Source organism: Eulemur rufifrons, chromosome 6 (genome assembly GCF_041146395.1).
Source record: "Eulemur rufifrons isolate Redbay chromosome 6, OSU_ERuf_1, whole genome shotgun sequence".
NCBI lineage: Eukaryota > Metazoa > Chordata > Mammalia > Primates > Lemuridae > Eulemur > Eulemur rufifrons.
The window spans coordinates 55,790,901-55,862,989 of NC_090988.1; the positions used below are offsets into that span (position 1 = coordinate 55,790,901).

The 72,089-nt window shown below is 38.5% G+C and overlaps 6 protein-coding genes across 6 annotated transcripts; 4 read left to right on the forward strand and 2 right to left on the reverse strand.

Annotated features, from left to right (window-relative positions):
* The first annotated feature begins 2,588 nt into the window (after positions 1-2,588).
* On the forward strand, positions 2,589-3,473 carry LOC138385058 (olfactory receptor 51F1-like). Its single transcript, XM_069470682.1, has one exon. The coding sequence runs from the start codon at positions 2,589-2,591 to the stop codon at positions 3,471-3,473; it is 885 nt and encodes a 294-aa protein (XP_069326783.1).
* A 13,482-nt stretch (positions 3,474-16,955) lies between these two features.
* On the reverse strand, positions 16,956-17,903 carry LOC138384068 (olfactory receptor 52R1-like). The gene has a single exon (XM_069469336.1). It carries the CDS (start codon positions 17,901-17,903, stop codon positions 16,956-16,958), a length of 948 nt encoding a protein of 315 aa, XP_069325437.1.
* A 15,472-nt stretch (positions 17,904-33,375) lies between these two features.
* LOC138384069 (olfactory receptor 51F2) lies at positions 33,376-34,507 on the forward strand. Its single transcript, XM_069469337.1, has one exon. It carries the CDS (start codon positions 33,420-33,422, stop codon positions 34,425-34,427), a length of 1,008 nt encoding a protein of 335 aa, XP_069325438.1. The 5' UTR covers positions 33,376-33,419; the 3' UTR covers positions 34,428-34,507.
* A 9,538-nt stretch (positions 34,508-44,045) lies between these two features.
* LOC138384071 (olfactory receptor 51A7-like) lies at positions 44,046-44,990 on the forward strand. The gene has a single exon (XM_069469338.1). It carries the CDS (start codon positions 44,046-44,048, stop codon positions 44,988-44,990), a length of 945 nt encoding a protein of 314 aa, XP_069325439.1.
* Positions 44,991-51,438: 6,448 nt separating this feature from the next.
* OR51S1 (olfactory receptor family 51 subfamily S member 1) lies at positions 51,439-52,410 on the reverse strand. Its single transcript, XM_069469339.1, has one exon. It carries the CDS (start codon positions 52,408-52,410, stop codon positions 51,439-51,441), a length of 972 nt encoding a protein of 323 aa, XP_069325440.1.
* A 12,071-nt stretch (positions 52,411-64,481) lies between these two features.
* Positions 64,482-65,438, forward strand: LOC138384073 (olfactory receptor 51H1-like). The gene has a single exon (XM_069469340.1). The coding sequence runs from the start codon at positions 64,482-64,484 to the stop codon at positions 65,436-65,438; it is 957 nt and encodes a 318-aa protein (XP_069325441.1).
* The last annotated feature ends 6,651 nt before the right edge of the window (positions 65,439-72,089 follow it).

Genomic DNA, 72,089 nt, shown 5'->3' on the forward strand with positions numbered 1-72,089 from the left:
CATGCGAAGACAGAAGCAGAGATTGGCATTATGCAGTCACAGGCCAAGAAACCCCCAAGCGATCAGAAGCTGGAAGAGGCAAGAAAGAATTCTCCACTAGACCCTTTGGAGAGAGTGTGGCCTTGTTGACAGCTTGATTTCAGACTCTGGCCTCTAGAACTGAGTGAATAAATATAATTTGTTTTAAACCACCAAGTTTGTGGTAATTTTTAAAGGAAGTTCTAGGAAACTAGTACTGGCATGTAGCATAATTTTTTCTTTTATTAATTTATTTTTTTATTTTAATTGACAAATAATTATACATATTTATGGAGTAAAATGTGATATTTCAATGTATGTATCAATAGTATAAAGATCAAATAAGACTATAGCAAATAACAACGTATTGTGTATTCCAAGATAGCTAGAAGAGATTTTGAGTGTGGCCCCATAGCATCAGTTCTGCCAGAGTCACAGTCCCATCCAGATTCAAGAGGAGGTAACATAGATTTCACCTCTTGATGGACAGGTGTCAATGTTGCATTGTAAGAAAAGCATGTGGGCTGATATATATTGGTGTGTCCATCTCTGGAAAATACAATCTTTCAGCCCTCTAGTAAGGTGGCTGACCATCCCAGTTTCCCTAGAACTGTTACTGAAAGACTCACATTTTAAGAAACCCTTTAATTTTGGGAAACAGGGATGGCTGTTCACTGTTCTAGCCATGATTTATGTTGTTGAAAAAAAAAAAAAAGAAGTTCATCCTCTCTTCCAAGTACTCCAAGTCTCTCATCTCATTATGGTATAAGCTTGAAGTTCAAGATCTTGTTCCCAAAATCATATTTACATGAGAATGAAAGTTTATAGGTAAGGTTTCTTAGGCATAGATCACTGATTGCTATTTCTTTTGATCTGTATACCTATTGTCACTGCCTCATTAGCTAAAGGTGACTCAGGAGGTAAATTACCAATATTTTGTTCCATCCTCTAATTTAGTGTGTGTTTCTGATTATCTAATAATTTTTTTCTTTCTGATAATAGGCTTTACCTACATACCTTTTAAAATTCCCAGCTATTATACATGATATCAGCCAGATTCCATTCTTTTATTATCATTTTAATAATTATCGTTATAAATCCCTAATGGCTATGCATAAAACCTGCAGTACACACAACTCCTTTACCAAATATTTTTCCTTCCCAATTCTGGAAGTTGATTGTGGTGTTAAACAAACAGCTTCTTGAGGTGCCAAATAACTGAAGCAAGAGATAACCATAACTAGCACGAGATAGAGTTCTTTGAACTTCACTAAAAATTGCAAGATCACTCCCTGCTCCTTGGGATTTGTTTTCACAATGTCTTAGTATCCTTTACTTTCTAATAGCTCTGTTCAGGAGCATGTCTCTGGTTCAGGGGCTCCATCCCATTGGGGAGGCACAAGGATTTTACCCAGGGAAACCTTGCTCAGATGACAATCCCCCACCTAGTTGGAGAAAAGGACTTTAATTTTTTTTTCTCAAAGTCCTCCCTCTCCTCCAGCCCCCATGGACTTGGGGAAATAAACGAAGCTCTTTGGGATTCAATATAAAGCTCTAGCTGAGGATCACTTGTGTCTCTTCTTCACCCCTGTGTGTGTGTGTGTGTGTGTGTGTGTGTGTGGAGGTGCAGGACCCTAGAACAGGTAAGGGCTGGTGCAGGTCCAGGCTGCTGGGAAGATGAGAGCTGAGACTCAAGAAAGAAGAAAGCAGATGGAGATACTCCCTGCTTTCTGGGTCTGATTCTAGTAGGAGTGACAGTTGTCTGGGCAAATAGGAATAACTGACACTCAGAATTTGGGTTTTTTTGCTTTTTTTTGTTTTGTTTTTGAGACATGGTCTCATTCTGTCACCCAGGCTGGAGTGCAATGGTGGGATCACAGCTCACTGCAGCCTGAAACTCCTGGGCTCAAGCGATTCTCCTGCCTCAGCCTCCCAATTGGCTGGGACTACAGGCGTGTGTCACCATGCTAGGCTAATTTTATTTTATTTTATTGTAGAGACAGGATTTCACTATGTTGCCCAGGTTGGTCTTGACCTCCTGGCCTTAAAGGATCCCCCGTCTTGGCCTCCCAAAGAGCTAGAATTATAGGTGCAAGCCATGCCCAAACCCATCTCAGAATTTAATGCCAATCCTCTTTTGAAAATCTTGGGGACTTTGCCTGGTTCTTGTCTGTGACTCTCATAATTGATGAAAACACAGTGAGCCTTCCATGAGAGTGGGATGGGGTCTTTAGACAGCATGTCACTATCTCAACCCATTTTCCTCCCTCAGTTTATCCATCAATTCAAGGTGGTAAGACCTGCTGATCCTTCTTCACTGAAATTGTTGTGATATAGGATGAGGCAGTTTTGTGAGTGTGAAAAGTGCATTAGAAGCCAAATGACTGAATCAATGAGGACTATTGGATTTTTCTTCCCTTAGGCTGGCTCCACAGATCTGGAGGAGAACATGTTCAGCAGACTCTCAGGCACAGACAGATTTGGAATTTGGTTCTCCTGAGCAGGGTGGGTGCTCAGTGAAGGCGGCTGCTGCCTCAGCAGCTCACCATGCCTCGTCTCAGCAGCTCACCATGCCTCATCTCAGTAACACCACGTCTGAGCTCCCAATCTTCCTCCTCACAGGCTTCCCTGGGCTGGAGGCCTTCCACATCTGGATCTCGATTCCCTTCTTCCTTCTGAGCACAGTCGCTCTCTTAGGGAACAGCATGATCCTGTTAGTGGTGATTCTGGAGCCCAGCCTCCATGAGCCCTTGTACTATTTTCTCTTCATGCTATCTACCACTGACCTGGGGCTGACCCTCTCCACAATGCCTACAACCGTTGGTGTCCTCTGGTTCAATGCCCGCAACATCACCCTAGATGCGTGTATCATCCAGCTCTTTTTCCTCCACAGCTCAGGCTTTATGGAATCCTCAGTACTGATGGCCATGGCTTTTGACCACTTTGTAGCCATCTGCAGACCCCTCAGATATGCCACCATCATGACCGACTCCAGGATGCTAAAGATCGGTGTAGCAATTGTCGTTAGAATGTTGATCAGCCTCTGTCCATCCTTCTTTCTCATTAAGAGGCTGTCATTTTGCAAAATCAATGTCCTTTCCCATTCTTATTGCTTCCACCCTGATGTGCTTAAGGTGGCATGTACTGATTCAAGGATGAACAGTTACGGAGGCTTAGCTGTTCTCATTCTGGTCACAGGAGTTGATACAGCATGTATTGTCCTTTCCTACATCCTAATTATCCGCTCTGTACTAAACATCACCTCCTCAGAGGGACGGAGTAAGGCCTTCAGCACTTGCGGCTCCCACATTGGGGCTGTGTCAGTCTTCTACATTCCCTGGGTTGTGCTTTCAGTTGTCCATAGATTTTTTCCACAAGGCTCCACCCTATGTCCACCCACTATTGTCCAACCTCCATTTCCTTGGCCCCTCTGTGCTGAACCCCATCATATATAATGTGAAGACGAAGCAAATCCGCAGAGTTATCCTCAAGCTCTTCCAAAAAACGTCAAAAAAGATTTGATGGGAGCTGCCCTTCCTGCTGGGATCTACCTGATCCAACTGTACTACCTGATGCTTTTTCTCCAACGCCAACCCATATTTCTTCTCTAACAGCAAAACAATAGCAGTAGTGATGTTCACTGAGTACCCACTATATTCAACTTCTGCTTTTGGCTCCTTTAGGTACCTGTTTTCTTTTATTTAGATTGAACTGCAGTTCTTTGAAATGAGTAAGCATAATTGCAATTTACAAATGAAGAAATTAAGAAACTAGAATATAAAATGACTTGCTTAAGATAAAATATCTGGAGTTTGAATCCAGGTCTAATCACTCAAAATCCCATGTTCTTCCTGATTATCATGCTTCCTCTAAGTGCAGAAGATACAGTTAATGACACTATTTAAGTTACCTGGATGTTCAATTCTGTTCCCCAAATACTTAACAGGCACACAGCACACCAGGAGATTTTTGAAGAGAGGACATTATGACCCTATCCCTCTTCAATCTTCTTTATTCTTTCTTCTTCCTCAGAAAAGTTGTACTAACAGAGCTATCTAATTCTGAGTAGAATAGATTCTAAAGAGACCTTCCACAGGGCTTGAGCTCCCTCTGTGTAGTGGTATTTCTCCGAGCTTTGGAGGAATATCGGGTTCTGTTGCTGGAGTAGTGAGATGCTGTTATATGCACAACTCACAGTTAAGTAAACGAAGTGGTTTGCAAGGGGCAGAGGCTCAGCTGCAGCAGCATTGTTACCAGTATTGGCATTGCTTGTCCAATCGACCTACCTAATTTTTAAATTTATATCCATGTAGATAACTGTACAGAAGAAAGTAGTGTTTGTATATGTGCCCAAATGATCACTAAACCCCTTCTTTCAACATTTGGCAGGGGCAACTACAGAAACAGCAATCACCACACACTTGGAATTGTCTAAAGGAGAACAGAATACATTCACCATCAGATTTAGACAATGGACTGGTTTGGGTTCAAGAATTTCAAATCTTAGGAAGATGAGTGTGGGGCTTAGGAACAGGGTAGGTATTGTCTTAGTATGCTCAGTGTGATTTCATTCAGTGAAATGATTGGACAAAGTGCTTTGTTGACTTTTGCCCACCTAAAATAGACAACGTATTCAATGTTGTCAGCACTTGCTGAATGGATGGATGAAAGGAAGGATAATAGAAGGCGACCACAGGTATGATTCCATAGCTTTTGACTTTGTCTCTTTTGCCCTGGTGTTCCCTCATGCATAAGTTTCCCTCAAGACTGCATGGTAGAGAATAAGGGTCTGGTCCTCTCATTGTGTTTTTTTTTTTTTTTTTTTTTTTTTTTTTTTTTTCCCACTTGTCTATTAGTGGGTTTGTGAAAGTAAAGGGCTGGTTTAGATTTCTATGAAACAGTTACTCATGTCAATCATTTGGGTAAAAAGTCTGGCTGATGAACAGTAGTTTCTAATTTGCACGAGGGAGATGTGGGGATGACAAACATATATAAGTGAAGGTACATATATATATATGGGGTTACATGGCCTTTCTGCAAAGTTCTTAATCAAGGTGGATTTCAGATTTATTTATTTATTCATGTTTCTGGAGATTCTTCCCTCGCCAGAGTTTTATTAGGATGAATTTACAAAAAGGCTCATTCTCTAATTATTTCTATCTTGAAAATGAAATGCTTCTTGGATCTTCATTACTATATTCTTACAATAAAGATCCCCAGAAGATGCTAGTAGCAAATTCCTAACTGTAATCAGATTTCTTGGTCCAGAATAGAGCTACACATGACAGGTTATCAAGGATTTTACCAGTATACAAGTTGATTTTGTAATGAGAAGTAACTTTTCCTGAAGGTAAAGATAACCCTTTGAAAGAAGAATTCACACAGAATATGTTTATTTGGTTCAATAAAATATTTATTGAGTATATATTACGTGATATATAAAGCTTTAGAATTACACTCAATGTAGATAAATATTTAAAAGATTGCATATCTAGAATAACAATAAACTTATCTCATGGAATATGTAAAGACCCTAATTGGATATTTGTATAGATAGATACATAAGTATTGAAAATTAAAATTTACATCTATATTTAATAAGCAATCAATTGTTAAACAGTTTCATTTCAGATATTGAGGAAGAAGATCCCAGACGATTGATGATATTAATGGAGCACAGTGATGGGGTTTCTTTCACTTCACTCTGTGATTTAATTTTTTGACAGTAGATCAGACTTGGAAATGAGCCTCTCAGTCTCTCTTCCTTGTTCCAGAAGAAGGGATGTTATTGGTATTTGGGGTAAGATATAAGTGTCAGTAATTATAGGAGACCAAATGAGGCCATAGTTCTCTTATCTGGAATAAGGGTGGTTTACGAGCAGAGACAAATAGGGAAGGGGCCCAAGTGAGAATGTGGTCAGTCAGTCTGGATGGTTTCTTCTTGCGCTCACTCTCTCTGCTCCCACAACAAATGATCAATACACATGTTTCTTCTTGCCATATACTCCTAAACGATATCCATATATAGTGATTTACTTTTTTAGGTTACAGATGCCAGTTCCGAGGTAGGGAATTGGCAGGCCCTGCTTGATATGGAGTCAAAGGACCCAAACTAAGGTCTCCGATAAAAAAAGGAGGCAATGGGGAAGCCAGCCAAAACCAGCTAGAACCAAGATGGCCACAAAAAACCACCTCGGGTTACCCTCACGGTTCATTTTACCCTGTTATAATGTACTTGTATACTAAAAGAAACTCCCACCAGAGCCATGACAGTTTAAAAATGCTGTGACAACTCCTGGAAGTGACCCTATATGATTTAAAAAGGGTAGGGACCCTCAGTTCTGGGAACTTCCCAACCTTTTCCCAGAAATCTTATGAATAATCCTCTTTCTGCTTAACATAAAATTAAATAGAAGGTATAAAAGAAGACCCCAGAAACTCACAAAGGGCTACTATCTATTGCTCTGAGAGGTAGTGGGCCTTTTTCTATGGGGCAACTTCCCTTTTTTTCTTTGCTTACTTCAATAAACTTGTTTTTGCCTTGCTTTGTCGGCTGGATCTTGAATTCTTTTCTGCACGACGCCAAGAACCCACTTGGCCTTCAGGCTAAACCCCAGTTTTGGGGTCCACTTTCCTGCATCAGTTTTATATTAATACTTCCCTTATGAATACCACACTTATTATGATGATCATAGCTTAATAATTTCTCACATTTAAAGATAAATGTGCTAAGGTCTCTAAACAGTGTATCTCACGACCAGGTCTACAGTCAGAACTTTGTATATAAATTTACCTTATGTTTTCTAATTGTAGTTGATCTACCACCTCCAAAGCACACCATTATGCTGTGTGCATAAACCTTAAACTTTAAAAACTAGTATTGTAACATCTTGCTTGTTTTACCAGTTATTCTCAATCTTTTCATCTCACAATTCAATAATCATTTCTTAAGCATCTACTAGGTGCCAAGCCCTAATAAATCTGAGGGATGTATAAATGCATGAGGCACAATTGGTGCTTCTAGCAGCTTAAAATCAACTTCAGAATACAAAATAAATGTAAATGACTGAAATACACTTAAGTAAGTGTGCTGATAGCTGCAGCTATGTGGTACATTTTAGGTACAAAAGTGAGACTTGTTCCAACTTATACAGCTGTGCTGGTTCTTTGAATTAGCCAATTAGATACCAATAATGCTGCTGATTGACAACTACAGACCCAACCCTTATTCAGGTCCAGGATCAATTATCTTCCTAGTAGAAGACTCTACAACCCATCATTTAAGAGAATTTTACTGACTTAGTTGTGCTTGGACCTTGATCCCTTGCTGGAGTGAAGTCTTGTCCTCATCTCTCTAAACCCAGCTCTGTGTACCCTAGGTCCAGTAAAAAGCCGCTCCCTTATTTCTCTGTACTTTAGATCACTCTCTTGGATCATAAGCTTTTTAATAGTCTCAGAACAAATTGTTCTTACCTTGTTACCTTTACTAGATTTTGCTTTTATTGTTGCAATTTATTTTTGTCTCATTTATCTTGTGAGTTTCTTAAAAGAAGAGTTCTCTATTTCTCTATGAACACAATTTTTAGAAAAGTACAAGACACAAAATTATAATATGCATTTCATAAAAAGTTTCCCCAGGGTTGGGTTCCAGGTATTTGCTGTCTCAGATTCCTGCAGCCCAGTATGTAACACCCTCCCAGAGTCCTTCCTAGCTTAAATTTCTGCCTCTACTTTTTGTTTTCTTGGCAATCACCCTATCCAATTGTTTGGGCTTTCTTTGAGTGTTAGAAAAGCAGAGCATGGTGAATTCTGAAATTTTATAGCCTGAGTTCAAATCCTGGATTCCATGAACTAGCTGTGTGGCCATGGGCAAGTTTATGCCTCAGATTCCTCCTCTGGTTGGTATAAGGAAAATAACAGCAGTGCTACTTTATAGAATTGACAAGAGGGTTAAATAAATTAGTGTACATATTAATTTACTAATAGTGTCTGTACTTAATAAGCGTAATGCAAGTGTTTGGCTATTATTATTACCCCTTACTGTATATATCAGAGCATGTTGTAAATAGCAGTTTGTCCATCGACTTGTTTGCTAGACTATATACTCCCTAAGGGAAGAATTGTGTCTAATTTCCATTGCGTCTCTGGTGCCCAGCTGGCACAAAGTAGGTCTGCAATAGAATTATTATTTTTAAACTATAATTGGATCTTTCTTTATAATAAGATGTTTTTCTCATTCTTTGTCTCTGTGTGCAATATCCATGGAAAAATTGGTCCAACCTATTGTTGGAAATACCCACTGTTACCCCTGGGATTTATTCTCATATATTTTGTATATCTAGACAATTCTTTTTTTTTTTTTTTTTTTTAAAGTGGTCAAGTGATATATTTTATTAATTTAAATTCTGATATGAAATTTAGTGTTAGGCAATCACTTTTGTTTCAGCAGTAAAATAGTTTCACTGGTCACAGTCACCTGCTAGAATTTAGGCAGTAGCTCATTTTATACCCCGAGCAAAGTGAGCCAAGCAATTTATGCTGCCAAATAAGAAATCTATGAATTCAAAAGATTAATGTCAGACCTAGGGCTTTTTCATTTACTTGAATTGCACAAAACTGAAGTTGCATACTCACATTTACTTTTTCTACATAGAGAGTTCAATGGATACTGAAATTAAGTCTCCAGGTGTGGAAGTGAAGCTTTTTTTTTCTCTTAAAATTAAAAGAATTAGTATTGTGCACATAAAAGCAAAGATGATGATAATTCCATTAAAGTTCAGGTCAGAAATCACTTTGAAGTTATGATAAAATTACCTGGATATCAATAACAATTCACCTGAATAAATAAGTATTACTTCAACACTAGTAGAGTTTTTTTTTTTTTTTTTTTTTCCTAGACAATTCTTAAACAAATATGAGGGGAATTTACAAATGGACTTTGGGACATAATTTGCTTTGTTCCATACTTTGGTCTCATTGGTCAGCTTTCTCTCTCCTGCTTAAATTGTATCATTATTAAATTGTGTTGGCTCTAATTTGATCCAAACTATGAAAACTTTGTGATTTATTCTTCCTGAGAGTAAAAGATCTGGGCATTTGGGAGCAGAAGACACTGAGATTGAGAAAAAGGGATGGTGAAAATTACACTTAACAAAACATGACTTCTACTTGGAAAGTGTCCCTGTCTCATTGGACAGAGACAATGTTTAGGTATTCTACTAAGAATGTTAACTTTCTGGTACCTTTTTTTGGTTATTAATATGAGGTCATAAAAGTATTCTTTGGCTTCTTACAGTTGAGAAGTGTCTTCTACCTCTTTTCCACTTATTGAAGTCTAGATAAGTGTTTTTGATTAAACAAGAAGAATAAAATAGAAGAATCATTTGACTGTGAGAAGAGATATATAAGCACATTCATGCGGATAGCTACACTTTTTAAAGTATGTACACATACTAACACATATCCACACCTCATTTCACAAAGACAGGTACAACTTGAAAGAAAATACAGATAATAATGATAATTACGGAATTATTTTCTTGGAAACAATTTTTCTCTTAACGAGGAAGAGGTTTAAGGGGCTCTACTGCACCACCACTCTACTGCCTGCCTCCAGACCCTCACCAACCCGTGGCAACATATTTAGGGAAAGATATTTTTGACAAATACTCTCTCAGTAGGTTTTCTAGAACAAGGGCAAGCAGGTCATTACAATGTCCAGTTTACTAAACTAATCTCAAATGACATTGAAGTGGAAGGGACTGGCTTGAGAGCTGTGCAGATTTTCTCTGTTGTCCTGAGGAAAGAATGAGAGAAGCAGTGACCACTCTCACTGTCTCTGGTCAGAATAAGAGATACACACTCTTCAGAAGAGGGGTCTAGTTATCAGCAGAACTTGGGTCATTAGGAAATCAGATGGGGGTTAAAAGCGAACAAACTGAAAACAATTCTGGTGTGTTAGTTGAACATTAACTTCTCTATCACTACATGGCTTGGAAAGCAGTGATCCTTTAGCTGCCTGAGGTGGGGTCACAGGTCTTTAGATGGACACAGAGGATATAAGAAGGAGAAATCAGAGTTATATGTGTTGTTGTTTATTCATTGTATCGCAATTCACTGGATACTTGCTATGGGCCAGGCAACTTGTAGTTTCTTTAATGTGTTTTACTTCAGTACTCTATAAAATGTTCATGTCATCTGTTGTCATACCTTTGCATCAGTAAAAACAAGAGACTGTAATAAAAGAAGTAGAATGATTGTCTCAGGTGAAACAGCTAACAAATTGCAGAGTTAGATTTAAAATTTTCTAGTAATCTCTTTTCATGGCTGGTGTGTGTAGGACAATATGTACAATAAAATTATTTGCCTTCCTACTTTTACCATGAGTTATCTCATTTAATTTTATGATCACTCTTTAATGTCACTAGAGGCATTGTTATTTCTAGGTATTATAACTCAATTGAAATCACATCTCCCCTGTCATGTCAATGGATAGTACCTCTAGGGACCTTACTGTGAAAATTCAGGCTCTCAGGAGCAAATCTCCTTGTGGAATACAGAAGAAACCAAACCTTTAAATATTTCCATTTTTTCTCATATCCATTAAACTTATGGCTTTTATGAATTGATTCAAAATGACACATTTATAAATAAATAACTTATATAATTTTGCTTGCTTTAATAAATAAAAGAAAAGAGTCAAGATAGTCTTGGGGAAATTTAGAATGCAAAGTTATTCCATCACTTGTCCTAAGACTGGTTCTATGTCTGTTAAATCATGATAAATTAAACATTTTCAAAACAGCATCTGAATGGGGAACCATCACAGTTTTCATCCAGAAAATTCCTGGATCCTTGCTCTTCAAGAGTTTGCATCCTGAGTCTTTATTCACTTAGATAATTTCATGAATTTTTTAGGTGAAATTCAATAACAGATTGAGATGAATTTAGTTATTTCTACCTCTTTGGTCCTTGCCTGACAGAATTGAAGAAAATCAAGTTGGCAGAAGATTTTCCCACAAAATCTCTGTATCATGCTTTCCTGGATATGCTTAGTCCTTACCCACAGATGGTGGTTTTGAACATGGAAGGCACTAGTCAGTAGACACTGAGCAAAGAGGGGAGAATCACTCTGAATATATGGTGGCAAAAGCAATGGGAGAAGAAGGAGTAGAGTGCTGAGGTGGGCAGGGACATGATAACACAAATGTGAGAGGCATATGTGCTAAATACCGTGGACAGGGATTCTCCATGGGGTAGCAACAGCATAGCCTGCAATGTCATGACATTTGTGGTTGTAATGACAAATAAATCAAATCTAACCATAGAGAAGGCCACATGAGACCACAGATTCAGCCTGACCGCTTGTTCACAATAGATCTAGGGGAGAATCTGGCTGAGGCAGAAGACAATGTAGGGAACATGAAGCAAAAAGGCTCACCCATAGCACACGTTGTGTCACCACAGCTCTTCTTTCCTTTACTGCCAATGATTGGAGCAAAATGGCATGGTGGCCACATCTAGTGTCTAGATGGCCATATCTAGTGACCACCTCTGACCAACACAGAAGAACATATGGCAGAATCAAACCTGGCATGGTTGAGGCAGCTATAGAAGTTGATTTTATGGGCTTAGAACCAATAAAATTGATAACATCTTAGGTTAGTTAGAAGCAAGAGCACCTCCTTCCTTGAGCTAGAAGGGCCAGGAAGAAATACATGGGCTCATAGAAGAAGTAGGCAGTGCAGGTCATATCAGAGAAGGGTGATACTTCTTCTCACAGCAGCCAAAACATAGCTGATAAAGAACAGGAAACACATCCAGAACTGGGAATCCTCCCACCCTGGGAAAGCACAAGAAGCAGGTGTATGTTGTGGAGGTGTTCTTCTCCAATGGTACCGCCAGAGGTTAACTCCTGCCCTAACATTTGGGGGAGGAATCTACCCCTAAAGAGACTAATCAAATAACAAAGAAATACTATTTCTGAGAAAGGTGGAAAGTATGAGAGCCAAGTGATTAGAAAATTGTATGAACACAAAACCATTTATCATATATTAATAATCACGAAGTTTTTCTTCTAAATTAAGCCTAAAAAAATTGGGCTATATCCAATGTTACCTAATTATAGTCTTTAGAAATCACAGGCCTAATTTTATAAAATGAAAAATAAGCATTTTAAATGTTAATTCTCCAAATAGAAATGAGACACAGTAAATGCTACATTAGCCCTTGTCCTTTGCTTCCACATAAAAGTCAATTGCATCTAAAGAAGGAAATTACTTTTCATTATGCCTGCGGGCAGGTCTAAACACTCTTCTCTATTATACACATCAAATTAAAATAAATTAGAAAGATCAGGAAGATATTGGGACCGGGAGAGGGAGGGGGAGAGAGAGCAGGAGAGAGCAACAACTAACAGTCAGAACCTTGCCCTTTCTTCTTGTACACTTTTAAATTATTTATAGCACCCAAAAGACTGTTTCCATGATTTTTCCTCCTTGTTCTGGGGCCAGCTATACCTGTCAAGAGTTCGCTGTTTTCCTTTGGAACCCATTATTTTCCTTAAGAGTTCCAACAGGACATGCCCCACTCTGAATTTGCCCAGGGTTGCTTGGTTAAAACACACAGTGGGGGATTTCCGTGCTTTGTAAGCTAAAACCTAAGCTCCTTGGAAAGATAGTCTGGATTTTGCTCTGTAGCATCATTTGCCACAGTAACTACTTGGCTGTTTCTTGTAGATCTCTTATTGTCAGTTGTCTTTGTAAAGGCTGATACCCCTGCTTTGAACTTTCTCATCATTTTTATCCATCTGATGAACTAAAACTACTCAATTTTATCATCATTTCCTTATTGATATCTTTTCTGATACTCAGATAGAATTACCTTTCCTCATTTGTACCCTATTCATAGAGTCACTGTATTATTTGGACCACATGCATTGCATTTCTATTTTTTTTCAAGTCCATCTCTTCTTACTAATTGTAAGGTCTGGGTTCAGTGTTAGACTATGTCTCTTCATGCCCAATACAGGTGCATTCTGAGTGTTTCAGGCCACTTATCAATGAATCCCTGACTTACAGGCTCCCTGCCAACAGGAGAATTTATAAATATACACACTTCCTTATGAACACATGAATACATTCTCTGCTTTGGGAAGTAGGTAGGTCTGATCAGTGATTATGGTTTTATTCTGATAGGTGAGGAAATGGAGGCAAAGTTGCGGGGAAGAGAAGGGTAGAAACTTCTCCAATTACACACTGAGGAAAGTCCTGAGCGGGGACTAGATCCCAGGTCTACTCAGTCTGCAGTGCTCCTGTTCCTCCTGTGCTACTCCTAGGGCAATCTTAGGCCTAATGTCTGGGAACCTTGGGTAAAAGGATGATGCCTTAGGGCCCGTGTGCTCAGTAGCTGCTGCTGGAAGCATCACCATTGCCATTGAGTCCATGAACCAATGCTGCAGTTCAGGCTCACGTGCTCACTTGCTGTGTGAGGTGAGAGCTCCCAGGGAACCTGTACAGTGGCTCACTCACTGTTTAAATCCTATGTGAGACCTCTTTAGAGCACAGTATTCATCATTCACTTATTTGTTCATTTAACAAGTGAATTGTCCTATTTAAGCACTTACCCTCTTCCAGGCTGTCAAGTGTTGGGCATGCAATGATGAGGATGTCTGCTCTCAAAGACAACTTAACAATCAGTTGGGAAATGAGTAAAAAATGGTTGTTCATTGCAGTTACTAAATAAATGAAAGAGCAACTGAATGGCTCCCTCTCCCATGTGAATTTAATAAAACTAGCCTCAAAAAGAAGATTTATTGGTAATTCAAGCCACCATCAAAATATGTCCAGAGTCCAGGTTAGCACATGTCAGACCTCTCTACTCCTTTTCCTGAGCAACATTTACTCTTCCCTCAACAGACCTTCCCTCCTAAAGTCCTGCCCACGTGCTGCAGTGACTGTGCTGTGACTGCTCTGTTTCTAGTGGACAGAGAACTGCTGTCACATGTCTGCTTTAGATCAACCACTGAGCCCTTTCCACTCAGCCAGGAAGACAATTAAAATGGGGAGAGCTGGTGAGAGGTACCTGTCCCTATCTGCTTCCTCTAGACCTCGGTCCTCTTTTCCAACAATTAGGTTTCAGGGTAGCTGGTACATTCAAGAAGCAGAAATTGGCACAAGTAAAATTTACTTTTAATCTCTCCCTGAGGTGCAGTTTTGTACAGCTTTAGGGGTATCTTTAATTTGGATTACAATGTAAATTTCACTTCCAAATTAGGTAAAACACAGCCCTTAATTATAAGTTTCTCTAATACGTCTAACTGATTTCTTAGAAAAAACCAATTCCCACCTGGGAGCTCTGATTTTTGTTGATTTGTTTGCTTATTGTTTTTCTTCTTTCTGCCTCTTTTCTACTTTCTGGCTCAGAAATAAACCCAAAGTTGTTACTTACATTCTTCTGTTTCTGTTTCCTCATCTACGTAACGTAATTGTATGATCACATCTACCTACATATACCGAAATGCTGTGTTGCAAAGACCTACAGGAAATATTAGGGCTGGCAACTGAAGGACTTCTAAAAACTAGAGAATTCGCAATCTTTCCCGTGGTGATCCATACTTAAGATAGACACGCTGAGAACTGGAAACCAAAGACGGAGAGTCCGGCTGCATCTGGCTTGGGGGTGGGTGAGGGAAGGAAACTGCTCTGCACAGTCAGGCACCATGTCCCCCGGGCCTGTCTTTCCTCGGCAGCCCTGGCCTCGGAAGACAGAGCAGGGTTAGCCAGCGACTTCAGGTTGGGAGACTGAGAGTGAGCACTGAAATGGGCCACATCAGGGTGGGGAAACAGGAGCTCACGTGCCTGCAGCCCTCAGCCTCATCATCTTCTAGGAGAGGTCTGGACGACAGGCCTGTGCACACAGCACAGATGCCCATAATACTTAACAAAGGGAATATTGAAAGTATGTATTTCAGTTCCTTACTGGCAAGTCTCTAATCTCCTTTGAATGGACAAATACTGGTTTCTACGTTTGTTGATGTGTGCTCTGTGTTAGGATTTGCTGAGATCTGAGGTAGCCAAACCACCATTGTTCCTTGTGGAGGGGAAAGCACGGGTGCAGACACAGAGCCAGGACATTGGGGCGCAGAGGACGGAGTGTGCATGTTGAGAGCAGAATGGAGCAGGTTCTGTGTGAGCGCAAGGCTGGGTTTTAAGAAGCGCTATGGACTTTTATCTGAATATCCCTGGACCAAGCAGTGCACTGTGTACATACTAATTGATCAAAAAATGCTGTTGATTTGAGTATGTAACTTCAGCATTCTAATAACACTATATTTGGCTCTGTGCAGAATAGACAATACTGAAGAAGGCTTTCCCCTTTGGAAGTACTTTAAAACTAAGCCCTGGGATCACAGCTTGGCTCCAACATTACTTGGAGCCTGACTTAGCAGGGGTTGCCTTTAATGAGATTATGTCTTTCCTCTCTTAGCCACTCGGATCACAGATTTGTGTTACTTGAGGGAAGAGAGGCACTGAGGTGACTCTGCCCATCTACAGTGAAGTTAATCGTCTGTTTTTATTGGTTCAGAATACTTAAGTTTGCTTATGATCATGATAGAGGGATACATCTAAAGTGATTATTTTCTAAACTAAGGCTGGAATTATAAGTATTCAGTATTTCGGTTTTGGGTGGAAACTATGCAAATTAGATGCTCTGCTTGTCAGTTTCTGCTGTTCCCTATTCTATCCCTGTGGCAGAAGGCTGAGTGAAGAGTAATTGTTCTCTATATTTCTTGAATAGAAATTTTAAATGTTATAAATATTTCAATTTTTGTAAAAAGAGGTGAGAGACAATTTACTATTTGTATAACAAATTTATCTTATTTGACAACATCCTTCAAAAAATTAATTTCATGGGGTTAATGAAAGGGGTGCTTAGGACTGAGAGGTGTGGTACTGTATTCAGTTCTGGAGGAATGAGACGAAATGGACCTGAAATGTCCTCTTGTTATGAATATGAGGTGATAGGCATGCTAAATACCCTGATTTGAATTTTATACAGTGCATGCATGTATGTAAACATTGAAACTGTATCCCTTAAATATGTGAAATTTTTGTGTCTATAAAAATATAATAAAATAAAATTAAATTTAAAAATATCCTAATGTGTGAAAAGAAAATTAAAATCCCACAAGCCTCTCTACTCTGAGCAGCTATTATTAATGTTTGTGTAGATTCCTGAATCTTTTTCTATGCATATGTATTTCTTTTAAGAATTGGCATAAAGCCTTGTGGGCAATTGTTTTTCTCTTCTTTTTTTTAAAAAAATATTTTATCATGATCATTTTTCACATCGTTAGATAATTCTTGCAAATACCACAGTTCAATGGCAACTGATATGTAACTGTCCATTGCTTCTTCTGGTTTCCTATAGAACAATATTTGAAAGGTTTTTGGTTTTCTTTTTATAAGGCATGATTTTCTAAAAACTTTTTGGAAAATTCTATTTCTATAAAGAGCCCAGATGGAAAATATACATGTGCTTAACTGATGAAAATTTCTAAATTCCTTTCTAATAAAGAGTACCAACTTATACTTCTACAAATACTGTAAAATAATATTTATACCTTAATCGTCTATAGAATATGATGTTCTTTTAAAATATTTACTGATTTAATAGGTTAAGATATTTTTATTTATTTATTTTCTGATGGTATACATAGGTCAACTAAATTGTTATTATTTGTCACATCTCTCACAGGATTCTTTCTCTGTGTATCCTGAAAATTGTTCCTCTTGCTTATGGAGGGCCGCCATCTCTGGGCCACGTCTTTACACAGGTGGCATTGTGATGACATGTAACGGTTTGTTAAACTCGTTTCATTTGCATCTCCAGATCAGTGGGGCAATAGGAGTGGTGGTGATGCTGTGATCCGTGGCTCAGGGGTCTTTTCCACAACATCCTTGGACAACCCTGTCCCTGATCTGTTTGGTTCTAACTCCGTAGATGATGGGGTTGAGCATGGGAGGCAGCAGGAGATAGAGGTTAGCAAAGGTGATGTGTACCATGCGGGGCACATGGTGGCCAAAACGGTGGGTGAGGAAAGAAAAAAGGGCTGGGATATATAAAGCCAAGATAACACAGATGTGGGAGGCACAGGTGCCAAAAGCCTTGAGGGAGGCTTCACCTGAGGGCAACTGAAGCACAGCTCTCAAAATCATTGCGTACGATATACTGATGATAGTCATATCAAAGGCAGCAACAGAGAAGGCCACAAAGAGCCCATACCCACGATTTACTCTAGTGTCTGCACACACCAACTTCAGCACAGCCATGTGCTCACAGTATGACTGGGGAATGACCTGGCTGTCACAGAAGGGCATCCTGGAGACCATGAAGCAGAAGGGGCTCACCAAGAACAGCCCTCTCATCAGCACGACGGCCCCCAGTTTGACCACTACTGATGGGGTCAGGATGCTGGAGTGTTGGAGTGGGAAGCAGATAGCCACATAGCGGTCCAAGGCCATGACCATGAGAATCCCAGACTCCACTGAAGAAAAGGTATGGATGAAGAACACCTGGATGAGGCAGGCATGATATTCGATCTCATGGGCATGGAACCAGAATATGGCCAACATCTTAGGCTGGGTGGAGGAGGAGAGGACCAGGTCAGTGATGGCCAGCATGGCCAGAAAGAGGTACATGGATTCATGCAAGGTATGGTCAATTCGGATTATATGAAGGAGAGTTATATTCCCAAGTATAGCCACAATATACATGGCACAGAATGGAAAGGCAATCCAAAATTGGGCATTCTCCAGTCCTGGCATTCCAAGCAGGATGAAGGACACAGGATGAGAAGAGATGTTCCGTGAAGGGAACATCATAGGGTAGCTAATATGTTCTCCGTTGGGAAGGTAATCTACTCTCTGCAAGTGACAACAATCAAAGCAAGTGTCATTATTGCTTATAAACTTTTTGTATGGGACAATATGGGCAATTGGGTTTAATGATAAACTGGTATAACTTCAACTGCTTTAATAAATAAAATTTTGCAACATAAAATTATATTACTTTTTATTGTTATTCATATTTTCATCCCTCAAAATGAAGTAGATGATACTAGTGGAAAGTGTAATTATTTTTTAAGAATCAATATTTTTCATGAAATTAGAATCTGCTAAGACGAAAGTATCATGACAAACGATGTTGCAGTGATTCTTGTCCTTTTATTCTATAGAACTAATAGCTGATTTGTTCAAACTTTCCCACAGGTCCTATTTATCCCTCTCTTAAGCCACTTGGGCAACTTCTTAGGGTAGGAAGCTGGTAAGGCTTACAAGCCTATGGCAATTTGTGTATTGATTTTGAGTTAGCATCGTCTCTGGGTCAGTTACTATGAGGGTTTAGTCTGGAAGATAACTGACTGACCAACTGTGCCCTGGCAATTTAATGTATTATCCTTAGTGTAGACTCTTACTAGATTAAGGGTTAGCAAAAAGTCAGAGCATAAAAATGTGAGGAACTGTGGCCATACATTCTCTGTTGCAACTAGTCGATTTAGCCATTGTAGTGTTAAAAGTAGCCATGGGGCATAAATAAAAGTGTCAATGCAGCTGCATTGCAGTAAAACTTTATTTACAAAAATGGGCTGTGAGCAGGATTTAGTCTGTAGCCTATAGTTTGCCAACCCCTGTTCTAGACACTATACCTAGCATCTCTGTGCTTGGTACAGAGAAGGTGTTTAATAAAACATTGCTGAAGAAGGTAACAGATAAATGTCATTAATAAGTGGCAACAGACTCATTAACTGATAAACAATATCCTAAATGTCCTGATTGACTCCTCTTAACCCTACCTTGATACCACGCCCTCCAGTCAGTAATGTCCATTTCTCATGCGAGAGCTTGGCCTGTGGCCAGTCACTATTTAACCTGAATTGTCCTATGCCTAGGTTTGAAAGCCTCAGTTCTCACCTCCTTCATAGCAGAAACAACTGGATAAGAAGAGTAACCTTTCAAATCTCCCTTAACAAATCACCTATGGGAACTAACAAATGTTTCATTCAGCTACTACAAATGGATCCTGAAAAGAGTTTCTTTAAGATCCCAAATAGACCTAGGCTTTTTGTAATTTTCCCTAGATTTATAATGGTATGAGGGAAATGGGATTCATACTTTACGTCATTCTATAAATGAGAAATTTGACCATCCTGCCTAGATAACAGCTATAGTTTGCTCAAAACATGTACTACTACCTTGAGTATGGCCAAAATTAAAAACACACTTTATTGTGGCCCAGGAGCTCCACTTTATCCCCTTCTGCCTGGCCTGGTATCCCCAAACTGTCTTGTATATTCTGTTTGAGACAGGCTCTTCCTCCCTACCTGCCACTTGCCCTTGTATGTCACACTCTACTTTGGGAACACAGTCCCCAGGCTCAGGGGCACCTGGAAAAACATGCTCAGACTGTCATAATTGCTAGACAAGGCACTGGAAGAGGCAAAAGGTATGGTTTCTCAAAGCATATAATTAGCTCTGATTAATTGTGGAAGAGATTGTTGCTTTTTGAGGTGTAGCAGTAAAGTACAACTTTTACAATTTTGTTTCTAAGTCACACAAAATCTCTGCATCTTTATTTTACAATGAGAAAAATAGAGTTCAGAAAAGTTACATGATTTGCCCAAGATCACAAAATAAAGAAGTGTTAGGGTGCACAATTGCACAGCCAGTGCTCTTGGTGGTACACATGTCACCTGTGCTAGATAATGATTGATTGGGACTCTCACCCTGTTTGGGTAAAGCAGAGATTGTTGCCTTATCTTGACAAAGGCAGATATGACAGGTGCTTACATAACTGTATACCGAGTTAGCAGCAGATCTGCACTGGAACCCAGGACCCCTGCCACTTCCCTGGACTGAAGTCTCTAAAGTAGCCTCCAGCTTGGCCTCCTGGCGTCTCTGGGCATGTGCTACCTTTTCAGGGATGTCACCTTTATTGGCTTCTGCCCATGAGCCTTCATGGAGAACTCTCCTGTCCTACATACTCTTTAGGAGCTGGCAACTCTGTCCCCAGCCATGTTGCAGCTTACCCACATTCTACAGCCCTTTCAAAATCTAGTTTCTCTCTTCCCTCCATTCAAACCCCCAACTCCCCAATGTATTTTTCTCCTGTCAGGGCTTCCCTGTTAAGTGATGGCTCTCAGCCTTCCTCATTCCATTCTGGCTTTGATTTTCTGCTCAGATTTTCTTTCTTTGATGGACAGTTGAGAGGCACAAGTCCTGGGACCCAAGACTGACTCAGGAGAAGGGGACCCCTGAAAGATGCCTCATTTCCCTCTCTGCACTTTCCTCTTTTGACCCTTTGAATCTAGAGCCCTCACTGTCGGAAGAACTCTTGCCTTTTTTTCTTCACAGATTTATAAACTTAAAATGGGCAGAGTTAGTGCTACATGTCATGAGACTTGGACAGGGAGTTAGCCAATCCTCAGCCATTTTTGTCCAGTGTGTGATGTTTTCAATATGGGAAGTACAGGTTATCAGGTAGCTGCTAGGATGAGGGAAGGGAGTGTGCATTCTCTAAGAGGTTGGAAAGAGAAGAACCATAAAATTTCTCTTCTTCCCCAATACTTCTTCTTCCCCTACCATGTCATTAAATGTGTTTTCTTCTTTTTTCACAGGCAGAATTCTTATGAACATAGTACATACTAAAACCTAAAATAAAATCATACTCTTTTCAAACACTATACCTAGGGGGATGAAATTTGAACTTAAGATTCAATTATTCTGTTTCCCAAAATAAAATTTAACTGGTGAAACCACAATGTAGATTTTCCTACCACTGAGTGGAGCTCAAAAGTTACGTATAAGAATGGGTTTGAGTCCAGAGATACTACTCACAGGCTCTGTGGGCCTGAGTTCCTCCACCCATTATGTGAAAATAGTTAACTCCCTCAGTGAGTTGTGTTACTCAAGCCAATGGATGGTTGAAGAATAAAAACAACCGAGGCCTTGGGAAGGAAAAGCTTAGGGAAATTCAGACTCTGTTTTCTCCCTTTGGAGGATCTGAAACTAAGCCATAGAGCAATACAACTGGAGCAGGGTGGGTTTCTGAGCCCACCTCCTTCATGGAGTTGGTGTGTGGAGGCAGTCTTCCTACCTTTCTAGGGTCTCCGAGAGGACACAGTGGAAGTGCTGAGTCTTCTCCTCATCTCAGAATGAAGCCCCCTGGTCGTGGGTCCCTGGACCTGAAGCTCCCAGTGGGTCAGGCCATCATGCCCAGTGCACTGCCTGGCCTTCCTGCTTCTCACAGCCTCAGTGAGTCCTACTGCTCTGGGAAGGGACGAGGTGATTGAGGCACAGGGAATCACTCACCCTGTGCTGTTTTCTATCTTTGACTACACAGGGCATGACCATAAGCAGTTCTACAAAGCTCCTGGGATTCAGCCTTTGGCAGAGGCCTCAAATCAGGGCCTATTTAAAGGACCAGACCATGTCTAGCCTTTCCCTTCCCCTAGCATTAGTTGTCTCACTGCCCCTGAGCCCCACTGCCTCCTCATAGGCACACTGGCTTCCTTTGGGACTGGAGACTAAAGCTGGAAGCATTAACCCCTAACTTTCCTTTCTCCCCTGTATACAAATGAGGAGATAGGGCATTTGAATGCTTGTGCAAGAAGGTGTATTGTTGAAATTACATGAGTGTGAGCTCATCCGTTTGCATGTATTTTTCTTAGTCAGAGTATATATATTTATAATTGAAGAGATATTTTGTGCAAAAGGAAGTGTGCTCTTATGTAAGTTAATGTGTGTATCTGAAAGGTATGTGCACCAAGGACTGGATTTGCATGTGAGTTTAAGTAAGTATGTGTAAAAGCATGCATATATGTGAAGGTATGAATAATCAATTGCTTTATGTATGTGTAATTAGTGTGCTACCATCATGCTGTGAGTACACGTTGACTAAAAGCACATGCTTTGTGAAGCTATATGCCTACCTATATACCTGATAGTGTGAGGTTGTAAATCAGAGTGTAAACATAGGAGTGTGCATGTATAACTAGTGTGGGTTCAGTGAGGTTCTTTGATTATCTATTGCTCTAGTATTTAGTGAAGTAGGTATGGTTCCAAGACCCCCAACTTCTGAGTTGGTGATTATTAGAAGAGGCAAAAGAAATTCTAATAGAGATGGTGCCATAGTCATTTATAAACCTTTATGGGGCTGGAAGGCTCTCCTCACTCAACCTGAGCAGTTCAAGCCTACACAGAGCTTTTTCTCGCTTTATTTCTATATAGGACCCTGCTGGTATTGCCTTGTTTATTTTTTGCTCAGCATTCCCTGATATTTTTATTTATCTCATATTTGATGAGATGTCAAAGGAAGATTCGAGAAAAAAATCATTTAAAAACAGAAATAAAGTATTATTTGAGCAGAGTGCAAAGCAATCAAACTTCAGAAGATATATCTCACAAAATACAAAACCCAACATCTATTTAAAGAGAGGAAAATAACACAAAAATTATCAAGGTTATCAGGTTTATGATAATGTGTTGGTAGATTGTGGTCATCATAGTCAAAAAGTTCATGATTTATTTTTAGATATCAGCCTCACAATATCAGAAATACAGTTGTTTCTGTTAGAGAGTCCAGGTTTATAAGAAATATTCAAGGTTTTATTATTTTGAGGATTAGGGTGACATCACACATTATAATTTTGGTTTTATCTCAGGTTGCAAATTATTTTCAGTTTTTATGGTGCTTAGCACAATGAAAGCAGAGCAAAGTTCAGGTGCTTTTGCATTCTTTTTTTTCTACTTTGATTTTAGAGGCACTTTTCTCTCCAAACAGAATGTGCTATCTAGGGTAGGATCTGTAATTCCTCATCTCTGACTTTCCACCGTCCCAAAGGCCACATGGCTCCAAGCAGACATGACCCAGGCTCTTCTGGAAAGCACGTCTCAGGACAATCACACAACTTTGCAAGTTTGTAGGGCATGGCTGGCTGAAAACAGCCTGTAGTAGAAATATCTGAATTTTCCTGGGTGCTCCCAGAGACCCCCTCATCATTTGAATCTTTCCAAAGCTGGTACCTCTGCCAGACTCACCGAGGACTTACGAACCTGGCTTACAGCCCTGTTCTGAAGCCCAGTCTCCATTAGCATGTACAAGGATTTCTGGGTAGTATTGAAAGTCTAATAAATGTTGGTTACAATAAATGTGTAGTCACACCAATCTGTAATTTCAGGATCACAAGGTTGGGGCAAGAACAATGGTTAGAATAGAAGTTTTGATGAAAGAAAAGGTTCGTGGCAATATTGACATGAAAATTGTGAGTCTCTTCACTATATCTTTGTGGAAACCTAGGCAACATCCATAGCCTCATAGTTCTTACATGCTCACGTATGTTGGCCTTCATCTTCACAATCACATATGAGCATGACCTGAACCTTGTCACAGCTCAGAGACACTAGAATACTATCGTTTTAGAGCATCCTGACCTTTAACTACAAAATCCATCTTTCTAGTTCTTGTATTCATCCCATGTCCTTCCACGTCATCAATTCTTTATATATGTGTATAAATGTATGTATAGTATATGATATATAGTATGCAATTTTTTATATGAACATATATAATGTATATATTATATATAAAGGGATAAGTATAATGCACACATACCTATCTATATATCTATATCCATATATATCTTCAACCTTCTTTTAACTCCTTTGCATGAAATATAGTCCTTAAAGTCCATCATTTCAACTATACAAATGTGAATAACCTCAGTAACTATTTGTCCATCACAGCTACCATTTAAAACATCATCTCCTCCTATCCCTGTGCTACCAAGCAACTGCTAGAAACAATAACACAGCTGAGCAGGTCATTATTGTTGCAAGTTCATGGTAAACAACCTTATCTGGGCTTTCAAAATATCCCAAAATACTTTTACATTTCTCTCTCTTTAATGGTGCAGGGGCATGATATTAGAAGCTTATAATAATTATAATAACAATATGCTAACCTTCCTGGCTAAGTATATTGCTCAGACTCTGTCCCTCAAGCTATAACAAAAGAGCTTTTGCTTGGGAAGCAGAATTTCCAGTCCTCATGTTGAAGATTAAAGCTCCTCATTTTTGACCTGTGGAAGGGAAACATGGGATAGCTTTTGCCTGCCTCACTGCTTCTTACTCATCTAAGCTCTCACCAATGTCCTCTCCAACATTGAGGGTGTGTTACCACATTCACATAAGTGAATCAAATCTGGTTAGAGGGGAAATATCTATGTCCATGCTCTGCCTTCCTCTAATTTTAGGAAAACATTTCAGTTGTCAACATTGTAGTGAAGGTTCTAGGCACTGCAAAATATCTACAAAATGTATGTGCCCTGATTGGACAACTGTTATTGTTTGAATTGTGTCCCTACAAAATTCATATGTTGATGCCTTAACTCTCAGTACCTCAGAATGTGACTTTAATTAAAAACAGGGTAATTGCTGCTGTAATTAGTTAAATTAAATGTGATCATACTGGAGTATGATGGGTTCCTAAATGAAAATACCTGGAGTCTTATGTAAAGGGGAAATTTGAATACAAAGATATGCACATAGTGAGAATCTCTGATGCATCTATAAAGCAAGGTTTGCAGAAAACCACCAGAAAGTAGGAGAGACACATGGAGCAGATTATCCCTCACAGCCAACAAAAGGAGTCAATTCTGCAGAGAGCCTTAGCCTAGGCTCCTCTCCTTCAAACAAAAACACAACAAATTTCTGTTGTTTAACCCACTTAGTTTGTGCTATTCTATTATGATAGTCCTAGAAAACTAACACAAAATTAAATGCATTTGTATCTATTATTCTATATCTTCATCTATAAATAATTATACCTCACATGGGCTAGTGGACTTTTTAAAATTTTTTTTAAATTTTTTTATTTCAGAATATTATGGGGGTACAAAAGTTCAGGTTATATATATTGCCCATGCCCCCGCACCCCCCCTCCCCGAGTCAGAGCTTCAAGTGTGTCCATTCCCCAGACAGTGCGCATTGCACACATTAATTTTATTGAAATTCTTTATCTAGACAGGAACCCTATGAAACATATTTTCCAAATGTCTCTTGTATTCTAGGGGTAGCCTTGTATTTATGTAAAGATAGATCAATACATTATTGAAAAAATTAAAAAAATAACCAGAGATAGCTCCAAACATATAAGTAATCAATTCTCAATAGAGGAATCAGTGCAATTCAGTGACAGAAATGTGTTTATAGTACTAGAACAACTGAATATCTACATGAAAAAACAAAATGAATCTCATCCCCTTCTACCTCAAAATAAAAAATCTTTATCTGAGATGTAACATAAACCTAAATTTAAAAGATGAAACTATAAAGCTTATGAAAGAAAGAAAAAGTATAGTAATGTTTTTATGAATTTAGGGAGAGCAGATTTTTTTTTTATACAGGACACAAAACTCATTAGCCATAGCAGAAAAAAAAATCATCAATTGATTTTCATTAAAATATTCAAGAAAATCTACTTCAAAAGCTACCATTACTACAGTGAAAGGCAAGTTACACAAAGAGAAAATATGGAAAATGCATATTTCTGGCAAAGAATGCTCCAGAATCCATTAATAGAAGAACAATCAACTCATGAAAAAATAAGACAATGGTTTCTACAGGCACTTCACAACAGGAGGTAGATGGATGGCAAACGCACATCTGAAAAGAGCTGAACATTATTATTCATTAGGGAAATGAAAGTTTAAACCACAAAGAGGTAATAATTTAAATGCATTAGAACAGCTAAAATTAAATTCTCTGACAACATTAAGTATCGGTAAGAATGAGGAGTAATTGAAGTACTCATAAATTGAATCTTTTGCCAATTTCTAAGAAAATTTACACCTTCTCTTGACCAAGCAATTCCACTTTTTCTCTTTTCATACTCCAAAGACGTGGTCTATATGGCCACCAGCAAAAATGTCTAAGTGTTTATAGCAGCTGTTTTCATGGCATCTAAAATGTGGAAACCATCCAAATATCTGTAAATGATTAAACAAAATTTGCTACATTTATCCAATAGAATGCTACTTATCAAGATGAAAAAAGAATGAACTGAAAAAAGTATATAGAAATAATATTGTGAAATTTCAAAGCACCAACGACAAACAGTAGAGTCTAATACTTTAAAACAGTGGGGGAAAGATGATATACAAAGGAAGACAGATGAGATTCATTTTAGTGTATATATACAGGTCTAGCAGTAAATTGGTGAGAGTTTCAAATAATTTCTACATGTCAGGTTGCGTTCTAAGGGGTGTCATGCCCTACATAATTTTCTCTGAACATTTTTAAGATTTAGTCTAATGTAGTGAGTAAGACTACTAGCTCTGTAGCCAGTAGGGAGAGCTAGTAGTCCTATCTACTACATTAAAGTAAGACTTAAAAATGCTTAGAGAAAATTATTTAAAGTATAATAATTCTGTATATAGTCAATATATCCATGAAGTATAACAGAAAAAAAAGAGATGTTTTAGATAGGCAAAGAGAAAGCAAATTTATCATTTATGTGCATTTCTTTCTGAGAAAAAAAAAAACCTGGAGTATGTGTTACCAGCTGAAATAGGTATATAATAAAGTTCAATAATTGATAACCAAATATGTATTAAAATTACTCAGGGATGCCATGTAAAATAATCCCAGGAATGCAATAGTCCCACATTCTTCAAGAGAAGGAGAACATGTTAGAATCATGCACAAAATATGGCTTCAGAGCAGGAGTGATGTCAGAAATTCTCAATTCAGTCCCCATTCAAGTCCTAATGGATCCAAATTTTCATTTTAACAAGATCCTGAGGATATGTATATGCTCGCTAAATGTTTTAGAGATTTAATTTTCTTTCCAAACAAATAGCCATAATTTGAGATCTTTCTTCTTTTTTGATACAGGGATTTATTGCTATAAACTTCCCTCCCATAACTGTGTTTGCTGTACCCCATAGGCTTTTGGTATGTTGTGTTTCCACTTTCATTTATCTTAAGAAATCTTTTAATTTTTTTTTTTGAGACAGAGTCTTGCTCTGTCTCCTGGGCTAGAGTGCAGTGGCATCATCATAGCTCACTGCAATCTCAAACTCCTGAGCTCAAAGTGATCCTCCCACCTCAGCCTCGTGAGTACTAGGATTATAGGCATGAGCCACCACAGCTGGTTTTCTTTTTTAATTTTTTCGTCAGCCCATTGGTTGTTTAGGAGCATGTTGTTTTATTTCCATAAAGTTTCTGAGGTTTCCCCAGTATTAACTTCTAGTTTTATACCATTGTTTTCAGAAAAGATACTTGATTTTTTTCTTCTTAAATTCCTTAAGTCTTGTTTCTTTTCCTAACATACGATCTATCCTGAAGAATGTTACATATGCAGTCAAGAAGAACGTGTATTCTACAGCTGCTGTGGATGTTCTATAAATGTCAGTTAGACCCATTTGGTCTGGAGTGTAGTTTAAACCCAATGTTTCTTTGTTGGTTTTCTGTACGGATAATCTGTCCATTGCTTAAGGTGGGGTATTGAAGTCCCCTAGCATTACTGTATTGCTATCTCTCCATTTAAGTCATTAGTGAGATAATGAAAAAAGATTTTCTTTATCCTGCAATCAGACAAAATGAAAGATAATTTAAATTCCATAGAAAATAAAAAGTTTTCCTGGAAAATCGATGGTCTAAAATAAACAGAAATTTGATATAATTATAAGCAACTGAATTAGTATTGAATGAAAGAATTATTTTTCTTCTAATGAATGGTGCCTTCTCTTATAGTGATGTGACCTGGGATGATGTGTCGTTCTTTTTCTAATCATGCCATAGATTATGTATGCTGTGTTGAATATTTAGTTATTTAACCATATTTTAATCAAAATTTTGTTGCTTTTAAAGTTTGAAAAATCTAAACATACATATGAAATCACAGCTATAGGACTGTATTTAGAGTTATATATCTCATCTAGGGAATCATTATGCTACAGGAAAGGAGGGAGAAAAGGAGGAGGAAAGTGCAAGGGTATTTATTCCCTGCTCTCTACATAGCAGGAAGTAGAATCTAAAGTTAAGGAAGAAAAAAAGAACATTTATATTCATTTAAAATATTATAAAGATAATAAAGTAATTAAAAGGAAGATGCAAACATATTACTTGGATCTGCTTCAGTCTAGTGTGAGGAGCCTCCTGGGAAACTCTAGTCATCACACCTAGGGTTGAGTCCCCAGGGTATCTTGGCAGCAGGGTTGGGTTTTATGCTGGGATCCTTATAAAGGGCCAGGTCCAAGAGCCATCCACACACACACTGAGCTGGGCAGTGAGTGTAAAGTGCACCTCTTTCTCTGTTGAGAGCCAGGTAAGATGCTAGGTCAGGAAAGAGCAAGCCAAGAAGACAGAGACTGTTGAGGTCTAACCTGGAGGGCAAGAGATAGAGCAGAGAAGGAGGGATGGGGAGTGGAGAGGCAGGTGCTCAGAGGTAAAAGGCTGTAAATAAGAGGCAGAAGGTAGAAATATTGGGAAGATGGGTTCAGAGTAACGGCTCAAACTGAAGGGTGTGGGAATTAGTGAGCTATCAGTAAGACGTTTGCAAACAAAATTTTTTTTCCAGGAGAAAACACCAAAGCCAGTATCTCAAGGAAATGGAGCAGAATTATTGTGATTCTGTATGGCTCTATGTGACATATAGTGTATGTTTTATTGCTGCTTCATTCAGCTTTTAAATTTGACTGATTTCTATACCTTTGTTTGTTAGGAAATAAAGTTTTTCGAGTCTGCCAGTTGGCCTCAATTCACCTTATTACGGGATCCTCATTTTCTGAGTTCCCTTCTTATTATGGGATCCTTATTTCCCGAGTTCACTTCTAGCTCTCTTAATTATAACCATTTATATTTAGAAAGAAGTACTTCAAAAACATTTTGGCATTTTGACCAAAATAGAAACAACTGGAAATAGGAAGATAGAGGATATTTTTAAAGCCCAAGATTTACAGATGAGGGACCGTAGATGAGAGTGTGTTACCAAGGTTCACCTCCCTCAGTGGAGGAGCAAGGACTTCTATCTTCACCTTTATTATTCTGCCTGGCCAGAATGATCGTACTTTCCAATATCTACACTTCCTCCATAACCCAAGCTCCTGGACACAGAAATCTATATTTAGGGTTACTGCTTTCTGTTTCTAACTTACCATTAATGAAACTGCAGAATATCACCCCCCAAAAAATCCAACCCCCCCCTCCCAAAAACCAGACACACAATGTAGTTTAAAGCAGGTTCATTGGCACTATCCCACTATCCCCAGATATTTGGGTTTATTTGATCTGGGCTGAGATCTTGGCTTCATATTTTTTTTAAATTTCAGCATGTTATGGGGATACAGAAGTTTAGGTTACGTATATTGTCCTTGCTCCCCCGCCCCGGAGTCATAGCTTCAAGCGTGTCCATCCCCCAGACGGTGTGCACCACATTTCATCATGTATGTATACACCCATCCCTTCCCCCCAGCCCTGACATCTGCCCAACACCGGATTAATGTCCTTCCTAAATGTGCTCCTAGGTGATGATCAGTGAAACCAATTTGTTGGTGAGTACATGTGGTGCTTATTTTCCCATTCTTGGGATACTTCACTTAGTAGAATGGGCTCCAGCTCCATTCAGGAAAATACAAGAGGTGCTATATCACCATTGTTTCTTATAGCTGAGTAGTACTCTGTGGTATAGATATACCACATTTTATTAATCCACTCAGGTACTGATGGGCATTTGGGTTGTTTCCACATCTTTGCAATTATGAATTGTGCTGCTATAAACATTTGAGTACAGATGCCTTTTTTATAGAATGTCTTTTGTTCTTTTGGGTAGATGCCCAGTAATGGGATTGCTGGATCAAATGGTAGGTCTACTTGTATCTGTTTAAGGTATCTTCCTATTGCTTTCCACAGAGGTTGCACTAGTTTGCAGGCCCACCAGCAGTGTATGAGTGAGTGTTCCTATCTCTTTGCATCCAGGCCAACATTTATTGTTTGGGGACTTTTTGATAAAGGCCATTCTCACTGGAGATAAGTGATATCTCATTGTGGTTTTGATTTGCATTTCCCTGATGATTACAGATTAAAAAACTTCTCAAATGACTCTAATGTGCAGGCATGCTTTACAAGCACTAATCTAGTCCCCCAATTTTATTGAAAAGTTATAAAAAAAAAAAAAGTCCTCAGAGTGGATGTTGTGCATTGAGTTTATAACAAATATGTGTGAAATAGAATAGCCAAGATCAATTTCCAGGTGTTTTGATGGTTGCTTCATTACCAAAATGGCTAGGTTGATGGGTCTGTGGGGGATATTTTCTCACCTTCTGGTAGACGGAGCTTTACACCATCTCTTTACCGATATCTTTCACTTCCTCTACTGTCCCATTCACAATCATAAATCAAGTTGTTCTTATTTCTTCAATTCCTCATCTAGCCTTGTGCCGAGTTTTGCCCTGGGAATTAAGTCTTGTTAATTCTTTTTTTCCAAAATATGTTCAAATCTCTGTTTCCACCTCATTTCCTATACTTTTATTCAGATTGTCACTTTTAACTAGATTTGTAAGTGTTCTTTGGTCTTGGCCTTCTACTGCATGTATGACATGCTGTATCTCTAATTTCATTTACATATATCTTTTGCAATCAGTTGTATTTGAGTTTGAGGAGTGTTCTATATAACTACTTTATTTTAGTGTCTTTAATCCTTAAAAAAGTCAAAATGTATTTTCCTTAATTTATTCTAATATTATTATATGACTCTTTTTTTGTCTTGAAATCTTTACTCTAAATGCAGGAATGTATAAAATAATGATCTTTATGTTTTTAAATATTGTTAGCAAATTGGCCAATCCTTATTTATCACATCATTAGTTCCTTTTTTAAATGATATAAGATACCATTGCCAAATTTGTTATCCTTGTTCATATTTTTAAAGAAATACTATTATTTTCCAGGATATTTATGCCTTAGCAATATTACACTTCATTAATGAGAATAGCTATATGTTACATTTTGATGCAAGGAAGGACAAGTACCCCTTTTGGTTGTTCTCAATATTATACTCAACATATTTTCACATTTGTAGTATGTATTTTAGGATCCTTTTGTCATGATTCATTAAAAATTATGTCATGTTATTTATTATAATGCTTTCATTTATGTGTTAATTAATGGGAGAATTCACATCTGTTCACTATTGAAAATTCTTATCTGCAGGAAAGGAATTAAGGAATAAAGGGGAGGGGAATGGATGAAGGGAGGTTGCTTGGTGGTACAATGTGCCTTCCTCCAGGGACAGATGCACTGAAGGTCCTGACTTCACCACAATGCAGTACGTCAATGTAGCAAAATGGCACTTGTATTCCATGAATACAAATAAAAAACACCAAAGCCTTATTTTTATGAAATTTTCTTAGTGGTTAATTTTGTGAACAGAAAAATCTATTAATTTGGGGTATTTATTTATCTGGTTATTCTGGTAAACTCTATTTTAAGATTTTGCAGTCCATTCTTTGGATTTTTCAGGGAAAAATCAATTAAAACCTTAAGACATTTTTTGTTTCTTTTCGAAAGTGACATGATTTTCTTCTATTTACTTTTTTGTTTGCTAGTACTGTTCCATAAAATGTTGAATGGTGATGTGATAGTAAATGTGGTATCTTGTTATTAATTTTAATGAAAATGCTTTTAATAGGTCACTTGTAAACATATTTGCTCTGAATTTATGGAAGATATTTTTCATTAGGAAACTTTTATTTTTTATTTTCTTCCTAGACATTAAGAATTTTATCATAAATTCTCATTGAATTTTCTGAATATTTTTTCTCATCTCTAGGGAAAATCATGTTTTTTCTCCTTTAATCTATCAGTAGAGTCATACTATTGATATATTTCTTAATTTAATTATTTTTTATTCATAAGACAAGGTCAACAGTGTTAAAATGCAATATTCTTTCAAAGCATGGTAGCATCTGACTTGCTAATGTTATTTATAATGTTTGCATCTGTCTTCATAAGCAATTAGATGAATAGAACTTTCCATCTTTGCATATGCTCTAGAATAGGATCTCTTAGCCTTGTCACTAGAGACATTTTGCGCTGGATAAATCTTTGCCTTGAGGGGCTGTCTTGAGCATTTTAGGATGTTTAGCAGCATCCCTGGCCTCTGCCTATTAGGTGTCAGTAACCCTCCCAGTTGTGGCATCCAAAAATGTATCTACACATTGCCAAATGACCCCTAAGGGGACTCTTCTGGGCTAGATAAATTTGTAAAAGATAGAAAAATTCTAATTTATTTTTTACTTGAAGTTTGACAGAACTCACAGATCAAAACACATGCTCTTATTCACCTAGCTGGTAAAGTTTGTTTTCTGTCATTACCATTTCTTATCTGCTATATTTTATTTCTTTGGCTAGCTTGGTGATTGACGTTTTCCTATAAAATTGTCTATTTTATATATGTCATAAAATATATTGTTGTATTTTTACATACCATTCCATTATATTTGAATTTATATTTCCCCAACCACAGTTTTGTTGTTTTCGTACTTCATGCTTCCTTCCTTTCCTTCTTTTCTTTCCTTCATGTCTTCTTTTCTTTCTTCCTTCCCCCTTCCCTTTCTGTCTTCATCTCTTCCTTCTCCTCCTCCTCCCTCTCTCTGTCTGTCTCTGTGTCTCTCTTTTCTCCAACTTTCTTATATTTGTGGTTTTTATCAACAGTTAGGCAGTGCTTTATAAAGATAACATTAGGTGATTGAGTTAAAATACTATCAACATCCTGGAGTTGATGTATGAATGAAATTATATAATGTATATAAAATATTAGCAACACAGGGAGCTCTCAACAAATAGGATTAATACTTATTTTTCTTAGGATTCTTTTTTAGGCAGCCCTATTATGGCATATATATTAATAGATGTGTGTCTCAGTGATGTTTTGGCATTCTTCTGAATATTTCCCAGGGAAGCCTAACGATGTTCACGTTTCAAATATGACTTAGTTTGTTCAGTGTTTTATTCCAGAATTAATAGTTTATTTTCAACAAGTATTAGAAACCAAATTTATTATGAATTGTTTATGTATTCTACCAGAGACTTTTATTGGCAAGGGTGATGTTTGTTGCTACTAAAGAAAATTGTAAGCATAATGTACTTAAGAAAATTTAATGTGGCATAATTCAAGGAATTAATTCTCTTTTCTCAATAAATGTGAAGCACTGAGAGTCTGAGAGAAAAGTTTGAAGGTCCAGGAAACTCAGAAAATGCTTAATTTTTTAGAGAATTAGAAATATTAATAGTAATTCAGTGAATCTTGGAGTGCCAGAAAGATGTTCTAAGTGATAAGCTATGTATGATGTGTTGTGTTCGATTACTCAAACATCCCTGTCTTCTCAGTCCTTCACTATGTTGGTCCTCAATAATACCAATACTCAGCTTCTGACCTTCTTCCTGACGGGCATTCCAGGCCTGGAAGCAGCCCAGGTCTGGATCTCCATCCCTCTTTGTCTTTTGTATGTCATCGCCTTGTCTGGAAACAGCATGATCCTGTTTGTGGTTCTCCGTGAGCAGAGCCTCCATGAGCCCATGTATTACTTTCTCTCTATGCTTTCAGCCACAGACCTGAGCTTGTCCCTGTGCACGCTTTCTACTACCCTTGGTGTCTTCTGGTTTGAAGCCCGAGAGATCAACTTAAATGCCTGCATTGCCCAGATGTTCTTTCTCCATGGATTTACTTTCATGGAGTCTGGCGTTCTGCTGGCCATGGCCTTTGATCGCTTTGTGGCCATCTGTGACCCACTGAGATACACCACCATCCTCACCAATGCCAGGATTGCCCAGATTGGGGTTAGCATGTTGGTACGGAACGTTGCCGTCATGTTGCCAGTCGTGCTCTTTGTCAGGAGGCTCTCCTTCTGCAGCTCCATGGTCCTTTCACACTCTTACTGCTACCATGTTGATCTCATTCAACTCTCCTGCACAGACAACAGAATCAACAGCATCCTGGGTCTGTTTGCACTCTTCTCCACTACAGGGTTTGACTGCCCTTGCATCTTGCTTTCCTACATCCTGATCATCCGGTCTGTCCTCAGCATTGCTTCCTCAGAAGAGCGACACAAAGCCTTCAACACATGTATATCCCACATCAGTGCTGTTGCCATCTTCTATATCCCTCTCATCAGCTTGTCTCTTGTCCATCGCTATGGCCACTCAGCACCTCCATTTGTCCACACCGTTATGGCCAATGTATTCCTGCTTGTCCCTCCTGTGCTCAACCCTATCATCTATAGTGTAAAGACTAAGCAGATTAGAAAGGCCATTATCAAGGTTATAATTCAGAAAAAGCTTCAAATCTAATCATCAGTTATCTCAGAGTAGACATAAAGCCATTTATGAATAAGCACTTTGCTAGAATGTGGTAATTGTACCCAAAGTGCTTAGACATACCTCCAACAGTTTAAATTATGTAACCTATAGGTTGTATGACATTTGCTTACTCAGTTTGTCAGTAAATTCATATTGGTGTCAACTAAATTATGATTTTGTTTTTAATATAAAGTGAGATAACATATCTAAACAACTATTGATATTTGCAGGCAGTATAAGACCTACATAAAATGTTAATTCAGAGTCAGCATATAATTATAAAAGTTCAGATCTAATATGGGAAACTTTCCTAATAAGCTAGTTGTTATTTTCTGAATTACACATAAAAACATATTAACTAGTTGGGTTTCCTTCTTTAAACTCTTGACTCTCTGCATGCTTCCAAAATAGACATTCTCTTGTGTGAATCCTAAAATGCATATCAATGTAATTAAACCTTGGGTCTTATGTAGATGAAACTATTTTGCCCTTTATTATGTGCAGGGGCTATCCAGTGTAAATGAAAAATACCATATCAAGTGCTCAGCATCAGTTACTGTGGCTGTTAACTAAAGAATAAAAGTTGATAATAACATTGCTAACATTTTAGGAGTGAGGAAAATGCTACTAATTTACTAAGATTAGCTTTGGTAAAAGGGGACCCACACTTTTGGCTCATGTTTATCTCTCCCTCTGCCTTCATGACACCACTTATGGTACCGCTGGACTCACAGTGGTGGAGCAAAGTCCGGCTGATATCCACACGTAGGCACTTTCTACCTGCTTGTTGAGTTCCTCCTATGAAGTGGGTACTGTCCAGTGAATATTAATATGAGACACAAAGATATCCATCCTTTGTGTCCACTTCAATATGCACATCACATATAGACTTCCTCGTCTTCCTTCCTCCAAAGTTGCTAGTTGCACCCCCTGACCAACTATCCAATCCTTTCAGCAAAGACCAATAGTCCATGTATCTCCACATACCTCAGATCGCCTCTCCTCCATACAAAGTTAACAACCAAGGGTACTACTCAAAACAATGCCCAGTAGAAGTATGTTCCTTCCCCACTCTTCTGTATAACCATCCACGTGTAAGGTTGTTGTGCTGGTGTATGTCATTTTTGGTTAGTACCAACTTGTCCAGAAATCCACCCATTAACCAAACCTGAATATTTTCCTCCTTTTCCAGCATCTTATCAGTATCCCTCAATGAGGCCATGGATGTGTTTAATGCAGAGACATCTATGTAACAGAGATAGGTGCCATGCGATTCTGGGCCAACTATTCACATGATTTATTTGTGCTTTTTTGACCTAGCACATCATTCATCCCACCATAATTGTTTAAATGTTTCAGAGCTGGTAACAATAGTAGAATTTTTATAGCTACTAAGTATATTATTCCCAATTATACAGTTAATCTGTATAAAGAATAACCGCAGGTAAAGTTGAAAAATCATTGAGCTGACTATGAGATAAACTTTATCCAGAGTCTGTTAGTCACATTGTCTCAATAGTCTAATACGTTAACAAAAAAAAATCATGATGGTATATTTGGGTGAGTATTATCAGTAAGGTATAGCCTATATCTAACAGTACTCAAAGAGTCTGGGTATCCTTCTTTCTCCAATGAATACTTACATTTGTAAATGGCCATAGGTCAACTTGGGTAAAATCTGGATAATTTTTATTGCATACTGGCAGTGGCACTGCAGGGTACTTCATGGAGGAGAACAAGACTCATGTTCAATTAATGGGCTCTGTATACTTGAAGTGACTTAAATATTATAACAGGCTAAGCGACTACAACTTCCCATGATGTGGTTGATGTCAGGCTGGTGCTCAGCACTTCTCTATTTTAAATGTTTGCTGAGTAACGTCCTAGTTGACTGTCTACTTAACTTGTCTTCAGGAAGTCTATCATCTATTGCATCTATTGCAACAGATCACCGTGGATCCTGTCACTCTGATTCCCATTCTAGCCTTGCTGTCCTTCCTTGCAGTAATCATACCCACCTGACATCTGTTTGTTAATTACTGCCATGTGGTCTCAAAATACCTTCATCCTCATTGTTGATAGAGATCTCAGTTCCATAGAAACACATTTCATTGCTAAGTCCAGCCTATAGAGCACAGCAACTGCTGAACTTTAAAATGTACCAGATTTCCTCTTACACATTCACCCTTTATTACCTTTGTGAAAAAGTGTCCTCTCTTTCCTCACAGAGAAAATAATCTTGTGGTAAATTTTGTGGTCCTATATGTTAAAACCATTCTAACACGTCCACTTCCCTGATAATTCTGCAAGTCTATACTACGCCAACTGTATTTGCTATTTCTACCTAATCTGCTGTAGGTCACCATCATGTCCAGCTTCAAACATCCACGTCAGCAATGCATTTGCACAATTTCCAGGTATCCTTGATATAATATATAACCCCAAATCATGCATGAGTGTCTTCCTGTCAATACATTTTCTTTTGTATGAATTGATATTCATACCGCCACCTACTTCCTCTGCTGCCTGGATCTAACACTTTCAAGATTAACTCCTACTAGTATTCATTTGTCTCCACTTAGTAAAATTAGGTAGGTTCTGAAGTACCTTCAGTAGATAAGCTATTTCCTCCCAGAATGTTAATATTTCGCTTCTCAGGCTTTGTTGAGACCTGATGAGTTATTGTCTTGGGCACAATGAGAAGTGATGGGGAAGTTCTTGTGGAGGGAAGGTATCACTTGTGAGGCAGCCTACTCAGGTGTGGATTGTGTAAGGAATAAATAAATATACTCTGAAAAGTGAGAAGGGAGTTGCTTCTGCTGGCATGGAATATTCAGAGTTTTCCAGATTTGAAGGCTTACTCACTCCAATACCAACATTCCAGGAGTGTGAATCTCACCATTTTTCCATTAGTTTATTTCCATTCTTCTTCAGTGCTCTGACATTGTCATAGATCTGTCACACTGAACATCCAGGCTGCCTTGCAGCTCTGTCGCCCTTTCAGTTAAATTCTCTGCCTGAGTTTTAGAGATACATGATTTAAGGCTGAAGGAGACGAGGGTTTCCTTAAATTTATTTTATAGAAGTCCTTTGATTTTCATAGCATTCTCTGCATTGTCAGCTGGATATCTTAATCTAATCAGTTTTTATTTCAAGGTTTTCAATGCCGATAATAAAATTAGCACATTCCATAATCTTTAGAATTAATGTTTTTAGATAAAAATGGAAGACTGGATTCAAGATCCACAGTTTCCGTATAATCGAACACCTTATCTTCCACCTGAAACTCATGCAGTCAATCACAAGTGAATGTCTTAGTAATTATGAGGTCATTTCAAGGATCATTGTCAGCTCTCTGACTACTGGTAATAGGGTCTTAGCTGTCAACTGACCATGTTACTGATAATGTAAATGAGGGACAAAGACGTCAAAGAGGTCGGAGGATAAGGTGATGCAAACCCCCTATTGAGTTTGATGTTATGTTAGTTAGGGTCCAATCAGAAGACAGAAACCATGCACTTATTTGAACAGAAAAAGTTTAATATAAAGAATTATTAGCAGAGAGCTAAAGCAGTGGGGAAACTGGCTACTCAAAGATAACTATAAAAAATCTAGTAGAAACAGGTATAAGGAGCAACCATTACCAGAAGAGTTGAGATAAAGTGAGGAAGGATGAGCCCTCCTTTCCTTTCTCTTTACATGTGTCACTAATGTGCCTTATTAGTGAGGCCTGCCATAGATCTGCCCACTGATGGCACCAGGGAAGGCCTTCCATAGGAAGGTGCTGAGCCGCAGAACTCTCTAGGAGCCAGGGAAGCTGCTGGCTGCTGGGGACTGCTGTACCTGGGAGCTGGAGAGACTGCTTTCCATAGGTGTATAGTGCAGCTCCATGTGTGGCTTAGGCTGGGGGGCTCCAGGCTGCCTTCCCAGGATGAGGGTTGGGTGGCCACCTTGCTAGAAGTCTGGTCCCATGGGCCCCTGCTGTGCACACACATATGTACAGCTAAGGAGAAGATACAGAAGAAGCTACCTCAGCTGCAGTGCTGGTCCATTCTGCCTGGGGCTCCTGGTTATGCCATTGTGTCCTCGTGGAGAGCTAGAGAACAAGCTCAGGGGCTCAGTGCTGAAGAAAGCTATGCACTGCTGAACTGAGCCCTGGAGAAACCACGCAGGGCTGAGCAATGGAGAGAAAGCATGTTCTGTAGGAGTCTGGCCAGCAAACCACAATGAAATCAAGAAGAGAAAAGCTTTTCTCCTTTCAGTGTTCCTCTACCACCCTCTGCTGACAAGTGTTAACACTGTACCAGCTGGTAAAAGAAATATTTACAGAGCCCAACGCCAGCATCATATTGCCTAATCCTGCAGGACCACCTCTGAACCCTTTATCAAATATGTCTCAGGGTAGTCCACCCCAGAAAATAAAGAAGGAAACAATGCATCCATTGAAACCCATGTTCCATTGGTCAAAGTATACCCAAGGAGTTCTTAATTCCCACATACTTCTGGGTTGTATTAATACATGCATGAGTACCAAGTGAGTACCTGTAGGTATCTATGGCTCAGTGCCAGCCCGGGGGCAAAAAGCAAGAGGTGCATGGTGCAGGCTGAAGGTTTTTGGGTTCTCTCTGTCAGCCAATGGGTAGTTGCTGCAACAATGACTGGAAAATGAAGCTGAAGGATTTGTAATGAAGTACTGGAAGTAGCTAGTTCACGAGGCAAACTCAAACCTTTATGTTTTAGCCTGGAGAGTTTGTATGTTCACAGATGGTGTGGTCTCCTCAGAATGAGGTTTGAGCCATTTCTCCTGCTGTACTAAAAATCCGTCTTTTTTGTAGTTGCTATTGTTAATGTTTTGGGTGCAAGTTCTATTTACCTATTTAATCCCATAGATCAATTATTAATAAAATGATATACTCAGCAAATTTGTTTCTTTTTTTAATCTCAAGTAGAGAAGAGAAATGATCCAGAAAAAGATATTCATGGGCCAAGTCTTTTAGAAAGGGTGAGGATGGCTCCAGGGCAATGAGGAAAGTGCTATGAGCACATAAAGTACACAGAAGTGATCTCAGGAAAGCTGCTGAGAGAAAGTTCCTTTTGCAAGGAATATTTATTGTTGCTAAGTTCATACTCTTTTACATTAAGATGGCAATATTGACAATAAATTTAAAAAAGAGGAATAACGGAAAGAGGAACTGGAGGAGGAGGGGCTGAGGCAGCAATTTGAATTGGAGAAAAAAATAGAAAGAAGATAACATATTTTATTTCATCTGTTACCTAACATTACCTATATTACCTACATTTAGCCCTTCTAAGATCAGAGTTGTCATTGCTTTACTCCCATTGTTTTTCCTCCTGGTAACCTTTTACCCTTTTCTGGACCTGGAGGCCAATGAATTTTTAACTCAAAATGATGCAAATATGTGTCAGGAAATAATAAGAGGATGTAATATAAGACAAACATGAGCCATATAATTCCATTATGAACCTGGGCTGATGCTGGAATAAGTACATTAAGGTTAGAAATTTGTACTACCTTATTAAATACTCTAACTGGGATATACATTTTTTTGAATGTAGAAAATCAAGTTGAATTAAGTCTCCTATTTTGTGTGTAAAAATAGGGATGGGAGGAAGTATTAATAGTTCTTGTTTTCCAAGCCATTCTAAACTGATTAGGCACCCCTCACTATCTGGTAAAACTGCTTTAAGTTTAGGCTCAAGGGTTTCTGGAAATTTATCTCTATATTGCCATTTTTTAATATTGGTTATCATGCTCACTGACTTGCATATACAAGTATAGTACATATATTTGTACTCTAAACTATAAGCTTAATAAAAACAATGTATCTATCTTGGTCATCTGTATTTCTCAACAGCTTGTACACAGAGTGTTGTTTTTACTGGTACTGTCATCTGGTACCCTGCAAGAATTATCTCAGTGTCATGGATTCAGGCCCACCTTGGCCACAAAGGACTTTCATTGCAAAAATTTTTCGTTCACATAGTGATACTAGAAGACCATTCTGAAGGTCCTGCATGCTCTCCTGTCTGTCACCCTCAGCAACCAGTTCTAAGTAACTGCAGTGTCTAACAAACTGGGTTTGAGTCATCCATCTGCCTGGAAGTTTCATCACTGCATCTGCCCACTGAGTCTACTGAAGGCTTGCATTTGGGGGAACCTAAGGCTTTAGAGAACCATGTAATGTTTCACTAGGACTGAGAGCTTCCGAGAGCCAGGAGATTAGGTGTCATGGCCACGACTGTACTTCTACCGCCATAATCTTGCCGTAAAAAGAAGTAAATATCAAGAAATTCTGAACTTAAGTAGGGCTGACAGCTTTATCAAGGCTCCACATATTAGTAAACCTTCAGAAATATCAAGCCAACAAGAACTATGCACTAAAATCAGGCTGCTGGTTCATTGGCTTCTTTTCTCAAATCCTCTGCCTCCCTAACTTGATGATAGGTCCTCACCTTCAGCACATCCTCTCTTGTATTGACCTGAAGTCATCATTGTTGGCTTATGTATGCAGTACACTTTGTTTTGGGTCAAGGATGTTTTGTTGTATCTTATTTTCTGTTCTCTTTGGCTGAAAATCATTTGTCCTGATCAAACATGCCATGAGAATTATACCTTTTATTTATTTCCAGTTTTCACAGTAGTGGGCTGAATAAAAATCGATGTCCTCTTCTAAACTTGAGGACTCATGATACCAGGCATTCCTTTCTGGTTAAGATTAAGTGCCTTAGGGGGCCAATAAATATGAAGGGACAGAATATAAGACAACGAAGAAAGGAAGAGTCTATGATAAATTTTAGAGCTTGTAACCTACCTAAAGCCATTCACTTTAAAAATAAATTTAGACATTGCGATGAACAAACAGAGCACAGCTGCATGCAGGATTATACCTCAGATCTGCCTGGTCTACCTGTGTGGTAGCCTTATGGTGAGGTCTTTAAAGGCATACACTAAATCTCAGGTAGAGCCACAGCTGGACATAGGCTGACTTTACCAATGTCTGAGACTGGCTGTCCCTAAAGCCTGCACCAGATGTGGAAATGGGATTACAAGAATTAAAGGCATGACCATCAATCAGAGCCTCCTGTATGCATTCTCTTAGGAGAGCCTCTTATTAACTGAGATGAAATAAATAGAGTCATTATTCCCAGGGGACTAGGTGTCTGTTAATTCTCAGGAGGACATTCCTATGCTAAAGAAGAAAGAATAAGAGACTATAAAATACAGATGTGGATTCTCAACAGCATGCTAGAACAGAGAAACTGCAGATGCTGTAGAATTTGAAGCCTTTCCATACTCTATCTGGAACAAGGCAGCCAGAAGCCCGGTAGGTGTCATGGAGCTCATATTTAATTTCCCTACTATGATTTTGTCTTTCCCAATGAAAGTACTGCAGTTTATAGAGATCAACTCTATGTCTTTCAGAGAGCTAGAGGTAAAAATTCCTATGGGTTGTCCTACCTAAGGCTCAAACTATATTTTGGTCAGGGTTTATGGCTAAAAAATTTAGGATCCATATGTGGGATGGGGTACTTATTTGTATTTGCATGATGAATACACTTGGAAAAACAAAGTTGTCAACAATAACTCATTTATTCAATCACATGAGGTAGGTTAGGAACTTTTCAAGAAGGTCCTCAGAGTGGAACCTTGGAAATAGTTTATTTTGAGGGGACTCACTGAACAGGGATGTACAATGTATCATTTTTCTCCATTTGTCTGAATCCCACTCCTCTGACAAGGACAGAGTGTACTGGTAGGGCTTTTTGTGGTCTATAGCTCTTAAAAGGAGCATTATCCATGTTGTCAGTGATGCTGGCACCAGGAGCATGAGCAGGATCAAATCCAAATACCAGAGATAAGAGCTTGCATTGGTCACAGATCTGAAGGGAAGACACAGAGAAGCCAAAAGCTCTGGGAAGGGAATCTAAGAACAGGGAGAGAAGTGAAAGAGCTGTGACCATTCTGAGCAAGGCCAGTAGCAACTGCAAGGAGAGGTTGTGATTGCTTTAAGCACATCCAAATGGCGGCTGTGGTGTGTGGTATGTGGCAAGGGAGCATTAACCACATTTGAAAGGCTGAGACAAAACGGACACTCAATTCTGTGAGTAGGAAATATGTTCTCCCCATCAGCCTTATCACTTCTCTGCCCCCTATGACATGTCCATACATACCACTAAAGCTCCTCCATAACTCCTAACTCAGATCAACTTGAGGCAAAAGTCCTTTCAAAATACTGGCAGTAGAAAGAAAATCCAGCTACTGTTTCCCTTCTCCTTCATACCTTTCTGTGTCCACCCATCACCTTCTAATTTCTTCCATCTGGATGCAACCTCCTCTTTACCCCTGCCAAGAAATGCTCAGAGACTTTCCATGAAAGGACAAAGGCTCATGCATAGCCATTTGTTTTCACAGCTTACAATGATCTTCCTGCTGGTGCCCGGTCACTTCAGTAATAACAGCTGGTGTCAGAGTGTCCTCTGCTCCCTGAGGCGCTGCACTCACTCACACTGCCCTGCCTCGGGCTACTGTCCGATCTGATAAGTGGTGTTTGGTACTGGAGATCAGCTGAGGTTTGGGGCCTGTGGTTCTGGGAGTGATGCTCAGTGAGACAGTTGAGATGAGGAGAGAATTAAAATAATATAGAAAGGTACAGAGAGTAGCACCTGTGCTTGCACAATTCTGGTGGGCAAATTTAAATATTTGTGTGTTTGTTTCATGTGTTTTTGTTTTTTGAATGAAAAAATAAAAAATTGCTCTTCAATTTAAAGTTCCTATTGACTCATAGTCCAGTCCCATGATACTCATTTATACAACCATGAATGTGTGCATGTGTGCATGTGTGCGTGTGTGTGTGTGTGTGTACATGCTTGCATGCATAATTTTTAGTTTGGTGTCAACAAACTTTTTCTGTAAATGGCCATGAAAAATATTTTAAAATTTTCATAATTTTCAGGTAGGTACATATCATCTCTATTATGTATGCCTTTTCTTCCTCTCTTTTTTAAATAAAATTCTTCAAAAATATAGTAAGCCCACAGCTTGTACAAAAACAGGCAGTGGGCTGAGTCTGCCTCTGCATTGTAGTCTGCCAACCTCTGTGGTAAATCAATTTTATATTTGCACATACACACGAACGTAAGATTTAAGCCTCCTTTAATTCCTATAACTATAGTGTCTGTGTCTTATGTGAGTACATGACCATTGATCACATTCATGATATTAGACTGTAACATATTCTACTTAGTTTACTTAATGTATAAATCTTAACAGATGGTGATTTCAGAAAAAAGGTCTCAAAATTCCTTGTTTCTTATGAGCTATAAAGTTTGGAACTGTATCAGAAAATAAGGATAAATTTGAAGTATAGCATAAACGTCTTAAATGAATGCTATGAAGAAACTGTTCAAATGTACAACATTTTTTATATAGGAAAAGTTATATTACATTATTTCTTGACACCTAAGATTGAGCTATATTTAATTTAACCAACAACTGAACTTAGTTATGGTCAGTAAATAAAGAGAAGAATTTCTTTCTATTGTTGATGTTTTCTTTGACCCAGAGACAGATAAACAAGAGAGTGATTTATGATGTTTCTTCTCAATGCCTCAGAAGTTGAAGTCTCCACTTTCCTGTTGATTGGGATCCCAGGGCTTGAGCATATGCACATTTGGGTCTCCATCCCCATCTGCCTCATGTACCTCATGGCCATCCTAGGCAACTGCACCATCCTATTTGTCATCAGAACAGAGACTTCCCTGCACGAGCCAATGTATTATTTCCTGTCCATGCTGGCCCTATCTGACCTGGGCCTGTCTTTCTCCTCTCTCCCCACTATGCTGAGAATCTTTTTGTTCAACACCATGGGGATTTCTTCTGATGCATGCATTGCTCAGGAATTCTTCATCCATGGATTCACAGACATGGAGTCTTCCGTCCTCCTAATCATGTCCTTTGATCGCTTTGTAGCCATTCGCAACCCCCTGAGATATAGCTCCATCCTCACCAGCTCCAGAGTTGTGCAAATTGGGCTGGCATTTGCTATTAAAAGCATTCTCCTGGTGCTTCCCCTTCCTTTTACTTTAAAGAGACTCAGGTACTGTAATAAACGCCTACTATCTCATTCCTACTGCCTCCACCAGGATGTCATGAAGCTGGCCTGCTCTGACAATAAGGTTAACTTTTACTATGGTCTGTTTGTTGCACTCTGCATGATGTCAGACAGTGTTTTCATTGCTATTTCCTATGTGTTCATCCTGAAGACTGTGTTGGGTATTGCATCCCATGGGGAGCGGCTCAAAGCTCTCAACACCTGTGTCTCCCATATCTGTGCCGTGCTCATCTTCTACGTGCCCATCATCACCTTGGCTACCATGCATCGCTTTGCTAAGCATAAGTCCCCTTTAGCTATGATTCTGATAGCAGATGCATTCTTGCTGGTACCACCCTTGATGAATCCCATTGTGTATTGTGTAAAAACTCGGCAGATTAGAGTAAAGGTCCTGGAAAAACTGTGCCTGAAGTCTAAATGATGGGACAAAGGTGGAAGTTCCATTTTCCCTACCATAAATTGTCTTAGGAGCAGGACAGTGTTTCATCTAAATAGGAGATGGTTTCATTTACTTCATAGTTCTTAAATTAACATGAATTAATTAGTCAAGAAATTAATTCTATCCCCTTGTGTGCTGAAAAAAAGAACTTTCTCCCCCCAAAATTTATCAGTGAATTTGATGTGATTTGCAAAGGGAGAATAGTGTCCTTGACTAGCCAGGGGTGGTAATAGCAACCAGTAAATACTTGAAAGTTTTTTGACAAAATTGGTGTGGATTTGGCCAGTGTCCAGAAGAGAGTAAGAACCAGGGCAGCAATTGAGGCTCTGCTGTGATAGAGAGAGAATTCCCTGCTACCCTGATTTAGAAGAGTAATAAACACATGGAGGCAGCCATAGGTGCTGGGTTTTAGTTCAATATGGATTTACTGCTTTTCATTTAAAATACATTCTTATATAATCACAAAAGAACAAGAATGTTTCAATATCAAAAAATTTACCAATGCGTTGAAGCAGACAATTACAAATTTATCAGCGGATGCTGAAAATGCATTTCAGTATTAGGAAGCATTCCTAGTATTAGGAAGGCTAGCCTATTAAAAAGTTAATAAGGCTGGGCACGGTGCTCACATCTGTAATCCTAGCATTCTGGGAGGCTAAGGCAGGAGGATCACTTGAGTTCAGAAGTTTGAGGTTGTAGTGAGCTATGATGACACCATTGCACTCAACTCGGGGTGAAAGAGTGAGACTCTGTCTCAAAAAAAAAAAAAAGCAAATAAAATTGACATATGTATACAATGGAATATTACTCAATTATAAGAAATGACAGTGACCTAGCAATTTTTCTGGGTAGAGCTTGGGCCCATTATCCAAAGTGAGGTATCACAAGATCAGAAGAATAGGCTCCACATGTACTTGCCATCAAATTGGCAGTGACTGATCAACACTATGGTGGTCACACAGTAGTAATAGTCTCCAGGGGTTAGGGAGTTGTGGGGGGTAAACTCACAACTAATGGATGCGGTGAGCATTGTAGAGGGGAACGGCATGCCTCTGATCCTCACTTGGGTGAGGCAAAGACACAGAATGTAACCAAAATGTTTGTACTCTCATAATATCCTGAAATTAAAAACAATTGAAATAAAAATTAAATATTTAAACATTATAAAGTTTGTCTAAAGATCTAGCAGCAAATCATCATTTTAATAGCTGAAACCTGCCATTTCTATTAAAATCAGAAATGAGATTTAAATGTTCACTTTCACTATTATCTTTCATAGTTGCTTTGACGATTCTAGTGAATTAAATGAAAGAGAAAATGAAATAATATGTATGACTCCTGGGGAAAAGTTAATAATCATTTATTTTTACTTTTATATGCTGTATGCAAATAAAATCCAAACATTAAAAAAACTAGCTGTAAGGCATTTGATAATTTGGTAACATGTTTTAATGCAAGATAAGACATATTTTATTTATAATAGCAACAAAAACCATCCATCTATAAAATACATAGAAATAAACTTAAACTAAGTAAATACTTTTATTAGAAATACAAAAATACTGTTAATAATTGAAACACCTATCATATATTCTTGGATGCAAAAACTTATTATCATTAATACATATTTTCTTATATTTAACCCATAAATAGAATGTAATTCTTCTTAGAAATTTAAAGCTTTTGTTTGTTTTGTGAGAAAAGGATTACTTTATATCACATATTAAGCAAATCACACTATGAAATTACTATAATAGATCCGTGATATGTCACCATCCATAAAAAGATTTGTAAAGCAAAAGCAAAGTGCATACACATATATGTGTGTGTATGTATATATAACGTATAAGATGCTTTATATAGTATTTTATATCAGTGAGAAAGAATGTATTTAACAGATGATTCTACCATAACTACATATTCTCCTTGATTAATACATATTTATACTTCTGACACAGGAAGACTTAAAAGTAAAAACTATTATAACAATTTTAGAACAAAAGTATAAGAGACTATATGTAGAATATAGGGGTCAAAGATATCTTTTTTAAAGCAACATATGAAATACAAACATTTTTAAGGAAAGTAAAAGTAGATTGCTTATATAAAACTATATGTAAGCATAAAAAGTAAACTATATTTACTTTTGAGTTGGTTGTCAAAAGGTCAAAGACAAATACTAGATTGGGAAAGACATAAAATTAAGACCTTTGCAAATTTACATTTAAAACAAAACTGTTATAGACATTGGCGTAGGCAAAGAATATATAAAGAAAACCCCCAAAGCAATCACAGCAACAACAAAAATAAATAAATGGTACTTGATAAAATTAAAAAGCTTCTGCACAGCCAAGGAAACTATCACAAGAGCAAACAGACAACCTACAGAATGAGAGAAAATATTTGCATGCTACACATCCAATAAAGGGCTGCTAACTAGAATCTATTTAGAATGCAGGAGAATAAGCAAGAAAAAATCAAACAACTCCATTAAAAAGTGGGCAAAGGACATGACCAGAAACTTTTCAAAAGAAGACAGACTAGTGGTCAACAAACATATGAAAAAATGCTCAACATCTCTAATCGTCAGGGAAATGCAAATCAAAACCACAATGAGATATCACTTAACTACAGTGAGAATGGCTTTTATCAAAAAGTCCCAAAACAATAAATGTTGGCATGGATGCGGAGCGATAGGAACACCCATACACTGCTGCTGGGACTGCAAACTAGTACAACCGCTGTGGAAAGTGATATGGATATACCTCAAAGAGCTACAAGTAGAACTACCATTTGATCTAGCAATCTCATTACTGGGCATCTACCCAAGGAAAAAAACGACATTCTGTAAACAAGACATCTGTACTCAAATGTTTATAGTAACACAATTCACAATTGCAAAGATGTGGAAACAACCCAAGTGCCCATCAATACATAAGTGGATTAATAAAATGTGATATATGTATACCATGAAGTACTACTCAGCCACAAAAGATAGTGATGATGCAGAACCTCTTGTATTATAATGGATAGAGCTGAAGCCCATTCTACTAAGTGCAGTATCACAAAAATGGAAAAACAAGCACCACATGTACTCACCATCGAATTGGTATTAATTGATCAACACTTATGTGCGCATTTAATAGTAACATTCATTAGGTGTCAGGCAGGTGGGCGTAGATGGATATATTCACACCTAATGGGTGCAGTGCGCACCATCTGGGGGATGCACTTGAAGCTCTGACTCAGGCGGGGCAAAGGCAATATATGTAACCTAAATATTTGTACCCCTGTAATATGCTGAATTAAAAAAAAAGTCCCAAAACAACAAATTCTGGTGTGGATGTGGAGAGATAGACACTCATACACTGCTGGTAGGACTGCAAACTAGTACCACTTCTATGGAAAGTAATATAGAGATACCTCAAAGAACTAAAAACAGAAGTACCATTTGATCCAGTAATCCCACTACTGGGTATTTACCCAAAGGAAAAAAAAAAGACATTCTATTAAGAAGACATCTGCACTCAAATGTTTATAGCAGCACAATTCACAATTGCAAAGATGTGGAAACAACCCATGTGTCCATTGATACATACATGAGTGGATTAATAAAATGTGGTATATGTATACCATGGAGTACTATTCAGCCATAAAAAATGGTGAACTAATATTAATACCTCTTGTATTAACCTGAATGGAACTGGAGACCATTCTTACAAGTGAAGGATCACAAGAATGGAAAAACAAACATCACATGTACTCATCGTTAAATTGGAACTAATAGATCAACACTTATGTGCACATATAGAAATAATATTCATCAGAAATCAAGCAGGTGGAGTGGGGAGGAGGGGATGGGTAAATTCACACCTAATGGTACAATGCACACTGTCTGGGGGATGGACATACTTTGACCTAAACTGTACAAAAGCAATTTATGTAACCAAAATGTTTGCACCCCATAATATTCTGAAATAAAAAAATTTTAAAAAGAAATCATAAAAAACTCAATAGAAAAATGGATGAAAATTGTTTGAATAGGCCATTCATGAAAGAGGAAACAAAATAATCAATAAACATGTAAAATACATTTATTTTTACTATTAGGAAAATTCAAAAATAAATAAAATGAGATAATTATCACTAGTAAAATTGGTAAAAATTTAAAAATACTAGAGTAGTCAATTTTGGTGTATATTCCAGAAAAAGGCAGTCTCCTACATAGTGTAGAAGTAGAAGTCTATATAGCCTTTTGGGAAAGAATCTATTGTAAAAAGAAAATAAAATCTCAGGACCACCCCCCCAACTTCTTATGAAAAGACTCCCTTTTTCTCTTCCAAAATTCTCCTTATCTTATGCAAAAATGTAGATTTTTCTGGTTCTCTCAAGAATATAACCATTTTTTCTCACTACCCCCATCCCTATACCTTTTTTTTCTTCTTCTCTATGCCTTTAAACGTTGAAATTTCCAAATTCCCCTTCAGAAAAACAGCCACAGTTTTGTCTGTGGTTAGCGTTTTTCTTAGACACATGTTCAGCTTGGGCTTAATAAGCCTCCATTGATTGAGACTTTTGCCTTAGTCACTTATATTGGGTCGACACTACTAATACGTGTTTAAATTTTTTAAATATGCTATCCTTTAAAGCCATCAGTCATGCCCTGGAGTTGAGAGATCAGTCTTAGAGAAATAACAGCATAAGCACCCATGGGTAGCTGTATAAGACTGTTTATTACAACATTGTTTAGAGTGGCATAACACTGAAAACAACTCTAATATCCATTAATAGAAAATAATTGAATACATCATAGTTCATTCATACCATGGAATACTATGTAGTCATGCAAATGAATTCAGTCCATACCAGTTGACTTAGAGGGATTTCTACCAAAAGAAAAACGAGATACAGAAAGACATATAGAAAGTTGTTCGACCATTGTGCTACAAATGAGGCAAGTTCCTCATATACATGCACTAATAATTGTATTGGCATAAATAAAAAACATTAGGAAATTAACCATGTTTATAAGATAAAGACTAATTATACTGTGTTAGTCCACTTTTGCTGCATACAGACCACAAAATCTCGGTGGCTTACAGCTACAGCATTTGTTGTGATGCTTGCTGGTCATTAGATTGACAGAAGTCCTCTTGATCTAGGCTGCTTTGACTTTGTGGCTCTGCTTCAGTTCTCCGGGCACCAGGGACTGGCTCCAAGGTGTGGATTTGGCTTAGGTCTGCACCATATATCTCGATCTGGAAACCAGGTTGAAGGGGAAGTACCTCCTAGGCAGGAACTACCCTAGTATAAGAATTCAGACCCCATTGTAAAATCACAATTAAGCTCCTGCTCTTACCACATACACTAGCATCCTATTGACCAAAACGAGTTATGAGCACTACATTGACCAGAGAAAATCATGTGTCTAAGCTCAAATTCAGAGTGAAGGTAAATACAATCTGCACACTCTGACCCTCATGATGTGGCTGTGGCTGTGTAATACCACCACTAGGAAGTAAAGAATTGAGATCGATAATTCCATACACCACATGTAAGATTCCATTTATATGAAACATTATATTTATAAGTGTTCACTAAAAAACATAATTGTAGTTATATTTTGATGAGATAATTTAAGGTATCTGTTATTTATTCTATTTTTGTGAATTATGTGAAATTTTTAAAATTTAATTTATTTAATGGACAAATAATAATTGTACAGATTCATAAGATACATAGTGATACTTCTATACATATAATGTTTAGCAACCAGATCAAGGTAATTAGCATATCCATCATCTCAAACATTTATCATTTTTTTGTGTTGGGAACATGAAACAAGCATACATATTTAATACTAACATTTGAAAACTAAACGATGAAAAAATATTACTTTCCCTCTTTTTTTTCCTGGCCTGATCAGAGTTAGCCAGCTCAGCTCGTGGTATGAGGAGCCTAAGTGAGTGACTATTTGCATGGTCTTCCTTTATCTAATCCCTAAGGACCGGTCAGAATTCCTACTTCTTATGAGAGTCCAAAACTAGTGGAATATTTCTGTCTTCTCTTTCCTTTGCCATGTAGCTGTTTAACTCCTCAGCTTTCTTATTATTCAGGTACAGATATAGTGACGGAATTAACTGCAATAAAGCAACAGCCACACACTTAAATGGCTGTGACAACGTCTGGACTCTGGCCCTTTCTATGCCATTGACACGTAGTGTAACAGTGGGTGGATCACCTCCATCCCCTGGGGCTTGTCACTTTTCATTGCTATACACCTGCACACTACTAGGGACAGGCAGATACATCCATGTACCCGCCCTTATGTGTGCTTGCATGACCATTTCATGCCTGGTGAACTGAGTCCTCAGCCATAGAAACTTTTCTATTGGGAGCTCAGTGGCTCCAAACGTGAGGGACATCCTCCTCACTGACTACAATCCACCTTCCCGGGCTGTAACCTCTTGAGTATTCTCTCTCTTATCTCCTTCATTTTGACACTGTAGAGCACAGGGTTCATCAGTGGAGGAAGCAGGAAGTGGACATAGGAGAGAAGAGTATGGGCATGCTGAGGGATTGGCAGGTTCAGGCGGTTAATGAGAGCCAGGAGGATCATGGGGATGTAGAAGAGGAGCACAGCAGAGAGGTGGGCAGCGCAGGTTTGCCCAGCCTTCCAGCGATCTTCCTTGGACCCCACACCTTGCAAAGCTCTGCCAATCAGGCCATAGGTGAGGAAAATAAGCAGGGGATCCAGTCCCATGGCTGACAGGACCACAAAGAAGCTGTAGAGTGCACCCCAAGCTCCCTGGCAAGCCAAACGAGCCACATCGGGGTGCAAGCAATAAGAATGTGTCAGGACCTGTGGGTGGCAGTAAGGCATGTGGGCGAGGAGGAATGGCAGGGGCAGATGGAGACTCAGGCATCGGAAAACAATAGCCAGGCTGATCTTGCTGATGACGCTGTTGGTCAGGAGTGCTGGGTAGTGGAGAGGGCGGCAAATGGCCAGGGCCCGATCGATGGCCATGGCGAGCAAGACAGAGGACTCCATGACAGAAAAGACGTGGACAAAGAACATCTGTAGAAGGCAGGCTGAGGCAGGCACAGTGTGTGCATCAGCAAGGGCGAGGCCCAGCAGTGTAGGCATCAAGGCTGTGGCCAAGCCAACGTCAGACACACTAAGCAAGCAGAGGAAGAAGTGCATTGGGCGGCGCAGGGCAGGTTCCAGAGCAATGATCCAGAGGACGGTACTGTTGCCCAGGACAGAGAGCAGGTAGACAGCAAGGAGGGGCAAAGCCCACCAGGAGGGTGCAGCTGACAGGCCTGGCATGGCCACCAGCAAGAAGGTGGGGGTCATTGACGTGCTGCTATTGGGGGTTTCCAGGGAGGGGATTGTTGACATAGTTCAGGATTCTGCTTTGAACTGTGGAACATGAAAACTGATTAGAAAGATTTATTTAATTTTGTGTCAAATTTGCATGATGCTTAGCCTGTGTCTTCCCTCTCCTGACTCACACAGTCCTACACAGACACACTTCCTCCTTACACACACATTCATTTGATAGTCTATGAAGTATTCATCCCTTGCCTCGGAGCTTTTTCTGTAGCTGTCCTCAAAGCTCTGTGGCTCTGTTTCTTTCTGTAAATTGTTTTCCCATTTTTGTGTACGCCTGCCTCTCCCTGTAGTGTTTTTCTAATTTATCTCCCCCCTTAGTGACAAACTCTTGAAAAGAGGTTCTATACTTTGTATCCATTTTTTTCTCCTCCCAATTTCAGACAATGTGACTTCTGTGCTGCCTAAATACATTCACATTTTGGTATGCTTAAACTGCTTTTATTAAGTCACCAATTATGCTTTTTTTCCTAAATCAAGAGACACTCATTTTTTCCAAGCTTGAGTTATTTCTTAATGAGCTTTGGGTGCTATGAGTCATTTTTTACTTTTCTTTTTTAATTCTACTTCTTAGAATTTCACTTTTTGTTCACCTTTCTGTGTCCCTACAAGTTTTACATTGGTACTTTTGAAGAATCTTTACTTGGTCTTCTTCTTTTTCATCAGTGGTCTTATCTATTTTCATGACTTCAACTAAACTCTGAAAATTGATGAATCACAAATATATTTCCTTAGACCATTCCATATTCATCTCACTCTGGAAATCTCTACTTGGATGTCCCACGCATTGTAAATAAATAATCCAAAACAGATCTTAACAAATGCCTCTTGAAACCTCTCCCAGAGTCCTCATTTAGGAAACAGTGAAGGGAAAACTACAACAGTAGTAAAATCAGTGGGACACATCTTGGTTCCCTAAATCAGTTGATGGCGGCACCACTCATTAATTTTCCAGAATGAAAGCCTCAGAAGTAGCCTCTTCTCACATACGATATTATTATATTTAAAATTTCAACAAGAAGGACTAGGCATACAAGATAGTCTTATCTCCTTCCCTTAGCGAAAAGCCCCCCAAAAAGTTGGAAATTCCAGACAAAAATGACCATGAAAATAGAAATCTAAGGAAAAACAAAATAAAAACTTGTGTTGTCAGGAGAATGACATAGATATAAATTAACTTTACACATTTATTACACAATTCTAAATCTATATGTCCTAAAACATGAAATTAAAAAATTTAAATACTATGCAATAATTTTCAAACTGAAAAAGGAAAATAAATGTAACAAAAAGCTTAATTGATCCCACAGAAAATGTTAAGAAAGGAATAAATAGAAACAGATATTCGTGTCTGGTGTGATGGAGCGAGGAGGCTGACAAATCCTGAGAAGCATCTGCAAAGCTGGCCACCTATCACTAGCATCCACTTCAGCACTCTGGAAATCCACCAAGGATATCAACCTGTGTATTAAAACTACACTTTTGGCATTCTGACCTGGGGCTCCTGTCCTCACCCCCAATGCCTCTAGCTTTGTCTACAGTGCTGGAACAGGGAGAGCCAACAGCTTTGTTCTGGCTGCCTGGGGCAGCATCCTTTATTCTGAGCATTGTCAGTGAGCATGCCAATTTTGGTGGCAAGTAGATAGGGAGGGCCAGCAGTTCTACTGCCCTGACATTGTGGTCCTCTTGGGGGCACTATGTCTGCTAGCAGCAGACTAGCTGAGGATTTAACACGAAGTTCTGGCTGAAAGGAAATAAAACCAGATGGTAAGTAGAATTTACAGGAAGGAATGAAGAGTACTGGACATAGTGAATATGTGGGTAAATGTAAAGGACTCTAGATGTGCTTTTCTTAATGTTCTTTAAATTTCCTTGAAAGACATATATTATGTGAAGAAACATGCTGTAGTGTTGGGCTAATAATATATATAATATGTGTATATGTATGTATTATAATTATATAAAAAAGGGGAGAATGGAAATATATTGAAATAAAATTTTCAAATTTTACTAGAGTTAGGTTAATATTATTTGGAAGAAAATTATATGTTAATGTACATGTTAATCTATAGAGCAACCACAAATAAAATAGTTAACAAAAGTAAAAATATAATCAAGAGATGCATTAAAATGGTTCATCAGAAACACTTATTTAACACAAACGAAGTCAATGGAAGAACGGAGGAACAGAAAAGACACAAGACTAATAGAAAACAAATAGCCAAATGGCAGGTGGGATTTCAATCATATCTGTAATCGCAAAGTGGATGGACTAAACACACCATACAAAAAGCACACATTGTCATGCAGAATAAAAAAGCAAGTTATAACCATATTCTATATAGAAGAGACACACCTTAGATTCAAAGGCATAAATAGGATGAACATAAAAGATGGAAAAATATACACTCTGCAAAAAACCATATGAGAAATGGAGTGGCTATATCAATAACAGACTAAATATATTTCAAGACAGGAAATATTATGAGACAAAGCAGGACATTTCATAATGAAAAATGGTCAATATCAAGAAGATATAACAATTATAAAAGCATATATAAATAAAAATAGATCCCTAAAGCACATGAAACAAGATGGCAAAATTAAAAAGAGAAATAGGCAATTCAACAAAAAAAGTTAGAGATTTCAATATTACAATCTTAATAATTGATAATTATACAAAAAATCAGCAAGGAAATAGAAATTCTGAAAAACACTGTGAATCAAAAATGACATTTATACAATACTGTCCACAACAACATTAGAATGTACATTTTTTTTCAAACTCATACAGGAACTTCTGTATGAGAGACTATAGGCTGGGAGACAAAATAAACCTTAATAAATTTTAAAATATTGAAATCACACAAAGCATGTTTCTGGCTAAAACAGAATTAAATTAGAGCACCACAACACTGAGAAATCTGGGCTTTAGACAACACACGTCTAAATAACCAATGAGTTAAAGAAGAAATAATCAGGAAAACTGAAATCTATTTTAAACTAATGTGAAGTATAATACATAATATCAAAACTATGGTATACAGCTACAGCAGGCCTTTGAGGGAAATTTATAGCTCAAGATATCTATATAAGAAATAAAGGTCTCGAATCAATAACAGCTTGTACCTTAAATAGTTACAAAACAAAGAACAATCAAACCCCAAAGTAAACAAGTATTGGTGAGGATTTGGAGAAAGGGAACCCTTATACATTGTCAATGGGAATCTAAATTGGTATAGTCATTATAGAGAGCAGTATGGAAATTCCTCAAAAAATTAAAAACAAAACTACCATCTTATCAGCAATCCCACTTCTTGGTATGTATTATTATAAATACCAAATCTCACGGTAATTCTAAAGAAATTAGAACCATGTGATATTGTCACAGATAGACTCAAAAATCCAGAAATAGATTTTTGTTATATAGAAATTATATATGTGTCATTTAAAATCTATGGGGCAAAGATAAATTTTAAGACCTGCTGCATTTTTTAAAATTTAATTTAGATCTCAGTCTTGTAGTATGCATTGAAAATAAATTCTAAATAAAACCAAGACTGGATGTGAAGAGAAAAATATTATTATATTTAGATAAAAACATAGCAAACTTTATAACATTTAAACAATTTCTTGTTACATCACACAATTGCAGACAGATAATAGCAAAGACTCAATCATTTTTCCACAAACACATGCATGCAGGCAATGAATAAGTCCTATTCCTTCACATACACGCACATTCACAAGTAGCCCTTCAATGTGAAGCACACATACATGCAGTTATACACATTAGAAAAGAAGGTGATCATGAACATAGCTCTTGTGATCACATCTCACATCACACATACTGTTAGATCATTCTTATTTTACTCCAAATATTTGGTAGATTACTGCAAAGACAAATAATTCTTTCTCTTGTTGCAATCTTCCTTTCTATAGATTTATTTTTTTGGATTCAAAATCATAAGTGGGGACATGGTCACCAAAAGACATTTACAAATATTTTTGTTCATTACCAGATTGGTTCCCACTAAGATTATTAAAGGGATGGAACGTGGGATATTTAGTTATAAGGGTGATTGGATGCTGGTGAAATGGAGAAGTCTGAGCAGCCACATGGAGATGGCAGATATTATGAACAAATTTGATCACTTTACACTTGTATTCAGACCCTGTCCTGACTATCAGGGTCCTCTTCAAAATTTTCCCTAGTATCACCAGACCAGCATTGAAGAGTGTGGGTCAGACAGGGTCTTTGGTTGCAGATAAATGCTGCGGTATCAGAATAGGTTTAAGAAATGGGAAATGTGAGAAAATGTACAGCATCTCCAGGAGTTGGGCCACAGGGATAAACCAGAGTAGGAAGAAATGGCTAGGAGGGTGGACTCAACACCAAGCCAATTGTTGCCCCATCTGTATCTTGAGAGATCCCCATTTGTCTCTGCCTTAACCCTGAATGTGCTAAGAGAGGTATCTTCAGTGCTGAGCACCAAGCAGTTTGCTGGAGAAAGGTGGTATATCCCATGGATAAATTAACTAATAAAGTAAAAGATCAAATCAGGTATATTATAAAATATGGATATGGTAAGAGACCTATGTATAGAGAGACCAAAAAAATAACAATGACAACAACAAAAGAAAAACAAGCACAGCATCTAGAATTGAGAAATAAATTACTGTAGTGAAGAAACATTATTAGGTAAGTTATAGGTCCTCAATCTATTTATTTATTTATTTTTTATAGGTCCTCAATTTAGATAATAATCTCCAATATTTTCAGTTTCAAATCTTTGTGGGTTGAATATAAGGCAATAGTCAGTTCTGCTGCTCCCTATATTCAGATGATTTCTCATACTTGTCTTTACAAAAATTCCTATGGAATTCGTCCTTGCCCTGAAGAGCATAGGGATGAGGACTCCAGCAGATTATCACTGGGGCAGGGTAGGTTGAAAGTCAGACCATATATAAGGGACAGAAGATACCACCATTGAATTTGCAAGATTTCCCAAGTCTTAGCACCACCCAGAATCTCTGGTCACCAGTAAGTTTAGAACTATACTACACAATTTTGAGACATCTCTCAGCATAAAGTTGATCAGCAAAATCTTCTCCAAATGACTTCCTAGCTCTAAAGTATGGTATTAAATTATAGAGTCCTTTATTTCTAGTTGTATTAGTCTTTTACACAATCGCAAATACTGCATGCTGCTTCATAGCTCTTGCCTTTGCACCTGTGGTAATGTCTGCCTTCTCTCCATTTTCCATCTCAGGAACTAATTTATTCTTACTATAATTCATGGTACCAGCTCCCACAAGCCTTCCAATATATTACTCCCCTTCAAATGAATCACTTCCTATTCTACTCACTGATTAAACTTTGCGCATTATTATCGCATAACTTAGCTCACTATTATAACTCTTTCTATGCCTTCCTGCTATATTGTGAGCTATTTGCAGACAAATACTGTCTTTTATATTTTTCATTTCTATAACTACATTAACATCTATCCTTTATACCTGAAGTGAGTGTGGTGAATGCCATGAGTTGTTTTGAAGAGCCTGCTGAAACAAAGAATCCTCCCATTGCTCAGATACCGAGCTTCACATCTCTCTACCTTCTGCGAAAGGCACTGTGCTTTTCTTACCTCTTTTCTTATTTCTTATCTCTCCATCCTAGTCCCTCAGCCTCAGTCTACGTTTTCACTTTTCAGAAGTTGAAGTAACTTCCTGAGAAGTTTCAGATTCTTTGTCCTTTCTCCTTTCTTTCTTTACAGGCTCAGAAACAGGAATTGCCACCCGTTTCTCCCTGCTCTTTCCTCTCTTTTCTGCTTCATCTCCCCATGTCCTACCCTCTCCCTGTTTATTTTATCGCTCTCACTCCCAGTCTTAGTGTCCTATCCCACACCTGTTTCTCCCTTTGTGCAGTTCACTCACCACACCTGGTTTCTCCCAGCGACTCTTACACACTTCGGTGTTGCAGTGAATTGCCTCGGCTGTATTCCTTATGTTACCTGGTTGTACCATGTCTGGGAGTGTGGGTGGGGTGTGGGGTACAGGAAAGTTGAGCATAGGTGTCCAGCCTCTTGTTGCCAGAGCCCCATGGGGGAACCTCAATGAGAATAGTTAAAAGCCTATTTTTCTGCCCAGAAGAAGGAGGTCCATGATGACCTTTGAACTGCACCAGGAATGGAAAAATCTCTCCATCTCTAGCACCCAGTTCTGCTCTTACAGCCCATGAAACAGGTCCCGCTCCACTCCACACTAGTCTTGAATTCAGAGACCTGGTAGACCCTAATGATCTGTCATGCGGTGACCTGTCTGCTCTTGGGCCATTACTACAACCCCTCCCCAGCCTTTGTTCAGATAATAAGCCCCAGAGGGTGATCCAGCTCAGTCCTCAGAGACACTTTCTGGTTTTGATGTTTATCTTTGTTTTGACTAATTGCCATCAGCTTAGTAGGATAATACATGGTGTTAATGACACTAAGGTCACAGGCTTCACCTCTGTAGGAATCACTTAGTCACTTCGCTTTGCACACTCAGGCTTTGTCCTGAAATAACTCAAGGACTACCTGGGCTTCAGAATGAGCTCTTATCTTTGTTAGGATTTAATCCCCATATCTGGCCACATGTGCACACTGTTACATACAGTCAAATCTCTTGGAAATGCGTCAGCTAGCTAAAGAGTGAAGAGCCCCTCACTCTTCTGGCCCACTCGTTTTGAGTCTTTCTTTGTCTCTCTTCCTTGTACTTTGCACTTTCACATTTTTCCTTCCATGTCTTTTTCTTAATAAATACCCTATTTTCTGATGGACCAAGTATCACCAGACACCCCCACTCGCCTTCCCAGCTTGTGGGTTTTTTTTTTGTCACACCCTGGATATAATCGGCCCAAATCTCTGTCAACAGCTTGGGCATTCATTGTGCGCCATGCCATGCACTGCTCCTCCCCTCCTTCAGACCTTTCTGGGGAGTGTTTTTGTTCCTGTAATCCCTGCAGCAGATCTGGGCAACCAGATCCCAGGTCACGGGTTTATCCTGGCTCGTCCCTGTCACTTCCAGACTCCCTTTCAGGAGATGGTCCATTAATCTTTCTATCCCCAGGGTACAGCCAAATGTCTCCTGGACTCAAGTTACTGTTTCCCTCCTCCCACTTCCTTCTAGACAATTCCAGCTGGTGTTATCTATTAGACCTGGAGGTTGCCCTCAAACTTACCAACTGATATTTAGCCCCATGGTTAATGGGGCAGTGGACATTGATAAATCTGGCCTTAGTGTAACTGGCTCCCCATTGAACAAATATCAATGACCTCGCTATAAACTTCTCCCTTAACTAACTACTTGACTTTTCAAGTTCTTTCCACAAAATGGTGGATTTTCTGCACGACAAAGGAGCTAAAATTATCAAGGTCCCTGGGCAGACTTCCTGACGAGATTCACCACCCCTGACAACCTGCTCCCAATGTACCATAGACATCAAGACCTGTCCAAGGCACATGGCCCCTTCTTTAAAAGCCCTTGATGTCCCTTAGTTGGGGAGATGGATTTGAGGCAGCTTCTTCCAGTTTCCTGACAGCTACTAAAAATTCCTTTTTTCCTTGGCAATCCTTGTTGTCTCAATCATTGGACGTTCGTGCGATGAGTAACTGTACCTAGACTGAAACCCCCTTGCAGTTTCAACAGCAGTATCTGCTCAGAACCTCCACAATCCCATATTCAGGTCCTGTCTTAGGCTCTCTATTTTTTTCTATGTACCATTCCCTATCCTTTCATCACCCTGGGACCCAAGGCTTTCTCTCCTCCAATAGGGCACCCGTATCTATCTGTTCTATGGTGTCCTTGACATCCAGGTTGGTAATTTATTAATGTGAGAAATAAATCTGTCCTAATAGGTTAGAGGGAGGGACAGAATTAAACTATCCCTAGCTGCTGCCTTTTCTCCTATCAACAAGTGTGTTGTTTGATATTATATTTCAGGAGGCCATAGTATGGTGCTGTGGAATTCAGATGTAGACCAGTCTTGGTGAAAATATCCACTTCGCTACTTTCTTGCTATAAGACTATAGACAAGCTACTCCACATTGATGAGCTTCAGTTTCCTAATCAGTAAAAAGAGCTCTATATAAAGTTAACGGAGTGTTTAGCACAATGCCTAACTCCTATTATTTACAGTATTTGCTCACCAATATCAGTTTTCTAGTTTCCTCCCTTTGCTGTCTAAAATAGGTTTCACTCAACAGATCATTTCTGAGCACCTGCTATATGCCAGGTATTGTTCTAAGTTGCAGTAGTAAAAAAGAAAGATGAGACTTTTTTGTGGGTCTAACATTCCAGAAGAGAGTGACAGAAAATAAATGAGTAAACAATGATGATAATTTCAGATGGCTCTATATAAGGTCTATGAAATAAACAGAAAGGGTCAAAGGATAATAAACAGAGAGTGGCTGAATTTTATAGAAATGATAACATATCTGGACAGGTAATATTTAAGCTAAGACTTAAATACTGATAATGAACTAGCTATGCAGAGATATAGAAAAAAATGTGTTTCAAGGCAGTACCCAGACAGTGTGACAAGACTAAGCTTGGTGTTTATGAGGAACAGGAAGGTGACCAATGTACTTGGAGTTAAAGAAAGGAGGGAAAAATTATAATAAGAAGTAATTGGAGGTATTTGCAGGACTCTGCTATGTACTGTCATGAGACATGGCTAGAAATTTTTATTCTAAGTACATGAGAAGACATCAGGGTGTTTTAAAAGCAGAGGGGTGTAAAGATGTGATTTCTGATTTTAGAAAGTTGCTTCCACCTGCTATGCAGAGTAAGAATGGACTTTGACAGACAAAAATGGAAGCAAGAAGACCATTTAATGGGAACCTTTCAAAGCAATTAAGAGTGGAGGAAAAGTGACTCCTTTTGCCTCTCAGACCAAATATGTTTCTACATTTGTATGCGACACCACCATCCTTCTATCTATCTGGACAGAAATTACAAAGTTATATTTTCTGACCAAGCATTAAATATTTACCAAGTTCTGCTAATTCTCTATGATGCTATTGATAGCACAGCTTGTCCTTCTATCCTGTTGTCTCGACCTTCATTTATGCTGTGTTAACCTCAATGTGTCTCCTATTCTCCATTGCTTCCTCCTCTTTTAAGGAATATATCTGATCATTTTACTTTCTTCTGCAGAATTTTTCCATTGTTCATTCCCCATCCCTTGGATAAACTTCAAATTATTAAGGCATTCAAGGAACCTAACACATTTATTATAAGCAGTGAGAGATAGAGGTTAAGATATTGCAAGTAGAGCAGTTCCACATGTTGATTATCTGAAATAGTACCGAAGGAGTGATTATGGGATATAGGGATGAATTTTATTTAACTTAAGGAATTCAACATTATGAGATACTATGGCATTAGAAGCATAATCTGCATTAATATTAAATTACTCCGGGACCATGTGGATGAATGGTAAGTGAATAAGAGAGCTTAGATTATGAGCCTCATTTTATATGAGCATTTCTTCCTTACCTAGCCATGGTGACCTTCAAGATCCAGGAAGTCCAGAACATGCCTAGGACAGCGAGGAGGCCTTGCTCTTTTATTTCTATGCTAAGTAATTGCTACAATCTAATTCTTACAATTACATCAGGAATCTGGGACAATTTCCAATGTGAGATTCTCTGTTCTCTTCTGAACAATGACAACGATAATTACCATGTCCACTTCACAGGATTACATTTAGGAGGATTTATGTTATAATGATTATATTATGAGATGAATGTAGTAATTATAACTAATAAAGCTCAGCATTAATATAAGATATTATTGCTGCTGCTATTATTATTATTGCTAGGACAGGTGGGAACAGTAGCTTCTGAAGGTGATAATTAGATATTGTGGCATATTTATTACCTCTTGATTAATTGGGACAATGGTTAATGACTTCCTGAAGGAATTTTTGCTTTCCTTTTACACAGGGCATGATTTATGACATTGAAGATTAAGAATGAAGGTGAAATATCAGAAGAAATTTATTTATCAGGGAATTGTTTCAACTTTAGAATTCCTGTTGAACGGGAAAATCATAGAATCACTTTTCCTTGAGTTTCGCTGTTGTTGTTGTTACTTTTCTTGTGTTTTGAGAAAAACAAGGCAAGTATCATGTACTCGGGGTATAGAAACAGTGAGATGGCTAAGAGACTAATTGAATAGTAGGTAGCCTCTGGAACTTCCCAACCTCTCAGACACACACACACACACACACACACACACTCACACACACACTTTTCTAATAGCCTCCACAACACTATCTCATTTCCCAGAAATGAGAATCTAGGGTGTGGTTTTACAGCCCTGGAAAGACCTCCTGGGTCTTGAACCCCTGGGAATAACCCTGTTTGTGGATCTGTGAAACTCCCCATGGCACAGTAAGGAGAGGAATGCTGGAGAGGCTCAGGGCATAAAAGTCCTCAAGGGGTGATGATGATGATTTTTCCCGGTAAGCCTCGTGCTGCTTAAGAATCTTTTTGCTAGGGTTCCTCTCAGCAACCAGGTAAGTTTTAGAGTAAAACCAGAGGATAAGGTTTGTCTGTGGAGACAGTATGCTCAGATATCATTACTGAAGTCTCTAATTGACTTCCAGTCACTCCCTTCTGTTTCCCTTTTCTTCTTTGCCCTTCAGTCCCCAACCCAAGCACCTATGTCCTCTGTGTTGTCATCTTTCTCCCTCCCATCTGCTTTAATGGAAAGATGTGAAGTCAACCACCTTCTTTAACATAAAGGCATATAGGTGACCCCTTTCTAAGCGGTGGGTAGGTATCTGATACTTCATAGTGAAGGCATTGTCTTTGCAGGTAGGAGGATCCAGATCACTGGAACTAAAGTAGGCAGAAGGTAACTGTCACCTATAGAAAACTGCATGCATATCTCTATGTTGGCTAGACATTGAGTCTTTAAAATCCTTTCTGCAGAACCTACAATGATTGAAGTTTGGGAATGGTCCTCTTGAGAGAAGAATTTGTGCCCTTACCACCTGGTGAGGGGTGTTTACAGTTAATCTCTACATCAGGAGGGTTTTTACCCCTGTTTCCTCAGGTCCTCACTGCCCATCATAAGTCCCAGTGTGATGAAGGGTAAAATTAGCTTTTTAAGACCAGTCCCAATCTGATTGTAGTATTCCCAAGTGTCCTAGAATGTCTAGAAACCTGGAAGTTCTCCTGCTGCTTATAGTAAATGAAAGTTTGTTTTTTGTTTCTGCTATTTCTGCAATAGAGAGATTACATAATTTATTTTATTTTCTACCTGCTCCTTCAATCTAGGATCTATAACAAAGTCACATAACTTGTGGGAGCCAAAGGGCAGATACATCACACTTATGCAGTCTTTTCCCCCCTAAGCACATTTCATTTTACATGATTCAAGTGGCTGTCTGTGGTTCTGTGGTTGCGAATGATTCTAAGGCTACATCCAGCCTCAGGGAGAGTGAAAAAGCACCCTGCTCAAACAGAGGCATGGGCACATGCTCTGGGTATTTCCACCCCCGCCCTCCATACATGATCTGTCACCTTCATGAGAGTCCTGGGTATAGGGCATATGATGGGTGGGGATGGCATCCTCTGTGGGTAATCAAATAATTCATATTTTATATTGACTCTTATATTTATATTAACTGTGTTATTATGTCCTCAGCCTCTGACTCAACAACTTGTAAGATATTGATTAGAAAGAGAGAAGAAAGGACAGGAGAGGCAGAAGATGTTTTACCTAATGGGTTGGTACTACACTGTGTACTTTAAACTAAGTATTGCTTATTTTTACTTGGGTGAGTAATTTTCCCCCTGGTCAGTGGAAACCTTCTCATCAGCACACAGCGTGGAGTAATAATTTCAGGGATTTCGTCCTCTCTTACACTTTGCCACCTGCTTACATGCACACGCGTGTGGAAATAGAATGGCCCCACCCTTTGGGAAGTCAGAGTCCAACATATTGTTAAGCTCTGTCACTGTATTTTTAGGAAGCCACTCATCAGGATCCCACAAGCTCCCTTCCCATGCCGACTTCACACTGACATCATGGCAGATAATAACCACTCCCACTTCCAACATCTTTACTTTGTCTTAACTGGAATCCCAGGGCTTGAGCAAAAGTATTACTGGATGGCATTCCCGCTGGGTGCTATATATGTCATTGCTCTCTTTGGCAATGCTGTCATCATCTCTACCATCAAGTCTGAATCGTCCCTGCACATCCCCATGTACTACTTTCTGTGCATGCTGGCGTTGGCAGACATGGGACTTGCCCTTTGTACTTTGCCCTCTATGCTAGGCATATTCTGGTTCAATTACAAGTCCATTGCTTTTGATGCCTGTCTTGTTCAGATGTATTTCATCCACACCTTCTCAGCCATCGAGTCTGGTGTGCTGGTGGCGATGGCCTTTGATCGGGTTGTGGCAATCTGGAGCCCCCTCAGGTACAGCACCATCCTAACCAATGGTGTGGTCTGCAAAACAGGGGTGGTCGTCTTGTCCAGGGCAGTCTGTGTTGTCTTCCCTGTGCCTTTCCTTATCAAGCGGCTCCCCTTCTACCGCTCTAACATCTTGTCCCACTCCTTCTGCCTCCACCAAGACGTCATGCGCCTTGCCTGTGCCAGCACCCGTGTCAACAGTCTCTATGGCCTCATTGCAGTCATCTTCACCAAGGGTTCTGACTCCCTCTCCATCCTCCTCTCCTATATTTTCATTCTCCGAACAGTGATGGCTATAGCCTCAGGGGAGGGCCGGCTGAAGGCACTCAACACCTGTGTTTCACACATTTGTGCTGTACTCATCTTCTACGTGCCGCTCATTGGGGTGACTGTCATTCATCGTTTTGGAAAGCACTTGTCACCACTGACTCATACCCTCATGGCAAATGCCTACCTTCTTGTACCCCCTGTGCTGAACCCCATAGTCTACACTGTGAAGACCAAGGAAATACGAAGAAAGATCATCCAGATATTTGTTCAGACCAAGATTACTGCAGAAGGTTAGGGTTGACCAATATGAGGGAGGAAGAATCTGTTCTGTAAAAGCTCAATTATGACCAGGATAATAAAGATTTATTTATTTATTTATTATGTTTTATGTGTGATTTGGATTGGACAAAAAAAGATTTCCCCGCTCACAGAGAATGCTTTCCTTCCATGTACCAAATTGTCTTTTGCCTAGTATAGAAAGTGCAGCATCCATAAGAATTGTTTGATGTTCTGTCCTGTAACTATATATTTAAGGCATATAACAGCTGAAGGCAGGGAACATTACTAATTACATTTTTAAATGACACTTTTGAACAGAAATAGACCATGGGTTTTTAATGCCTTTAAGTTCATTAAATTAATTTAACATTCCAGTTTAAGAATTAGGAGTGGCCTCCATGAGCCTAGTAGGAGAGAAGCAAACTATAGTCATTAAATAATAAGAGAATACCTGGGGAGAATACATTAAATTAATGTGCATTTTATTAAATACATTTTATTAAAATAAAATATGAATCAGAAAAATAAAAAAGGAATCATAAAATTAAAAAATTCAGAATTAAGAATATAAATGTGTACATAAGAGTATGGGGCTGGTGCTATTGTTGAAGAAAGACTAGGGGTGAAAGCTCTTCCATATGAGAGCTATGTGATGCTCCGTATTCTCTTACCATTGTTATGAAATTAAATTTAATCAGAAATTTAATAGTACTGTGCAGCTATAGGAGGTGTTCAAGAACATTAAATGTTAGAGAATAAGAGAACTAGTGTTTATGGACTATCAACTAAGTAAAAGACACAGTGCCAGATCTCTTTACATACTATCTTATTTGATAATCACAGCACCCTGATGAGGGAGAGTGTTATGCACTGTTTCCAAATGAATCTATCAATGCACAAAGTAACTGATTTGTTGGCCAAGGCTCAGCCAGGCAGATTTCCTAGAGAATGTTGAATACCATCTATATCATAGAAGATAGATATATAGATGTGTTAGGCAAAAAGGTAGTGAGGAAACTCATAGGAGTGGCTTAAAGAATTATAATCAATTTTACTTCAAGGCAAACTAAGTATAGGAAGCAGAAAAAAACAAAGGTGCAGGCATACACTGAGATACCTGTATCCATTTACATGATGGGAATGATTTTCCTAAAGTATTTATCCTTTGTTGAAATCTAACAGAATAGATTCATTGAGACTTGAACGTCATTATCTATGACTCAAACCGGTGACTATTTTAGAAGTTTGTAAGACTAATTCAATAAGATTTTGTGCATAAGAAAATACTATTTCTGTTTAAATATTGCTTACATGTATATGAAGCCTGACAGAATTTATTTTGATAGGTACTCTCTTAGATAGATTCATAAAAATAAACTTTATTATTCTTTTCTTAATTCTATAAGAAACAAAAACACATTTCAGACACCTCAAAATAATATGAACATAAAATATAATATAAATCTTCTGGACTTTGTGGGGAGACTTGAGCTCTACCATGCCTGGAGGGCCTTGTTAAGAGTTTGCCAACCTTATCACAGCCCTGAGTCTGGAGCAGGGAAAACAACCACAGAGCTGCTCCTGTTGTTGTTAAGAGGCTAGACCTAGAGCTACTTTCTCCAATGTGGGGGGAAAGGTCCTAGAAGCAGTGTAACACAGCCAACATTGTCAAGGGATGAACAAGAGTCTTTGAAGACTTTTAGATCTTGGGTGTTTTTAACCATAGAGGATGCTTGAAATTTGGGTGATAAAATTTAGAAGTATTCTAAATCATACAGCACATCTTAGAGACAAATAGAAATGTTCCTGATAGTTGCTGTCTTTGGTGCTTTAAGTACATAAAGGTGGCCTCAGAAACAAGCACAATGGTGAAAGAGTTTGTGTGTTTCCCCATATCCCCTTTCTGCCTTCTTTACTGCCCCTTTTAAAGGTGAAGACGGTAGCTGCAGTAGTATCAAGACCAGAAGTATTAGTAGTAATAGCTACAGTATCAAGTACTAACCACGGCAACTAGTGTTTTTGTGGATTAAGGTACTTTACGATAAGGAGAGTATCCTGGCTTACCTTTGTGAGGTTAATGTGATCACAAAGTCATTTAAACATGAAAGATGGAGGCACGGGCATCACTATCAGAGTGACGAGATGTGATATAAGATTGAGCTGACTCTCCATTGTTGGCTTTGAAGGAATCCATAAGCCAAGGAATGCAGGAAGCCTCTAGAAGCTGGAAAAGGTAAGGAAATGTTCTCCCTCAGGACCTCCTGAAATACATCACTGCTGACACCTTAATTTTAGCCCAGAGAGACCCATTTCAGACTTCTGACCTCCAAAACAGTAACATAATAAATTTGTATTATTTTAAACCAACAGGTTTGTGGTGATTTGTTACAATAGCAATAAGAAACTAATATAGGGATTGATGTTGAAAATAAACAAATAAAGGTGGGTTTTGTGCACTGATAAAAACGCTTCTAAACTCACCTCCTAATTCTTTCTATTTGAATTCATCCTTAGACTCTAGGTGGTCACCTCAGGCAGAAATCATTCTCTGCTGTTCAAAATGTGATGTCCATTGTTTTATAAAAAAAAAAAAGGAGGTATAACTTTAGAAAATAGAAATCATTATTTAGAGGTGGAAAGAGATACAGGCAATCTAAAATGACATATGGTCCCAAAATGTATTGCAACAGACTTTAGGATGTGATGTCATCCCATCAATGTATCTATAATTTATTTTCATAGATAAGCATCACACATCAATGGGCATTTCAAAAATGCACACATAGATGTATGGGCATGGATGTGTATCCACTTTCAGGTATGCATGCACTTCCATAGAAACCTACACAAATAGATGTGTATGCACACAGAGATGTACATATCCACAACTCTACACAGCAATGGAAATAAATTCACACATCTCTAAATACTTGTGCATATACTTTATTACTCAAATGTTGACACATTCACTTTTATGATTTGTATACCAACCCAGATAATTTTTAACACACTTACAATCTCGTAGTATCACATGTATTTAGATCCATATAACTTTATCTTCACACTGTATATTCATATATAGATGAAAACTACATGTGGAGTCAAATTCAGCCCATAACCTGTTTTTGTACAAACCCATGGGCTTTTAAAAAATATTTTTAGAGGGTTGTATTAAAAATAAAAAGAGAGAGAAGGAAAAGCATAGAGATGTTATGTGCCTGAAAATTATGAAATATTTGTTTTTTGGTTATATAGATAAAAAGTCTGTTGACTGCTAGATTTAAAAATTATACATGCATGTGCACACACAATCATGGTAGCAGAGATGAGTATTGTGAGACTGGGTCAACAGGAACTTAAAATTTTGGGAAAAATGGTTTACCTCTTCCATAAAATCATAAAAACTAAAACACATGAAGCAAACACACAAATGTTTAAATTTGTTCATCAGAATCATGCAAACACAACTGTTACTCTCTGTACCTTTCTATATTCTTTTAATTCTCTCCTCATCTCAACTGTCTCACTGAGCATCACTCCCGGAACCACAGGCCCGAAACCTCAGCTGATCTCCAGTACCAAACACCACTTATCAGACTGGACAGTAGCCCAAGGCAGGGCAGTGTGAGTGAGTGCAGTGTCTCAGGGAGCAGAGGACACTCCGACACCAGCTGTTATTACTGAGGTGACCGGGCACCAGCAGGAAGATCATTGTAAGTGGTGAAAACAAATGGCTATGCATGAGCCTTTGTCCTTTCATGGAAAGTCTCTGAGCATTTCTTGGCAGGGGTAAAGAGGAGGTTGCATCCAGATGGAAGAAATTAGAGGGTGATGAGTGGACACAGAAAGGTATGAAGGAGAAGGGAAACAGTAGCTGGATTTTCTTTCTACTGCCAGTATTTTGAAAGGACTTTTGCCTCAAGTTGACCTGAGTTAGGAGGAATGGAGGAGCTTTAGTGGTATGTATGGACATGTCATAGGGGGCAGAGAAGTGATAAGGCTGATGGGGAGAACATATTTCCTACTCACAGAATTGAGTGTCTCAAATTTTTACATGTGGTTATTGCTTTCTTGAACACACCACAACTGCCATTTGTATGTGTTTAAAGCAATCACAATCTTTCCTTGCAGTTGCTACTGGCCCTACTCAGAATGGTCACAGCTCTTTCTCTTCTCTCCCTCTTCTTGGATTCCCTTCCCAGTGCTCTTGTCCTCTCTGTGTCTTCCCTTCAGATCTGTGACCAATGCAGGCTCTTATCTCTGGTATTTGGATTTGATCCTGCTCATGCTCCTGGTGCCAGCATCACTGATAATTGGGTAACTTTCCTTTCAAGAGCTCTAGACCAAAACAAGCTCTAATAGTGCAGCTGACAGTCCTTCCTTGTCAGAGGAGTGGGATTCAGACAGAGGGAGAAGAGTGGTAACATACTGTCCATATCTGCTTAATAAGCATTGGACATTCATCTACCTCCTTTTGTGAAGTGCCTGTTTGATCCATTTGCTTATAGTTTTAAAGAGCTGTTTGTTTTTCTGTTAATTGATTTTGGGGCTTTCTTTGTTAAATATATGTATCTTGAATATTTTCTTTATCTGTGGCTTGCCTTTTCACTTTTGTAATGGTATCTTTTGAAGTAGTTTTGTTTTTTTGAAGTGCAATTGTTGATACTCTTTTCTTTAATGGCTAATGCCTTCTGTGTCTTGTTTAAGAAATCTTTGCTTTCCCCAAATTCATGAAAATATTATCCTATTTTTTTCTTTTGAAAGCTTTATAATTATAGATTGCAAATTTAGGCTTATGTTATATCTCAAATAGAGATTTATTCTCTTATTTACATAGAAGTAGAAGGTGAGGTTTATTTTGTATTTTTCAGACAGATATCTGGTTGTTCTAGCACCATAAAGACATTTTTCTGTCACTGAATTGTATTGATTGCTCTATTGAGAATCAATTAATGATATGTTTGGAGCTATTTCTGGTTTCTTCATCATTTTTTCAGTAATATATTGATCTATCTTTACATAAATACAAGGCCATGCCTAGGGAACCACAGAAAGTTGGCAATTACATTTTTTAGGGCCCCTGTCTAGATAAATGATTTAATTAAAACTGTTTAAATGTCCACTAGCCCATGAAAGGTATAATTATTATGGATGAAGTTTTAGCATAATGGATAGATATGAGCCTTTGTTCTATTAGTTTGCTAGGACTGCCATACTAGACTGCCACAAATGGAATGGGTTAAACAACAGAAATTTGTTGTGCTGGAGTTCTGTGTTTTTGTTGGCTGTGAGGGAGACTGTTCCATGTGCCTCTCCTAGCTTCTGGTGGTTTGCTGCAAACCTTGGTGTACAGATGCACCACCTTGATCTCTGCCCTCATGTCCACATGGCATCTCACAATGTGTGAATCTCTGTGATCAAATTTTCCCTTTAGATAAGGACTCTAGTCATGCTGGATCATGATCCCATCATATTCCAGTATGAACTCATCTTAATTTATCTGTATCTTCAATGACCCTATTTCTAAATAAGAGAACATTCTTAGGTACTGGGGGTTAAGGCTTCAACATTTGCATATTGAGGGGGCCACAATTTAACCCATTCATTGTCCGATCAGGGCACATACATTTTCTTCTTTGTTTTTCTGGGTTTTTATTGTTGCAGGGACTAAGCTTGTCATTACAATGTTGATATTAATAATATTCTCTCTGAAATTGGAGAAAGACAGAGCATAGACCTAGATATTTCCCCTCTAACCAGACTTGACTCTCTACTTGAATGTGGTAACATGCCCTTGATGTTGTAGAAGATGATGGGGAGAGCACGATACTTAGGCGAGTAAGAAGCAAAGAGGCAGGCAAAAGCCACCCCATGTCCCACTTTCACAGGTCAAAAATGAGGATCTTTAATCTTCACCATCAGTCCTGGAAGTTCTGCTCCCAGAGGAGATGCTAAAAATAAGGAAAGATAGATCATTAATCTTTATAATAGATCCATGTAGTGTGTGTGTATATATATGCATATGTATATATGTACACACACCCCCATATATATGGAATCAATGACATGGAAGAACATGGGACATGGGCTGAGTAAAAGATCTAGAAAGATGGATGTTATAGTTAAAGGGAAGGATGCTCAAAACTTTAGTGTTCTAGTATCTCTGATCTGTGACAAGGTCTAGGCCATGTCCACAGGTGATTGACTGAGACATTGTGGAGATGTGTTCCACAAAGATGAACAGTGAGGGTATGAATGTGGCCCAGCTTTCTACCTAGATATATTGAAGCATCCCAGAATCTCATGACAATATCCTTGACAACCTTCTCTTCCATCAAAGCTTCCTTTCTAAACATCCTTCTTGCCCCACCCTGATAACCTTACAATTGAAGCTTGGTGTGCCTGCAAGTTTATAGTAACAAATTTTATCTGGGCTCCCAGTATAGCTCAGAAATCCTTGCACATTCTGAGAGAGACTGGACTTCAGAGGAGGGATGTTCCTAAGCCATGTGAGCCATGTTCCTAAGTTTTCAATGTGTCCCGCAGAGGTACCAGCTTTGGAAAGACTACAATGATAAGGGCCTCTAAGGAGGGTTAATCAGAAGAATACTAACATTTCTACTACACACTCCTTTCAGCCTGACATCCTTCACTAAACGTGAAAAGT

Excerpts from the sequence above, each read along its gene's own strand:
- LOC138385058 (XM_069470682.1), top strand. The coding sequence starts at position 2,589 with ATGCCTCATCTCAGTAACACCACGTCTGAGCTCCCAATCTTCCTCCTC.
- LOC138384068 (XM_069469336.1), bottom strand. The coding sequence starts at position 17,903 with ATGATGTTCCCTTCACGGAACATCTCTTCTCATCCTGTGTCCTTCATC.
- LOC138384069 (XM_069469337.1), top strand. The coding sequence starts at position 33,420 with ATGTATGATGTGTTGTGTTCGATTACTCAAACATCCCTGTCTTCTCAG.
- LOC138384071 (XM_069469338.1), top strand. The coding sequence starts at position 44,046 with ATGATGTTTCTTCTCAATGCCTCAGAAGTTGAAGTCTCCACTTTCCTG.
- OR51S1 (XM_069469339.1), bottom strand. The coding sequence starts at position 52,410 with ATGTCAACAATCCCCTCCCTGGAAACCCCCAATAGCAGCACGTCAATG.
- LOC138384073 (XM_069469340.1), top strand. The coding sequence starts at position 64,482 with ATGGCAGATAATAACCACTCCCACTTCCAACATCTTTACTTTGTCTTA.